Source organism: Chenopodium album, chromosome 8 (assembly GCF_948465745.1).
Source record: "Chenopodium album chromosome 8, dcCheAlbu1.1, whole genome shotgun sequence".
In the NCBI taxonomy this organism is placed as follows: Eukaryota; Viridiplantae; Streptophyta; class Magnoliopsida; order Caryophyllales; family Amaranthaceae; genus Chenopodium; species Chenopodium album.
The window spans coordinates 72074111-72146199 of NC_137841.1; the positions used below are offsets into that span (position 1 = coordinate 72074111).

The window sequence follows — 72089 nt, forward strand, 5'->3', positions numbered from 1 at the left end:
TTTTCCTAGTATATAATAGATTAATAGTCGATTGTAGCTATTTATTTGCTTGTCAAAAAAAAAAAAAAAAAAAAAAAAAAAAAAAACTATTTATTTGGGGGGCTGAGGATTCAATAATAGTTAATACTTAATACCATAAGGGTTGAGATATGATAGGGTCTTTTTCCTTTCCTATAAATTTTTTTATATAAAAATTAGATATTCTACTTGATTTTTTTTTATTTTTTTTTTTTTTTGAAGGAAGATATTCTACTTGGTTAGTGATGAATTATTGTACGTACTTAAAACTTTGTTATTATACATGTACCTTTTAAGTACTGTAATATAGTATTTTCCAATTGTGGAAAGTGTACATTTTTTACCACATATGGAAAGTGACTAAGGTAACTTAATATAGTAAGGTCTCATTATCACATGATTAGCGGACAAATTACATCATGGTCTGCCATTTCCATGTGAAAACTTGTACTCTATTAAAAAGTCTTCTATCAATTTAAAACAATATAACTAATTAAGTACAAAATCGTATAATTAAAACTTTATATAAAGTACAAAGTAACTATTTGCTGGCATAATTTAATAATTAAAACACATAATTACATATCTTAAACTGACAATCACCGCCCTTAATTATATAAACTACCTTAAAAATCTAAAAATTTCTCTAATTTTCTGTTAGCAAAGTGTTGACTAAATAATTAAAAATACAGTAATAAAGAAGTAGCTCGTGCTTCAATTAAATGTTGTTCGTCTTATTGATCATCTCCCGGTGCTCGAGATTTATAGACAATTTGGTTCCTGATTTACAAACACAATAAAGAATGGATCATGGATAATATATTTTATACCAATTAAAAAATAATTTAATCAATGTTTAATGCAAGATAGTACATAGGATGAGTACAAATACTAAATGCAATTAGTGAACTTACTAAAGATGAGCTAGCTTAGTTCGTAAATCAAAGGACAAAGTGTTCATAAATACTGAATACATATGGGGAGATCTGTCGCCCAATTATATAACATTAAACCGAACTACCTTAGCAATATGACGGGTTAAAACATTGTCATCAAATTTATTTTTTCTAAGCTTCAACCAATTAATAGAAGCAAGTCATAATAAATCAGAAATTGGCAGACAGATTCCAAGATTACATACATCATGCATGCATAGTATATGGACTAAATTAGGTTTTTAAAACGTTATTACTGAATCAGACTATCATTATTATTTCATCAGGAACCAATTACGTCACACTAATTAGTTTAATTAATTAAGTAATAGAAATAACTAAAAACATGGAAGAGAAAATTTGGTAGTGGATAAGCATAAATTAAGTATATATGGAACTCGATCAAGACATATCATTGATTAAGTTGGAACAACTCCTTTACAAATCGCGGAGAAATGTGATTTCTTATTTCATGAAACTTACCCTCTTAATCTGAGGTCTTCAACAATCAACATCCATTCCAACTTCTTGCGCTTTCCTCCAATTCTCTATTAAATATAGAATAATCAAATATACACTGAATTTATGAATTGAAGAAAATGATTAAATTAGTCAAATTGAGATTTCAATTTAAGCCTTTTAATCCAAAAGTAATAGACTTACCATTTCATTACCTTAGAATTCCAAACTTTTCCTATCTGAAATTTAATTTGTAAATAAACATGTAAATATAAATTAACAAGGACATGAATTATTAAGCATAACATATGAAAATAAAAAAAAAATCCCTAATTAATTACTAAACATATTAATTAAAAAACATTAGTAATTGTAGAAGGGAGGAAGATGATGACAGAAGATAGAGAGCACAAAGGTAATGAAATGCAAATTTCAAACATTTCATCCATCTGTGCTCTCTATCTTCTGTCAGCGCCTCGCATTCGCCAATACTAGCTACATGCTCATATATACAATTGCAACAACAGTATCGAAACCTAATTAATCCCAAGGATAGAGTCAGCTACATGAACCAAAAAATGAAAAACAACGAGTTTTAATTCACCAAAACAAAAGGAAAATATAATTAATAAGAAGAATAATAAAATAAATTCAAGGATAGAGGGGCTAAAGGGTGGTGACAGAAGATAGAGAGCACAAAGGAGTTGAGATGCAGCAAATTTAATCTGCATATCATCCTTAGTGCTCTCTATCTTCTGTCAGCTTCCATTCACCACTGCCTCCTCTTAAACATGTTCCGAAACACCGCGATAAATTAGGTAAAAGCCTTGAAGGTTGGTGTAGATGACCTTAGCTTCAATTTCTCCCTTTGAGATTTGGTTGTTTGTGGATTGTTGGAAGAGAGTTCAAGTACAGAAAACCTATTTATAGGGGTGAAGGGTTATTGTACTTTAAATGATCATATAATATATATATAAAAAAAATAAAGTATAATAATGTGAATGCACTAATTAAAAAAAGAAAGGTGAGATATATACCTTATAATATTCCCTTTAAAGGAAATTATTTATTTGTTGTCATATTTGGAGAATATGCAAGTGATTCATATTTCCCAAAATGAAAGGCTCTATCTGTCAATTAATTTATTTAATTTGGTATATAATATATATTTGCAAATGGTTAATATAATAACATCAATGTTATTTTTGTAAAATGTAATTTGTGATATTTTCTTTTCAAATTTTTTGCTAACGTGAGTTGGAATAGTGAACCTATGCTATGCTCAATATCAGGAAAGATAACAAAGAGAATCCTACAATATCTTACAAAATTATAGAATTTCAAGTTTTTCCACATGAATATAGGTAAAGTTTAATATGTTTGTGTCTTCGTACAATGCACAATTTATAATTGAAATCAACAAGTTGTCGAGTTTAATTTACATAGGGTAATCAGGTCGGCAAGGTAGTGAAGATCTAGATTATGAAGACAGAAGCATTCAGGCATTGTAACGACACGTATATGATAAAATCATGACAATCCAAATGTAAATTACATAGATACGCACTCGCTTACATAAACGGGCATTGCTATGACATAATACAATGGAAATAGATTATTCTACACGAATTTGAGAAAAAGACAATCCAAATAAAACATATGGATAAGCTTTGAATATATGCTTAGATGTATATATATAGTGTGTCAACATTCAATTAGAGTCAAATTAATTACCGCATGTGCTATCTCTAGCTAATAATAAATGTTCACTTCCTTCAACTTAATTAAATATGTATTCAAATTTCTCTTATACGAGGTTTAAATATATACAGTAGTCTATAAATTAAATATGATATAATTTTGTGTACAATTTTATATAATAAGTGTAAAATGAAAGAAGTACAGACAAACATAATGTAATGTGTCTCCCTTTTATAATGTATAATTAAGCAACCAAGGTAGTCTAAGGTCTAATAATTTATGCTTTTGAAATAGGGGGTATATATTGGTGTTTTATGCAAGCTTTTTATGAATTGGCAATATTAGTAGGAAATGAAAAGGAAAAAAGCCAAATAGGCTAGGATACGTCTTAATCTTTGATAGCGGCTTGTAAATAATTGTCCCCATTAAATAAACCTGAATGCATAGATAGCCACTATTTTAAACCCAAAATTTAGCTTGCTTCACTACTTGTAGTATAGCTTAGCTATAGGATCCAAATACTTCATCTCTATGGTCACCATTTTCTTTTGAAGATTTTTAATGATATATTATTCTCTTTCTTTTTATTTTCTTGGACCCAATGCAAACTTAAATCAAATCAATAGATTAATTTCAATTTCAATTTGATATGAAGCATATTTGGATAATTTTGGAGTTTTAGCTCTATATCTTTGAAAAATGACATTATTATTGTACGACATTTTGTTCTAGCAGTCTAGCTAGCTCTTGTTGATACGTCGCCAGAATAGCATTTTGTGAAACTAAAGGCCTGTTCTCTTTAGCTTCAGTTCAGTTCAGTTCATATCTAGTCAGTTCAGTTCAGCTCAGTTAAGTAAATCAGATTAGGCCCTAATTAAGGCGAATTATTGTTGCAAAGAGCAATCTTTTATACCTTTTAGGTAAATTTGACATGTTTAGGTGAGTTTGTGTGAGATTGTCATCATATGACTTCTTGCTCAATCAAATTAAACGAAGTTATGTATGAATTGTGTGATTGGAGTTCAAATTGTTTAACAAGTTATCTAACAATCTACAATGGTATATCTAGATCTAAACCATACATGTACTAAGCCCCACATTTAGTTAATTAAATAAAATCATTAGTACGTTTAGTGGTACGAATATATGATCCCTAATTCATATGCGTGTCCCCTTCTCGCAAACTACCTATCATTCAAGTTGGGTATCCTCTGCGATAAGGAGTCTAATATGAGGGTCCCCCGCACTTTGTCTTGAAAAATTGCATTTGAATCTAGACTAAAGAAGCTACCAAGAGTCATCGGTTAAATTAATTGGCATCTGTTTGTCTTGTCTAATCTGATAAAAAAAAAACTTTTTTTTTTTTACGAAAAATAAAAGCTGAAAAATGTGGAAAAGCAGGACGAAAAATAAAGAAAAATTAGACATCACAAGAATTCGTTGCAAGTTGCACATAGAAAGATAAAGCATGGGATGAAGATGGAGAAAGTTGGAGAAACCCTATTCACAAGAGCCTTATCTTAACCTCTTTTCCATTCTATCGTCTGCCCCATTTGTCTTCCTATGTCTTTGCTTTTAATTTTGTTGGTGCAAACCAAGATTTTATGGGCGGTCATTGTGATTGAAACTATAATGCAAACTTCCACCTGTCATCACCCCATACCATCATCAAATTTATATTCAAATAATACACTATACTATAGTTTGAAATGTAATATAATGTCAAAAAGTATATAATTATTTCCTAATTATTTTTTAAGAGCATTTGATCCCAAATTTTGATGTGATGATTCAACGTTAATCAGTCAAGGTGAGTATGCATGTTTCATGCATGTCTTTTCCAACCTTATGAGCAGTTATTCCTTATCATTTTACTATTTGTTTTGCCTTCTTGCCTAATTTTATTTTATCATTGAAAGTTTAAGCGTTCGACCTTTCGTAGTGCATGCAATATTAGAATTAAGAGTGGGACTTGATAGTCCGATCTTATTTCAATGACTATGAGGGCTTGTTTGTCATTGGAGTTTATAATTTTTATTGTTTAAAAATAGGATTTTTTGTGAAAAACTATTTTTTATATACAACTTTTTGTGAAAAACTACCTTTTAAAAAAAATGTTGTAAATGACTACCTCTTTTTTAAAAAATGTTGTAAATGACTACCACTTGCCGAAATCTGGCCGTTGACTCACTTTTCCGGCGTTGACCACCCACGTGCCGGTCACATGACCTTTATTTTTTTCTTTTTCTTTTCTATGCATGCACCACCAGCAATGCTGCCATCTTGACCACCGCCCCACCACCACACCACCTCAACCCACCTCAAAACACCCTTACAACCGCCCCCACGCATCCTAAAAACAACCCAACCCCACTTGAAACCGCCTCCACCCCGGAAAATCCAACACAAACCCTCAATCGCTCCCCAATTCCGCGACTCTCAAACAACAACATCATAACTCCTCAATTGAGGAAAGGAAAGGAAAGGAAGGCGATCTGGTTTTTGAGGGGGTCGAATTGAAGGATGGTGGGCAAGATTTTGAGGGTTTTTGATGCGTGGGTGGGATGAAATTTGACTAAAAATTAATAATTTATTTGAGGGGTTGGTCGGAAATCAAGAATTGAGGGAAAGGGGAAGGGTTTCGAGGTGTTTGGGGGAATGATGAGTAGTAAATTGAAGGGGGTTGGCAAGGAAAGGGCTGCCGGATTCAATGGAAGTGGGGGTAAGGAGGGGAGTGCCCGGAAATCGATAATTTATTTGAGGCTAGGGCTGCAATAAGGGTTAAGGAGGGCTAGGGGAAAGGAGCGCTGCAAGGGGTGGGGGATGGCCGAAAATTGGAAAAGGGAGGCGGAGGGGCAACAAGCGCGGCAGTCGAAACTCGGAAGTGTGTAGGGGTGGTCGGAAACTGGACAAGGGAGGGAAAGGTGACGGCGAAGGGGTACGGGTGCTCGAAAACTAGAAAATGGAGGAGGAGGAGGGGGTGAGGGTGGTCGAAAACGAGAAAAGGCCGCCACATGGGGTGGTCAACGCCGGAAAAGTGAGTCAAAGGCCAGATTCCGGCAAGCGGTAGTCATTTACAACATTTTTAAAAAAGAGGTAGTCATTTACAACATTTTTTTTAAAAGGTAGTTTTTCACAAAAAGTTGTATATAAAAGGTAGTTTTTCACAAAAAATCCTTAAAAATATGGAATACTTAAATAAAGCTAATTTTATGATACCACTTAATTTTACTATTGTTGATTTTAACATTTTATTTAAGGTAAGAAAAATTATAAAAATTTATTTATCTATTTATTTTTGAAAAAGTCTCAAAGGACACTAAGGGCCTTTTCACATTTACTTAATTTCATTTCAGTCCAGTTCAGTTCAGTTCAGTTCAGTTTAGCTCCTAATTTATTTCTCTCTCATAAAATATTCATTTCAGCTCAGTTCAGTTCAATTCAGCTCCAATCAGTTCAGTTCTATAAATGTGAACAGGCCCTAAATTTCATTAATTAAAGTCATACGACATCTACAATTGACAATAACAATAATGAAAACGAATTTAACAAAATCAAACAGGAATTTATCGGGGAAAGGATAAGAATCCAAATACATGAATATAACAATTCGGCACAGTCTTAATTTGTTGTCTCATACAACTTTTTGAGTGGATCTGTCGTCGCTTTGCAATTTTGGGAGAAAGTAAATTCTTGTGTTGATTCTGTAACCCAAATCCGAGCCATAATCAATCGTAGTCCCGCAAAACCGGAGACCAAATTAAACACACAAATAAAACCTTGTCTTTCGAATGAGTCCGAAAGACCTTGTCTTTCGAATGAGTCCGAAAAACCTTGTCTTTCGAAGGAGATAAACCTTTTTTTTTTAGGGAGACATTATTGTAACCTAAAAAACAAAAAAAAACTAAAAAGAGATCGGGGCTTTCCACTGGTGAAATCCGATGGAAGCCCCTTCAAAATTGACAATGGAGGCTATAGTTTAAATTGTTTAATCAGACCTCAATCTTCACGTTTTTTTTTTTTTTTTGTTATTATTTTTTTTTTTTCCGATTTATGGATTAGACACTTGAGAGTGAGGGGAGAATAAGGGATCTCACCCTCAATGCGCCTTTAGTAGGGAAATGGACCATTAACCTTAAGGTTGGAAGGTGAACCTACTATCTAGACCAAGCTTAACTTGGTTTAACGTAACTAATACATGTCAATCTTACCATTTTAAGTAGTTAATTAAGGTTTTGTTCACATTTACTGAATTGAACTGAACTAAACTGATTGGAGCTGAGCTGAACTGAACTAAACTGAAATGAACTGATTGGAGCTGAATTGAACTGAACTCATTGGAGCTGAAATGAATATTTCATGAGAGAGGAAAATTAGGAGCTGAACTGAACTGAACTAATTGAAGTTGAATTGGACTGAACTGAAATTAAGTAAACGTGAACAGACCCTAAGTAAATAGATGGTTATATAGTATAAAAAATTAAAGTCAAGATTGTTAGATCCTTCTTCCATATTTCCATGGTACAAATATTGTGTTACATTGGACTACCAAAAAAAAAAAAATTGTTTTTATAAATATACCTCTGTATTATATATACAATATAATTTTTATAATATTACAAAGTACTCCGTACCATTTACCCACACTAAATTGTATCAAAATTATTTCTCTCGGGACAATCAATATAGAATCCATGACAACACTAATCTTTATGTACTTGTAGAATTTGAGATATTCTTTGATTTTATACGAATACAAAGTGGTTGTCATTATGAGAAAACTTTTACTAATTCTTTTTTAGAAAAATTGAAACTCAAAATATGTTTTAGTAAAGAAATTCGTAATCCTTCTATTAGGTCACCGGTGACCAAGGAAGGAGATAAAGGGGGAAGGAGAAGAATGAGAATCATCTAAATATGAACACATGTTGATGGAAAATGGCAAAATTCAAATTTTTACAACAATTATACTATCTCTTTAAATGTCATCCGTTCACTACTTACGTTACGTGGTAAGATTGAAAATCTTTTTTAATATTATATTGAACTTGTCTTTTAAGAAAGTCAGATACATGTGCTAAGGTCCCAAAACCAATTACATTCACAAAAATCAAATTATAAAATTTGGTGGTAAATCCTAATTTTATAATACTAAAATTAAAAAAAAAAAAAAAATATTAATTTAAAAAAAATTAAGGAAAAGGAGCAAACCCTGTTCACTGGGTGTGTAGGGTAAAGAAATAGGGGACCCAAAAAATTTGGACTATCCCAAAATTGGTGGAGCGCGTATTATTCCTTTCTGGGGAATACCAAAGTGCTTACAAGTCCGTCAAGAAGAGACCAACCGTAGGCCATAGTTAGTTGATAAGAATCTCTAGTTAAAAATCCTTATTTATTTTTCTACAACTTTCATAATACAAGTATTATTATTGGAGGGATACATACTTTAATTTTTATTCAATTCATGCCAAAGCATATAATAATTTAAAGTAAATAAGATATCTTAATGAAAAGAAAACACACTTTTAATTTCTTTATCATAAGCATATTTTGCTTCATTGTATGGCACTTGATGAAGAATGAATCTTGAATTTAAGGGCAAATAAACATGCATGGTTTACATTTCAAGAGTTGGCAATTCCTAAGTGATGTATAGATGTAACATGAAAATTCCTTTTTGTTGGGTGTAGAATAATGTGGAACATAAACTTTTTTCCAAGCTGAGTCAATTCATGATATGTTTTGATATGTCATATATCTAGGAGTGAAATTATTCTTAATGACGTGCAATAGTCAATTATTTGTGATGGTATGACAATTTAGAGCATAATAATTATTGTTATAGTTAAGGAATTAATCTATTTACAACGTTGCTGTACTTCTAAGTTGAAGATACTCTATTCATTTCACTTTCTTTTCTTTTTTTTTTTAATTTTTTTTATTATTTTTTTTGTAGTAATATTTAACAGCAATGAGAAAACAACTAGCAAATTGCGTTCCCCTACGTTTTTATAAGGTGTTCCTATTTTTGAATTCGAATATACTAAAGCTGTGATATTAATCATTTACTCATAAGAATTTGTCGATTATGTAAGAAAAACATAATCACGTTGAATCTTATTAATTAAATTTGTTTATATGTATAAAGACAAATTTTTAAATGTTTGCACCACTTACTTAATACCGTTATAAAATTTCAAATATATTTATTAAAAATTATGCAAACAACAAACAAAGACAACCTGTAAACCAATGGAACAACTAATTATCTTGACATACCTGCCTTTCCAGTCAAATTAGCTTAGCATCTAGAACTACAAGTATAAATTCTATTCCATGAGTTATCACATATCTATTCTATGGCGAACATAGAATTCTGCCAAAATGAGAAAGTTATCTACAAAATATCTTTTAGGAAAAGAATATCAATGAACAAACTTTGCCAACCTCCTTTCAATGAAATCTGATAATGGTGTCTATCCAAATTCAAACTTTTATCTCCCCTTTAAGTAAGCCAAAAGAAGAAAATTTCCTATTCCTTTATTCCAACTCACCATAATGTTAATTACCCAAATGTATTCAAACAAGTTGAATATCAAACAATTATTCAAATCATCGTCTAACAAATATTGATGGCCTACTTGACTGTGCAGTGTGTACGATAGGTTACAGATTCAAATTTCCATTCTTGAATTTTTAGACTGACAGTAGTAAGTTAGAAACTGGACTTAGAATTTGTAGAAACTCTTCTTAAACATTTACCTTTAGTGTCCAAACAAGCAAAAGAGTGAAAAGACCACCTTTGCCAAACCTTGTTCCAACTGTTTTTGGGCTTACTTGAAATTATTGGGCTTAGTTGAAATTATAACAAGTGCTTGGACGCCTTTTTTCAGTCTCTGGATCGGAAGAATGAACAAAAGCCCAACATTTGGCCTACATATCGTCCGGCCCACCCACCCTTTTTTTTTTTTTTTTTTTTTTTTTTTTAAATAATTTACCCAGCACTTTAATACGGAGTATTGCCCATTTGCCCAATACACTTGCTTAAGTTAGCAATCTTAGCAAAACACTTCGTATTCAATAAGTTATCAATGTTCATAAAATATTTACGTGATGATTTTTTAACGATAATATAACAAGTTAAAAGTGATCTACAATAAAGATGCAGTTATTATTCAGAGATATAAAGAGTAGTACCAGGAATATATCATGTTTAGTGTAATTAGACGTATACGATACACTCATATCAATTATCTATAAAAAAAATTAAAGAATAAGTGTAACATCAACTAATTTTTTTTAAAAATCAACATCAATCATCATGTAAATATTATTTGACCATATATATACGAGTATAAGATTATTGACATACATAGATACACTTCATTGCTATGGCAATTGACAAGCAATAAGTATAACATTAACCATGACTACATTTTAACACTTTTCCTCTAATAACTCAATTTAAAAAATAAAGACAAGATTATTTGATGATTTCAGAACTTATTATGGAGTATAAACATATAACACAAATATACATAATAATAAGTGATGAGTTTAGGAAAGTGAATGACGGAAATGGCAGCGGTGACCGTAGGGGCAGGAGACGCCGGAGAGGACCATACGGCAGACCTGAGTCTTGTATCGCGGGTGCCGAATCACAGGGCGGAGCTCTGCCACCCCATGGGCAAATTGGCATTGAGGTCCATAAGGGCAAGTACCTGTTTCTTGCCATTTGTTGCATAACTCGGTTTTGTACATGCCTTGGTTGAACACATCCATCTCTACTGCTTTCTCTTCTTTTTTCACCCTCAATATCTGTCACAATAAATAATCATTACGTACTTATTTACATATTTTAAGTACTAGTTTGATTTTTTCCTAGGGTTATATTTTTGTCTTCGTCTAATTACACACAAAAATATACATATCTGCACGTATTAAAAAACCACATAAATATATATTATAATACACGTTAATTATAATCTCATTATAACTAGGTCAGCATTCATTTCGCAAACAAATTTTAAAATACGTGTCAACTAAAATAGTAATTTAATTAATTTGATGTATATATCTTTTTTAAAAAAGGAAGTAATTTTTAGGGACGAGTTTAATTAAGTTTGATTAAGTATGAAACTCACTGTTCCATTGGCATGTTGAGATGGGTATTGAGACTGATGATTCACCGGAGAAGGCGAATTCGAATTCGCAAGCTTGAAATAACCCGGTGATCTAACTGATATACTCTTTGGCAATGTAAACCTCTCATCCTCTTCATCCAAATCATCAATCACAGTACTAGTAGGACTATTAGTACTACCACCAAACACATTGTTATTTTGATGATTATCATCACCACTACTAGTATTGTTATTATTACTCCAACCACCTGAAGCAGGATCCACACACGGTTGTCCCGAGATCGACAAGGCACGGTTGAGGCGGCGGGTCAGATCATCATTAGTCAACTTGAGCCACTCATTCTCCTCTTGTAGGGTAGTGGCTTCCCTACTGAGCTCCTTGAGACGGGTGATCGCTAGCCGGTACCTGCTTAGGAGCTCATCATAGAGGTGGTTTTCGAGGATGAGGCGTGCTCGGTATAGGCTGGCCCCGGCTGCTGTCGATCCATCAGCAGCCGTGGCCGAGGGGGTGGAAGGAGGGGAGGTGGAGGTACTACTAAACAAACAGTAGTTTTTGATATTGTTTGATATAATGTCATCAGAACCATAATAATCATCATTGTTAACATTACTATTCTTGTAATCCATGGTATTAAAATTTTATGTTAGTAAAAGTAACATACCATAAAAATTATATATAGTGTGAAATAAAAATGCATAAAATTAAAGTTGCTTAACATAGAAGGAGAAAAAGGGGGGTGGAGGTGGCTTCAAGGCTTCAATCGTTGGGTCAATCATGAGGTTTATTGGTTAGATTTGGAACACTTTTATAATTTATTTTATATTTACTATTATTTGGTTGTTTGATTTATTAGGTTGAGTTATAACTAATTTTGACAAATAATATTTGAAAAGAAAAGGTGGAAAGGCTAACAGAAAATAATCATGGCATAGTAGTATTGTTTGCTTGTTGTTCACAATTGTAACTAACTAACGTAACATAAGCTGTCTTATTCTTGGTGCTCGTGTACTGTGTATCTGAAATAGACAATACAAGTTTTACGTCCAATGTTTTTTGTTTCATCCCTATGCAAGTGATCTATTTCGCAATATGTCTCTCAAGTTTGGTAGCTAATCTTCTATGCATCCCAACCACCGTCACTTTTCGATCTCCATGAAAATGTTACTACCTCGATACCTTTTTAATCTTATCTCCCTATTAGCGATAAAACCGAAATTTTGTGAAAAATTTCATATAATAAAAAAAAATGTACGAAACTATATAACAAAAGGTAAAATGTTGTAAGATATTACCTTTGACTAAATTTTCACCGTTGACTTAATTTTACGACGTTGATCCACGTACCTTAAAAACCACGGTGATAAGGGTTGTTTATTTTCAAGGTGGTAAGGTTATTTTATTTCGAGGTGAATGGAGGATATTACGAGTTGGTAAGGGTAGATGAGTGCTTAGGGATGGTGGTTTTTGGGGTTAGAGGTGGTGGTTTTGGGGTTGAAAGGTGGTTTAGGTGTGGTAGAGGCGATTTCAAGCAAGTTGTATTAGTTTTGGGAATGAAAGTGGTGGTTTAGAGAGTGTTTTGATGAGGTCGGTCAATGGTGGAAATCCGGCATAGGTAATATTTTACAATATTTTACCTTTTCTTAGGTAGTTGTTTTTACAACATTTTACCTTTATTAGGTGGTTTGTTACAACTTTTTTTTTTATTAGGCGTAGTTTCTAACAAATTTGGGTTTTATTTATTAGATAAATTTTCAATAAATTAAAAAAGAAACATCATAACTTTAAATTTGTACGTACATACTCTTTTTTTTTTTTTTTTTTTTTGACTACTTGATACTTCATTCATAGACAACTTAAATAATAATAATTCTAACTAGGGGTGTTCAAAAATCGGTCCGGACCGAGAAAATGACTCGATCTGGGTCTGAAATTTTTTCCGGTCTAGTCCAAAACCCCATAAAAACTGGTCTTGGATCGGACCATTTTTTCCTTAAATTTATGCATAAAATCTTAGATAATGGTTAAGATTATTCTTTATAACCTTTGAAAACTTTAATTATATGAGCTTTTTTGTACTTATCATACAAAAAAAAGACGCTAAAGTAGAGTTTTTCCTATACTTTTTTCGAGTTTTCCATAATATTATTAAAAATTTAGCATTTTTAAAATCAAATTCTAAAATCGGTCCAAAGCGGTCCGGTCTAGATTTTGAATTGATTTTTTCGGTCCGATCTGGGTTCGGTCTGGTCTGGGTTCGGTCCTAGCTTAATTGGTCCGGTCTTCGGTTTTTGAAATTTAAACTTTCGAACCGATAAACAACCCTACTTCTAACTTCTATGACAAAGAATAAGCATTATAGAAAAGTATGTACGAGTTCTTATCATTCTTTGAATCACTTCCATTTCAATATAAGAAGTCTAATATATGATTTTAGGTTACTATTATTGAATTTAACTGAATCTCCTTCCATTCTTTAAATTTTTCACACTTATATTTATGCATTTTGGATCGTTCCTTATTATTTTCACACTTCTTTCATTTGATAATCTGATGTCCTAGTACACAATCCTCGCTCTATTTTATTTAATTAAGACGGAGTATTCCATTATACAATAATTATGACACCTCACGATTCACAAAATTAATTTGATTTATACTCCATAAAATTGACTAGAGCAATAACATGGTTAGATTGTTAAAGTGACAAATGAAGACACCACGAGGAAAGATTTTCCCTATTAAAAAGGCATGCAAGGATAACGTGGACTGTTATTATTCACAAACAAATTGTTGTATATATTATTGTTTCAAAGATTCATCAATTAATTAAACAATAAAACAAATATACAATAGTTTGATAGAATGATAGTTTCATTTTTGTAGTACTTCATTAAGTTTGCCCATGTTTTTTCTACTGTGGTCCTAACTAATTTGTGCAGTTCGATCGTGATATGTATTTATTTGTTGTTTTAGTCGTTACTCCGTTTACCAATTTGTTCAATGCTTATCTAGATGTTAATTGACCTCTCAACGCAATGGTTTGTCTTATATTTTAGCGATTTTACTCTAATTTAAAGCAAACCAAATTATGCATTCAACCATTACGTAAATAAATAATTAATACGAGAAATAAACAATTATTTAGAAAATGTTCAATTTCAACTAAAAACGTACTTAATAGGTTATACTTCGTATATATGTTTTAAATCGGATATTTTGGTCGAGAATTTTCTTTTGAGACTTGAAAGAGAATTTAATTAGAACTTTGACAACAGTAAATGTTTATGGTGTGTCACACAAGAACCTCGAGGTAAAAATTATCATCTAGTAAGTACTTCAATTTAATTCAGTCAACCCAACAAGTAAACAACAAAATTTTTACACACAATACCATAATAATCTAATCAGTGTAATTGACATAATACGTAAGTTGGAGGTATCATGGAGAAAAGACATACGAGATTCCCTAATAGAGAGTTAACCGAGACTTATCTTATGACTTTACTATCGCACAAAGACTCATCAATAGGCATCAATGAAAAAAAATTGATACATGAAATTCAACCAAATTTTGGTGTATTCCTTAGTTTGGTTTAAAATTGATTGATTGAGCTAGACTTCTAATTTTATTAATTTTTTTTTGTAAATGCTCACAAATTAAATCATTGCTACAATAATAGTTATACATCATGTTAAGAGAAGTGTCATTTAAAAGCTAACAATAGTCATATGAAGATTCAAGCCTAAGCTATATATGGTTACTATTCAAAATCTATTAGTATTATAGATAATAGCGTCACCAAAGTCTGATTAATCTTCTTTACTTTTTCCAATTTTATTATTACCTCTAATTGTTTAATAATTTTGGTGGAGAGATAAAAATCTTTTCTTTACTATATAAGTAAAAAGGATATAATAGAACTTATTACAAACCTGAAATTTTTATTTCCACACCAACAACCTTTCTTTCTGAGGTGTTGAAGTTGAATTTTCCAAGCAAATTTAATGTAATAATATCTGTTGTTATCCGCAGTCTAATTTTGAAAGTTGATGAGCATCTTCTCCAGTCTCCACACAACATAAAAATGCTTCTAGACTTGAGGCTACTCGATTTAATTTACAAATATGATACGACTTATATAAATTGTTTTATTATGATAAGTTGATTGACACACTAGTATAAGAACAGAAATAGAATTGAAAAGCTTAGCATCTAGAATAAATATGACCCAAACTGACGTAGTCGGAATTAATGGAGGAAAAGCAAGCGAAATTCCTAATACTAACCAACACATTTATTATTAAAGTGATAAATCTGTAAAAACTCCGAAATCCACTAGAAAAAAGTAAAGACATATGAATATTATTAAAATGCATGTCAAAACTGAATATTAATGACGACTAAAATGTTTAAATAGTCTAAACAAAGCCCGAATATGAAAATAAAGCAAAATTAAAATCCGAAAAATTGTTTAAACACTATTTTCATTCGAGTCTTAAACGAATTCGAATGGCTTTAAAAACCTATCACTCACAAAGCTGTAAGTTGGACTCGTTGACCCATTTCCATTTCTGAAAATATATTTTATCAAGCAATTTGACTTTAAGAGGGACTAATAATAGAGATCATGACCATTAAAAATTAAAATCAAACTTTGCGACGGTGAGCTTCTTCGTTGAATTGAGCCCCTAATCTTCCTACGTCACAAACCAAACTGAGCAACATGATCGAGTCCAATTCTACTAGCTACTCATTTGAAGTTTTCGTCTTGAACTTGTCTTGCAAAAGTATTAACATTCACATGAGACAATTCACAATTTATGCACAATTAACACAAGTTCTTCACGTAATATTATTTCTAATAAAGATATGAAGAAAATTTACAATTTTTCTTGAATTGACATGATTATTAGTTTCTAATTTAACCATGTGCAAAATTTTAAAACGCATCTCAAAGGCTCTCAAGTGCAATTACACGAGTGACAAACCTAAATGCAAAAATTAAAAAATAAAATAAATAAATAAATAAAAACTACAACAACAATAATAATTATACACGTATCTTATCTTACTAAGCAATTTCGGACAACCCTTTAGAAGTACTCAACGACTTGTAAATCTCAAAAACAAGCCTAGCTTCAAAATCATCTTGATTCTTATACTTAATCTTAACATGTTTAGCTTGTGAAATCCTCTTATTCTCAAACTCAACATTTCCATCAATCTGCCCTACTCCGCCGGCTATTTTTAACATCATATTTACGTACCCATTTTTGAACGTATGCCATAGTTTCTTCGGCGTATGAGTAATTGTCTTCCTTAGACTCTTAAACTTTAGCGTCTTTTTAATCCTCCAAAACCTCCTAAAATTTCTCGTATTAGAGTCGTTTGATCCGCCTTTGATCTTCACTACTTGTATGTTCCTCTTTGTTTCACTAGCTCCATCTAAGAGATTGTACCCATTTTTCTTCCAATAGTTACTCCCATTAAAAGGCCTAGATATTTTCTCCATTTTTTTTTTGTTTTTGTATTTGGAGAATGTGTAAGAATATAAGTTGTATAAATAAGAAAGATAAGGTAAGGTGTTATATAAGCGGCTAATTTATGTGGGTATAAAACTAAATAATAAATATAAATGGGTTGTCTGTTGTTTTATATAGTGACGCAAACTCCGCTGAATAGATGTGAATGTAAGGAGCTTGGCTTTAACTGGGTCAATATTATTATTCAAAAAGTCCACAAAGGCCGGTTTGAAAACTCGTGTTTCAATTAGGATTTTGCGTGCCTAACAAATATTTATGCTGCTGAAATTATTATGATTTTGTCAACTTTTTCTGTATACGTGGTTATATACATTTTAGTTTTATGAATTAAGAAGCTCGTTTAGTAGGACTAATTAGGTCAATAATTACATTTATCTTGTAGCAATAGCATGTGTTAGTTGTGTTTGAGCTATTAAACGCTATAGTATCTGTTATTTATATTTTTCAAGTGGTTGTTTGATTAGACATAGGGTATTGTACCATTCTTTATAAATGCTCGGTAGAATATAATTTACGAGAAATATCATAGTTTCTTAGTTGATAAAGGACATAAAAGTAGGAGATGTAAAGGATAATTACTTAAGGAGTATTAGAATATAAATGTCTTTCTCTGACACATTTATTTGCGAAAATTTGCTAGGGACCATCTTAGTGTTTTTTTTTTTTTTTTTTTTTTAATTTTTATTTTTAAAGAAATATATTAAGTGACACCTTTAGATATATATTTGGCGAAACAGAAGATAATAAGCTGTCAAATCATTTTACTACTTCAATTCTGGTAGATGTATTCGTATATAAATTGTGTAAAAGTCAACTATAACAATTACTCTGTATATGAGAAAGAAACTTACATTAAGTGGTAGGAGTGGACAATTGAACATGACCATACCATTCAGCTGGAAACTAAATTGAGTAAATGCTAGTTATAATTATCAACAATCAACTTAGAAAATGTGCAAATTAAGAGTGAATGATTTAAATTAAATAAAGAAGCGGTATAGAATTCATATTGCTACACTTCCTAGTAAGTTCTCTAGCTTTGATTCCAACCTTAAAGTAAACATGTTAAAATTGGTTAAAGCATCTTTTTGCTGAAAATTTCATCAGACCAAATAACGTCAGCACAATCATCAAAAGAAGATTAATTAAATTAAATCATAATATTTCGCATTATCAAATTGACTTAGTGAAACTTCTTTGAGACCAGCAATACGCCAATACGTCATCATGTTCTTAAGAAGCTTTAATTAGCATGAGCTATGTTGTATATACTGCTTAAACATTGCTGGTAATCTGGTGTTACAACAATTGAAGCGATTAACTAGTTAGAGAAGTCACTGAATTGGGTATAAAAATTCAATATCAGAGAAGGGTCGGCAAAAAATATACTAATATTTTAACTTAAAAATGATAAAAATCATTCTCGTAATCTGTAACATGATAACATGGATGATGTTGTGGTGGTATTGTTATAACACGTAATACCAAAAAAATCTTTACAACAATTAGTGCATACGTAATACAACATAATCTTATATATGATTAATGCATAGTTTATAACGTGATAACATGGATGGTTATTGCACACGAAGTAATTCACATAATTTAAGATGGAAGGGAAAATGTATATGGAATGGACAACACTTTGATGGTGATGATTGACGAATTGGTGATTAGTTGATTACACATTACACTGACTAGTGACTAGGCTAGGCCAATACTCCTAAAGTGAAAGTTGGGCCAATACAAGAAGGTTGGGGCTTGGGCTTTGAATATTAGTCTGGACTTGAAACTTTGTAGTGTATGTTGGCCCAAATAAGCTATTAAACATTTAAACTATTACGGAGTAATCATGTTATGAATAACGGCTAAGTGATGGAGCAATGAATGACCACCTTTGGACTTTGGAGCACTAATCAAAAGTCCTTTAAATATTTCCAAACATAACATTTTCAACTCCAATTTTTTTTTAATACAATAACTTACAATAAAATAAGTTGATCAATCATACAATTAAATAAATTATGGTTTTCACCAAAAAAAAAAAAAAAGGTCAAACAACAACTATAATTTATAAAATACCACATAGAATTAAGCTCAAAACTTATACGAAGTGCAAATAACATATTTTTAGGGTGTATTTCATCTATTTAATTTCCCTGTCTAATCTTGATTTGCAATATAATCCCTGCCTAATCTTCTTCTTCAAAAAAAAAACTTTTAGAGTGCATATCATCCAACTAATTTCACTTATCTAAACATGAAAGAATTGTAAACTTATTTAGTTGTAAATTAAATTTAGGGCTTGTTCTGATTTACTGAATTGAGCTGAAATGAACTGAACTGATTGGAGTTGAACTAAACTGAACTGAATTATTTATGAGAAAAAAAATTGAGAACTGAAATGAACTTATTGGAGCTAAACTGAATTGAACTGAAATTAAAGTGAAGAGAAAAGACCCCTTTTTTTTTTTTTTTTGAAAGAAAGAAGAGAAAAGGCCCTTAATTAACCCTTTATGCTTTACTTAAATCAAAACATATTAATTTTAATTTCCTTAAATTTTATTTATTTCAATTATGCGAAAATAAGGTGAATAGACGGAAGGTTAAGAATTACACATTTGTACTAAATATCCGACGAGTCCTTTAAAGTTTAAAGTGAACCAACGCTAGTAATCTAAACAAGGCCCAAAACCCAGTTTTGTGAACACCTAGATTACTGGAGTAATAAAAAGTGGATGTTTCCTATTATTTCGCAGATCTAAAAATAGCAAAAAATCAAACTCTCAATTTCGAAGGCCTTATCCATTCAAATCACAAAGTTACGCTCAACAATCACTGTTCTACACCAATGGCTTTCTCCGACAGAGATAGAAGCAGCATCGATTTTCTTCATAAGGTTGACCCCGTTGACTCTTTCTGGAATTGGAAACAACATCAACCCAACAAAAACAACAAACTCAGTAAATGGAAGTTTGACGAGAAACGTTTCTCTGCTCCCGACCTTTTCGGTACGAATCGCCGGAAAAACGCTGCAACTGATACCTACGTTTTGGGCCCGGGAGCTGGGGCTGGTGTTGGGTGTGGTGTTGGGCTGGGTTTTGGGTTGGTAGGTGGAGTTGGGTTTAATACTGGACTTTGGAATCATCTTCGTCTTGCGTTCGGGTTCGGGTTTGGGTGTGGTGTAGGGGTTGGGTTTGGGTATGGGCAAGGGTTCGGTTATGGTTCGAGTTGGAAGTCGATTAAGTCGGATGTACTTGGGTTTGAGGATTAAATGGATCCTAACAACCGGTTGTGCCGTGTGGCATGTACACTTTTAATAATAATACAAGTAACAATTTGTTTGGTTTTCTATTCATTTCCAATTCCTTTTGATTTTGGTAGTGCAAATGTTTGAAAAATTTACTGTCTAACTCATGAATATAAACACTTGAACAAAATCTCTAATAACTTTATTCAACAAAAGGTATTTTTCTTTTCTAATACTTTTTCAATGAGCTCACCAACGCTACACATCATTAACATGCCCAACCTACCACTAAGTATATACGGAGTACCATTTATGCAAATAATTAAGGACTTGTCAACAAATCAACTTCTAGCAACACGAAGAATCCATCTAAAAAAAAGAGAGCACGAAGAATAGGAATCGTTTGAAATAAAATCATACAAAGTATAGCACGTGGAGTAAAATTAAAGTAAAATTTCTTAAAATTTTGTTTTTATTTCTCTTTTGGGACTAATACCATAACACAATGAAGCAATATTAACTTTACAAATAAGAGGGAGAAACATTAAAAACTCGACCCAACGTGTGAATGAGCATCATATAAAAAGATCTACCATAACCGACCCCTTGCCCATACCCAAACCCGGCCCCAACACCGCAACCAAACCCAACTCCAAAAGCCGGGCGAAGGTGGTTCCACTGCCCATTAGAATAACCAAATCCATCTATCAACCCAAACCCAAGCCCAACACCACACCCGGCACCGGCCCCAAATCCCGGGCCCAATTTGGACAGATCCATTGTGTCAAATCTCTGACAGTTGGTGCTTAACCATAATTTAGGATTCTTGTTCTTCTTGGGTTGTTTCCAGTTCCAAGGAGATTCATCTTTGTCAAGGAAGTTAATTCTTCCTTTCTTGGAATTCATGGTGATTTGGAATTTGAATATAAAAGGGGGATTAGAGGTTAATTGTAATTAGAGTTTTTTGCTTAAGGGTTGCCTTAGTAATGCTATAGTGCTATGTATAGATCTGAGTAGTGAGTAAAGTCCATGTTGACCATAAAGTAATACAGTACATTGTTTAATGATTAATAAATTATGATTCCACCCTCCCTTTTATTAAATAAATCTTGTATTAGCTTAACATGGACATGCCTTTTGGACCTTAAGTTATTCATTAAACTAGAGTATACCTGCATTAATCTTTTAACAAATGAAGATTGAGGAGACGGTAGAGTTAGGTTTGGACCGTTCACAAGATTCTAAACCTCTAGTTGGCTTTCAAGTCAGAAGTTGGACCAAAAAAAAATCAAGCCACCAGTACTTGTAAAACTTAGTACTGGCAGTCCTACAACTTCATCAGTGTATTCATACCAATCATACAAACTTATATGAATTGACGTATAGAACTTCCAATACAAACACGTTGCAAATAATTAAGAAGTTGTCAGCAAATCAACAATTAGTAGCAAGAAGTATCCGTCAAAAGAAAAAGAAGAGACAATTGTTTGACATTAAAATCATACGTAGTATAACATATAGAGTATACTGCAACAAAGCATTAAATGATTTATTTGACAAAGGCATAAGTACAATTTCCCGAAATTTGATTTCATTTTTCTTTTGGACTAGTACCACGAGTTCTAATACGGTAATACCATTGCACAATGGTGCAACGTTAGCCTTACAAAAAGAGGCGGAAATTGGAAACATTGAGAAGTGTGAATCAAACATTCAACCCAAATACCACCCGAAGCACTGTCGCATAAAAACATCTACCATAACCGACCCCTTGCCCACACCCAAACCCGGCCCCAACACCGCAACCAAACCCAAATCCAAAAAACGGGCGAAGGTGATTCCACTGCCCATTAGAATACTCAAACCCACCTAACAACCCAAACCCAACCCCAACACCACACCCGACACCAGCCCCGAAACCCGGGCGCAATTTGGACATATCTATTGTGGCTAATCTCTGGCAGTTGGTGCTTAACCAATTATTAGGATTCTTGTTCTTCTTGGGTTGTTTCCAGTTCCAAGGACTCAAGGAGATTCATCTTTGTCAAGGAACATGATTCTTCCTTTCTTAAAATCCATTTAATTTTGAGATTTGAATAGACAAAGGGGATTAGAGTTTAATTGTAATTATAGTTTTTTTGTTTAAGCGTTGCCTCATTACTGCCTGCTACAATGCTATATATATAGATCTAAGTCCATGTTGACCGTATAATAATACATTTTTTTTTGTTTTTTTTTTTTTTTTTTTTGGCAGCAGTCTAAACAAGTGGATTATCTTTCTGTGCTTGTAAAAAAGTTAATAATTATGATTCCAACATCCCTTTTCTTAAATAAATCTTGTATTAGCTTATCACGAACGTGCCTTAAAATTACTTATTTAAATTAGAGTGTACCCGTATTAATCATTAACAAATAAAGGTTGAGGATATGGTTGTAAGTTGTAACTTGTAAAGCGTAGTACTTACAAGTTACAACCATCTAGTTGGCCTTCTAGTCCGAAGTTGGACAACTAAAAAACAAGCCAGTACTTGTAAGTTGTAAAGCATAATATTGGCGATTAGGCGGTACTGGTACTGCAACTTCAACAAGGTAGTCATACAAAATTATATGACTTGACCTATAGAACTTCCAATATGAACAATAATCAAAGGAAGATTACTTAAACAAGCCTTAGTTCTTAGAATACACTAAGGAAGATCTCAGACGTGCAACACTAATCGATTCCAGCACAAATAAAGGAGCACTATAGTCAGTCTTAAATCTGACTGGCAAACAAATCTATACAAGTTACTCGTAGTGATATAAATGTCTAGCACTACTCATCCAGCTTTCGCCGGTATCCTAGTGACTGAATGCATTTACACGAAGCGAATAGAATTATAGAAGCTGCTTACTGCTAAGGACAACTAGGCAGCATATATGAACGAAATCGTTGATCGAGATTAGAATATATAGCAAACTAAAGCCAGTATGTTCCCTGTATTAAGTGTATTTATCCAAGAAGAAATGCAGACAGTATGACTTTGACCAAATTCAGGACTGATCAAAGTTGAGTTGAAACCAACAAGGCAACAACCTACACTGGCTAAGAGAAAAACCCTCTTTACTTTTCGAGCTCAGGCCTTCAAGTTCTTTACTACTCAATACACCTAACTTCACAAACATCACTTATCCTCAATTGCACTCACATTATGTATTGTGTAATAAATACATCAATAATTCCAACACCATCAATTGATTTACCCGACTTCTTCACATATATCTGAATCCCCTTCAATTGCATTACCATCATCCTTAACTATAACAAAATCCAACATTAACCAACTCTTCCATGCTCTATTCTCACAGCTACAACAACCCATGTACTACGAAATTACACTAATTAAAATGTAGTTCAATCAACATCTACAAGACTCCAACAATACCCAAATGGCATGGGAGAATTTACACACTTAACTGTATCACCAAATGTCATTTTCCAATATTAATGCAATTTCAAATGAATTGATTTATCAATTTAAGAACATTACAATAAAACAGGATAAATTACCAAATTTCATCACAAATCAGACAAATCAAAAAACATACCAATTCCAAAAGAAATCTAATCAACCTGAGAATATGACCCTTTCCCCTTCTCGTAATCATCACTGCACAACCTGAACCTCGTCATCTTTGCGGACAGGGTTAAATCGGACATTGTGCTTACTTCTTAAGTCGGTGGAAAGTGGGGCCGACATAATTGTACAGCGGGTACTTGACAGCGCTGTGAAGCGGGATTTCCGGCATTTTCATCGAGAGCTTGTGTTTTCTGGGTTTATTCTCTCTGAAATTAGCAGGGTTTTAGAATTTTTGAAGAGAGAGTATATATATACGGCGATTTGGGCGGGGTTTTTGAAATTAGGGTTTTATTGTCGGGTTTTGTTGGACTATTTGTGTTGAGTTTCTTTTGTTACTGTACAATCCAAATTTTAAATCAACGGTTTTAGTCTTTTAGGCCCAATTTAAGTTTTTAAATTTAACCTGTTTTTTTTTTTTTTTTCTTTGGTTTATGTCACTGTGTGAGTATAAAAATACAAAAGACAATAATGCAGGCGGAATTTAATTTCAAATTGGCACGGCTTTTTATATTTTAATCAACTAAATTAGTTAGCAATCAAACATTCACAAATTTAACCATTTTTTAATTACACTAATACATTATTACTTGATCTTTATGAGTGTTTTAGGTTTTTTTTTTTTTTTTTTTTTTTTTTTTTTTTTTATATATAATTTTTTTTTATTTTAAATTTATAAGTATACATCAACCATTTTTAAAGAGGATGTAAGCATAAAAAGTATTCATACTACCACTTTTTCCAGGTTTTTTTTATTTTATTTAATGTTTTTTTTTGTTAGAAATTTGATCTTGTTAATTTAAGATGATTATTTGTTCATAGATTTAACACAAGCTTTGTTTATAATTGTATCATGTGTAAAGTATAAATTTCACTATATTACTTTTATAATATTAATTAATACAAACCATAACGTTGCGTTGGAGGGTAGCTTAAGGTATGTATCACGTGTCTCCTAAAAATCAAAAAATCAAAAAACAAAAGAAGGTATATATCATGTGTTTGTCAAAGTATATCCTATGATAGTATGTGTGAACTCGTTATTTACCATCAAGAGTTGACTCAAGTGGTAAGTAACTTGATGTCGTTTAAGGGAGATCTCATGTTCGCTTTTATTAAAGGAGTAATTGTTTTGTTTCTTTACAAGCAACATTATAATACTCTTTGCAAACAATAATATCTCTTCAATTCTCATAAATAAGCATATGATATGATATAATGATTTCATTAAATTCTCTACATAATGTTAACGATTTAATTAGGTTGTACATTTTCAAACTAATATACGAAGTTATTCTGCCACTTTAATGTTAATTTTGACTCGATCTTCCTCATGGAAGACTGAAGTAGGGTATAGAAGACTAAAAGTACACATATAGCTATGGGCTCATTTGTAGGAGTGCAAAAATCAACTTTCACACTTATTTCTTGCAATACTGATCTTCATCATCCATATGCTTTAGGAATTTTATTTTTAGCTTGTCAAAATAGTATATATATTATGAGCATTAATATAATAATTAATAATTTAAAGAATAATTTAGCTAGAAGGCTTAAATAATAAAGAGTGGAAATAAGAAGACTTGAGAGACGTGTGAACACTTTAATAGTTTAATCCATTAAAATGATTTAAATTGATCAGTAATTACATATAATTAAGAAAAAAAGGAATATTATTTCCATACAAAATACTTGTATAAAAACCTCGATATATTAGCAAAACAATTAATTATTAGTAAAAAAAATATTACTAGCTAAGAGATTTTTTAAATATTTTATTAAGTCTAAGAAGACGGAATATTATTTGATTTAATTATCATCTAACTTTTATTTAGGAATCAATTTCATTTCGAAAAAAAAAAGGGTATAGTATAATTCCCATCAAACCAATATTTTCTCATTTCTTGTGACGTTAATCCCTACTTTAACATATTTATATTTGCGACATTTTATTGTTAGATAGGTTAATGTCTTTTATTGAATGCCAAATTTCTTGACTTTGTAGAGTTATTGTAGATTTGTAGTAGTTTGTAATCCTTTGTCACTTTGTGTGCCACAAAGCTTAGCTTGTTATTGAGAAGCATTACTATACATATATCTTTTCAAACAATTATTTCAATTGTGGTTAGCTGCATTAATTCTTGGTAGTTACCATATTATAGTATGTATAGTACCCTTTGAACCATAATCAAGCAATGTATAAAGGTATTGGATAATTAAATTAATTATGTGGAGTTGCACACCAACTCGTTGACGTAATAATAATGGTCCTTACAAATGAAAAAAAAAAAACTATTCACACATTACTTATATTTAAATGTTACTAATACCTAACTAAGGGTCTGTTCACATTTACTTAATTTCAATTCAGTTCCAATCTGTTCAGTTCAGTTCAGCTCCAATCAATTCAGTCCAGCTCCTAATTACCTTCTCTCATAAAATATTCATTTTAGCTCAATTCAGTTCAGTTCAGCTCCAAATCAGTTCAGTTCAGTTCAGTCCAGTACAGTTCAACTTCAATCAGTTCAGTTTAGTTCAATAATTCAGCTCAGTTCAGTAAATGTGAACATGTCCTAATACTTGTAATTAACTACATATACATGGTCATGAAACACGATTTTATGATACTACCGAGTCTATATCTATTCGACTATTCACTTGCTCGATCTATGCTATATCCTTATAAAGTTACAATTCTGTAAGATAAAACGTCTATGGCATTTATCACGCACGCATTTACATATAATACGTACTGTTACTCGTTCCGTTAATCCGTTATGCTTATGTTGACCACATTACTATGCTAGCTACCGAGTATTGCGTTCCCCCTCTACCATAATTAAATTTTATCTATGACTCGTGATTGCGATTATCGTACCATGATTGGTTCATATCTTTGACATATCCTTAGAGGCAACTTTTAAAGAAAAAGGGTTTACTGATCAAATGTTACGAGTACAAATGTACAATGAAATTGACAGGAGCGTCATTGAGTTGCTTTGATTGTGACCAACGTAAGACCAAGAACAACTAGATAAGCTACAATTGGTTGAGACTAAACTTTGTCAACAATTTACGCATCTTATTAATCAATTTAAGATTGCAGTTGGATTTATTATTGTACAAGATGATCGAATTGACAAAATATAATTTCTGCCATTTTATTTTAATTTTGACATAGGAAAATACAATTAATTTTATAAAAGAGAGTAATGCAACTAGCTCATGTCGTTCTCATGCATTAATCCAATGCTATACAATTAGCTTTTTGATCTTGAAAGACATGATTCGTGCTGATGCATCACCTTATCAATTTTATATTTATTTATTTTAATTATTGCAATTAATTATTGAAATTTTTGACTTGTATAATGTTAACTCTAATGTTACAAGACAACCATGTATAAAATACAAGTAAATATCAACTATGCAAATAGCCACACTAGTTGCACTTATATTAGTAGTGATATTAATTGGTGATATATACTCCATATCATACAACTAAAGAACATAAATTATAAAATGTACTAAATATATTGGATTATACGCATATAGAGTTATAGTTACCAAGCTATACACTTATTGAGAATTCAAAGTTCGAGCCCTACTAACTACAAAATGTTTGAGAGTAGGAGGATTTCCTTTTCTCTCCTCTCTACTCTCAAGTGTTGATCTACGGTGTTAATCTGACTAAACTTATGGGAAAAAGAAAAAAAAAGTGAGAAAGAATGTAATAATATACGGAGTATAATTTATATAGTTGTAGTTGAAGTGGTAGAGGTGGCTATGATATTTGGATGCAGAACAATGGACCATTCCCCATGCGGCCATATACCATGCATGAGTGGAAGTGTGTGCTGTATTCCATGTGGATATATAATTAGCTCACCCTTCTAAAGCTGTTATTACACCTTCCTAAATCCAAACACTTGCTTTTTAATTCCCTATCCTAATTTCGATCCATTTTTCATTATTGGTTGTCACCCAAAACTTATACGTGAGGGGATTAGACCAAAACAATTGTCGCTTTCTTTATCAATTTAAAGACGACTTTTCACTTTATGAATATATAATCGTTATATTTTACATATTAGTAGATTTATTTTCTGTACCATGAATAAGGTTTGACTTATAAAATTAGTATCAACAACAACAACATGAACTATCTCCTCAATCATATAGATTAACAACAATAATTTATAATTAAGTGTTCATGGACACTTAATTATAAGTGTAAAACTATTAATATAAATAAAACCTTCTTAAAAAATCAATAAAATAATTTTTTATCTTTAGTGACTTTAAAAATTTAAATAGCCCTTATCTCCGATAAAACTTGACACAACATGACACAAAATCAATAAATTGTATATAAGTTTAACCCACTCTCACCTTTTAGGTCCTACCATATCTATCCCACCTCAAGCCAAGCTTTTTTGGAATTGGTTAGGAGGGGTGAGTGGTTACTAACGTCCAATTTCCTTACACAAATCCAGTTGAATTCTACAAATATTCAATCTAATTTACAACTAAGTTACAATGGTCCAAATTATTTTTATCTTTAATGATTCAATACGATAACAAAGTAATTAATAATTTTGACATTTTAGTATAAAAATAAACTTATTAACATCGACAATATAATTATATTCTCCTCGTCCTATATTTACATGACTATTTCTTAGAAAACACGGAAATTAAGAAAAATGAAGGGAGTGAAGACATATTGTATGAGAAAAATACGAAGTAAAATACAGAGAATATTTTACGAGAATAATAAAAAGTAAAGAATGTTGGACGGAAAAAATAAAAAGTAAGTAATGATTTTTTTTAAATATATAAGTACTCGTATTTTGTATGAAAAAGGTAAAAGATTGCTTGAATTATGAATTTATGATAGAAATCATAGAATTATGTGATATATTAATAAAAACAAGCACAAAATTTTGAAATGTCTTAAATAAAATATATTTATATAAATATGGGACGAAATGAGTATTTTATTATGGTATAATATCCACCATATTTTTCCTAAAAAAAAAAAAAAAAAAAAATATAATATCCACCATATTTAATTCAAAACAATAATAGATTAATAGTTCATTTAGTCCACCTAATTACCCCTGCTCTAAAAATGAAAAACCCCACTAAAAGGGGAACAAAGCCGCAAAACGAGAGAAATTACACATAATTTTGTCTATTAAACATACCCGCGCTATAAACAACAAACCCACAAAAACCACCCTCCAACTTTTCTCTCTCCTCCTCCTTCTCTCTCTCTTCCCTCCTCCTCAGATCCACTCCCATGGATCTCTCACCGTCGACACCGCCGGCGACGACATCTCCCACCGTCGTCGTCGGCGGCGCTAAGAAAGATTCCAAAACCTCCGCCCAAAAACTCCGGCTTATGCTCAGCTTCAACGGCCACATCCTCCCTCGTCCTCACGACAAAACCCTTTTTTACGCCGGCGGTGAAACCCGCATTATCGCTTTCCCTCGAAATTCATCACTTTCTCTCTCCTCCCTTTTCTCTCACATCGCTAAATCCTTCTTCAATGGCTCCCTCAATTTCCTCCTCAAATACCAGCTCCCTAACCATGACCTTGACTCCCTCATTTCTATCTCCTCTGATGAAGATCTCTTCAATATGGTTGATGAGTATGATCGACTTTTGTGCTCTGGTTCTGGTTCGCGTATCAGATTCTTTCTCTTTAAGAAAGAGGAACCTGTTCGTGATTTTAAATGTGATGATGATTGGTTTTCTGATGAGCTAAAGGTCGCGAGTTCGAATCCTTCCAATAATAACAACAATAATAATAATAGCAACACCAATTGTAATAATATTAATAATAATAATGATTCTTCGTCGTCGGCGCCGGAATCGATTGTTCTAGAGAGTAGTTCGTCGTTTGGGTCAAATAGTTCGTCTTCTAATTCTCCCGGGAAGAATAATAAAGTGGGTGTTGCGGATGATTTTAAGGTTGTTTTGCCCTCTGTTGATTCTCTGGGAAGGTAATTTAGTTTACTATTTTTTGAATTTTGAATTTATATTTTTTATTTACTCTTGTGTTTTTTTTTTAATTATTATTTTCATTTTTTTGTGGGATGAACTTTGAGTAATTGATTTGTAGGATAAATTTTGTAGAATTACTTGTTTGAAAGGACGGAAATTGCTTACAAAGGATTAAAGTATGATATTTTAGTTTTGATGTTTTCCTGTAATTTATTTGATTTAATTGAGAAATGAAAGAAACCAAACATAGCTATCATATTATGTGCCTGAAATTATCATATTCAAGTTTAATGAGGTTTAGGCCTTTTGCCATGTTTGGTATGGATTGGATGGTGAATTTATTCTTTCAAGAGGAAAGACAAAATGTCAACGATTTTTTTAAAAAAAAAGCATATATTGGGTTGTCAATGAGAAGTAGTTAATTGTCTTTGTAAATATCTAGTTAGGTTGCAGCGGAATATTGTTTGAATCGGATCCATTGGTGGAACTCGGTTTTTCGAGTGGTTGATAAGTTGTACGGAATTGGTATTGTGTTTTTGTATGGGTTAATTTGCGATAGTTGGGGTTATTAAGGTGGTTTTCCTGAAACAACGAAACCAGTATCTGTTCAGATGTGGATTGGTTAGAGCTAAGACTTTCATGGGACTTGTGGAATGACCGAGGTATGACAATGGTGGTGGTGGCGGCTGTGATGATTGTAGGATGTAAAGAATTGGGTGATGAATATTGTGCAAATATATATGGGGTAGTTACTAATTTACTATTCAGGTTTCATATAAGGGTCACATGTGTTGATTGTCCAGCAGTTAGGCTATATGACCTAGGCAAAACCTCTCCATGTATGGTGATAATTTGCATTGGCGGTTGGCAAGTATGAAAGGAGGTGTAGCTAAGGCAATACGAGTTTGATATTTTTAAGTTGTGATTACTTTAGTAATTGGAGATCCTGTGCTGTTCCATGTTTGATGCTTAGAATTGCTAAGGAAAGGTAGCGGAGATGTGATAATTAATACGAAGTACAAAGTACAATATCATTACTGGGATCTATGGTCTTCATTTGCCATGCCAAATGCTCTAGACTTTATGCAATATTCTGAAAAGCTCTAACAATTTTCAATGGGTGTCTTTATGTTTAGGATGTACAGTCATACATGCTTGGTGGTTGGTCTTGAAATTTACTTACAAGATGCTAGTCCAAATTAATTTGCACATGTTTATAAATAAGTTGTCAGTAATAATGCCATAATTCTCTCCCTATGCAGTGATCCTTTGATGACCAGATCTCAGAGTAAATTATGTAGATTCCTTTGCTTTCCTGTGTTATCTTTAGCTAAGCCTGTTGACCACCAGCAAGTGTGCCTTGGGTTCATTGTCTTCCAGTAAAGTTAACGTTAGGCTTTATTATCTACTGTACTATATTTCTACGTTAAAATTTGCTGACTATCTAGGGAGTGGATCATTTTCTTATGTATATTGGGTGGGGGTGTTTGCATGTACATTTAGTTTCTAGTAGTCCTATTAGACAAGAAGTTAGATGAAAGTAAAATCTTGGATCTTAAGACTACTCTGTAAACGATCCTTGGTCCTACACTTACTTCTTTGGTAGCTGTATGATTTCTCCTCTTTACAGCCTGAACTCCGCATTTATAATGTCTTTTCTGAAACAAATGTCAGTTTATTGTGGCTTAATGCATTGATGGATCATGTCTTGGAGCGCTTTGTTTTAGTATTCACCTATTGTTCATCCAGATTCCAGAGTAGTTAACCTTGGTAGTTTCATGGATTGTTGTATTTTACAGTGATTGCAGCATTCCCAGCCCAAACTTCAGCCAGCAAGGAATTGTGTATCAAGACGCATCAGGATTTTTTGACTCTAATCTTGCTTCTGTGAACCCTGTTGAGACTGAAAGCAATGCTTCTGATCGTTCACCTCGGAGTGATATTCTGACTTCCGTTCAGGTTTCTGGTTACATGGTATCTAAACCAATGGATAAACCTCAGCACCAGTCCCCACCTCAGCCACCATCACTTGCAACAGCAACGCCACATTACATTCACTACGCCACTCCTCAGTCCAATTATGCTCCCCAATATTACCCAAATTCTATACATGTTGCATCTTATCCTCCAATGTATCCAACTTATGTCCAACCACATCAACCCGTCCAATATCAGCTAAATAAGCCATACCCAGTCTACATGATGCCTATGGGACAAACACAAAATATGTATGATGCGTCTATGCCTCGTACTATGACAACTGCACCAAATGTTGCTAGGAGTCAACCCCATGTGCCTTCAAATCCTGTTGTGGTTTCACCCCCGATAATTTATGAAAGTTACAATAAACCTGCTACTCCAGTGTCTGAATTTGCTGCTGAAGTATACATGCCAGCTGCTATGGCAACCCAGCCTGTGACTTTGCCTGCAGTGCATCAACCAGCTCAGCCTGTTACTGTTCCTCCCATTGAAAAAGCCAACTATATCAGTGAATTTGAAGATCCTATGCATGCCCAGATATATAAAACTCAACCTTCTGGTCTTATATTACCTTCTCAGCTTCAAATGGCACAAAGTGCTGCAACAGCGATGCTTCCAGAAAGTTTCACTCAGTTACAGTTGGAGAGTACTAAACATTGAGGATTCTGAGCAACGGAAAACTGCTGCTTCGAAAAACAGTTTTGAGTAAGATACATAGAGTTCAACACTGTAATTTCATTTTCCCTGCTTTGCCTGCACCAGTTTTCTTTTTGTATTGCAGTATATCGTCTTGTTACTCTAATACATGTTTGTTTAGTATACATTTTTTTGACCTTTTTTTTTTTTTTTTTTAAAAGCTTAATTAAAGAAAAGATGCTTTTGCTGTAAGCATTATGATTCTGATTATGTAACATTTTGGTAAAGTAATGTATAAGTAATTGCTGTTATCTTGGATGTGTTATTGAAGTATAAAAAATGATTAATTGATTCTTTTAATCTTTTGTATCTATCGTCAATATTTTATCTAGGAATCTGGTCGTGTCCTTGGTCCGTACTTGAAGACACAGGAAGCTGCATAATCATATTAATGAAATTTCATGTGGAATCAAAATTTGGGAATTAGTCGGCGAATCTTTACATGCATACTTATCATATCCTACTAATCTAATCTAATAAACTCTATGTACTGATTATAAAATCTCCCAAAATAAATACTCCAAAGAACCTGGTTTGTATGTACAACAATGCTTGAATGTAATTTTATTAAATGAATACCCAATGGTGATTAATTGTCTGTGTCTGCCTTCAAGGGGGCTGAGTTTTCATCTTCAATCTGCTCATTAGCAAAATATTTTGCAATTTTGAGCATTACTTTTCTCCTTCTTTTCATAGATAAAGAGGTTGAAGTGCTTATACGTCTTGTGGCCGGAGAGCCAGATCTTCGCAATTTGGCTTGTCTTACTGGGGTTGAGCTATAATCATGATCTTTTATTGATCTCCTCCCCTGGAGGCTCTTGCTGCTATGATTTATCTCTTTTTGCTGCTGCTCTGTTTCTGAATCCTCCGTGCTTTCTAATTCTTCCATCCTCTTGACCTCCTGCTCTTCCTCTAGCTTCAGCTCTTCAATCTCCCTCTCTACCAAAGCAGTTTCTATCTTAATCTCTCTCTCACTGGCCTTTAATGCTTCTGCCCATGCAAGAGCAGCTGCCACTTTCTTGTCAGCAGTCTCTCGAGCTCCAGCTGCACATCCTGTTAAATATTCGTACTCAAATTTCGATATTGTGATGGTGGAATTTGTCTGGGAAGCCCTTGCTTTCACTGTATTTTCTACTAGGGTTTGCAATTTCTCAAGAGCATTTGCTTCTGAAGTTTTGACTTCTTCTAGCTCTTTAACTAAAGTCTGTAGTTTCTCTTCCTTCAAATCATTTTCAGACTCAATTTTCTGAATCTCAGCCCTGATGCAGCCTGTCTCCTCTTTCCATTTCTCCTCCTCTTTCTTTGCGGCCTCCTTATCTCTTTTTAAATTCTCTAAAGCAAGGGATAGAGATGGTAACATTGACTTCGCCTTTTCCTCAGATGCTCTGGCAACTTCTAATGTATCTTTGGCCCTTAGAAGTTTTGAGTTCATCTTCTTTATTAATTTTTCGGTTTCTGCTTCCTTTTTTTCAAGTTCACCCTTCTCCTTTGTCATGTTTATCAGCTCGATTCTTATTATATCCATACTACCCATAAGCTGAAACCCTTCTGCTTGGATAGTCTCCAATTCTTTCCTCGCTGCCTGCAGATCTTCTGTGACTGTCTTCAAAGCAAAGTCGTTTAAACTTACTCTTCTCTGATATTTACTGTCCATTTCCTTAATCAAATTCAGCTCATTCTGCAATACATCAACCTCTGAATTTGTAAGTTCTAGTATATCTTCAAGATATTTCATTGTCTCAATTTCATCCCTCAATACACCGATCTTTTTTCTAGTTTCAGCAATCAGATTTGAATATCTTTCCTCTTCTTCTTTCTTCTGAGCTTCAATCTCTGCAAGTTCTTTCTGTGCCTGGATTTGAGCTAGCTCAACCAATACCTCCTCTTCTTTAGCCTCTTCAATCTCTTCCCTTAATTTATCAGCAGCACTCGTATAAAACTCGAGTCTTAAACCAGCAGCATCTGCTTCTTTTTCTGCCTTGAATTTCTCTTCAACTGCGCGTTCTATCTCAAGTTTAATTTTACTGATCTCTCTTTTAACTGCTTCAACCTCTCTCACGACTTCTTCATACTGATCATTTTCCTCTTGGCCAGGTAATTCCTCAACTCTCTTTCCCTTCTGAAACTCCTTAGCCCTCAACTCCGACTCTTTTATCTGTGATGTGAGCTCCCTAACTAACTTTTTCGCCTTCAGAATTTCAAACTCAGCCTGGTTTATCTCTGACTCTGCTATTATCCTGTTTTCATTGATTTGATTGATCCTATTCTTTGCAACATGAAGTTCTTGAGCCTTTGAAGAACTTATCTGCAAAGTTCAAACCAACCATTAGCACGAATAATCAAATATATATACTCGTAGTAATAATCTAGTAACAGATAAGAAAGTGATAATGGAGAATATACTCTATTTACCTCAGATTTTGAAGCATTATTCAGAGACTTATTATATGTATTAGTAACTTGATTAATCTTCCCTCCTCCACCATATTTGTTAATGGCTGCTTTTACTGACCCAATTGTTCTCCCATTTCCCAATTTGCTCCCATCCATCTCAACCAAACACTCGAAAAATCTCCTCTTTCTTGTTGAGATTCGCGGTATATATAAAAGTTCCTGTATTCTCTACAAAATCTCATATTTTTGATTCATTTTTTCAGTAATTTGTGCTCTAGAGGAAGGCCACAACCCAAGTTTAAGAAACTAAGATTAGAAGAAAATAATGTTTGGTTGTTATTGTTACAAGTCCTCAATAGTGTTGCTGCCATCTATCTATCCAGTGGGACATGCATTTTGCTTGTGCTTTCTTTTTCAAGCTTTTAAAGATTTTGGATGAAAAAATTAAAAAGCCAAACAGCTTTTAATCTCTACTTTGTGCTCAACTCTCGTGAGTCTTGAGTCTCTTGACTGCGGTAAAGGCGTACAGCTTTTTCATTTTATATGCTTCAAAAGTGAGAGATTGTCCACCATTTCTATTTATTTTTTCAAACTGCGGAGTATAATCTCAAATAAGGTAATTTAAAGGAGAAAAAAAGTTCAAATATGTCAAATATAATTTTAAAGTTGGATAAAGCACTCATTTAAACAAAATATATTTTTCCTTAATGCAACCTATTTCCACCACTCATATTTACATAATTACATGTCAACCAGTCAACCTATTCATTTCAGGAATCCAGTCACTTCTGGTCAGGTCAATTCGGGTTGGATCACTTTGGATCGGGTCGATTCGGGCCAATTAATTCGGGTTTAAATTGGGTCAGGTCACTTTCGGTTTCGGGTCAAGTCAAGTTTGGGTTTTAGGTCAAGTTCGGGTTAGCTCCATTTCAGGTCGGATTTGAATCGAGTTAGTTTAAGTTCGAGTAATTTTCGAGTCAATGATTTTGGGTCACGGATCGAGTCAGAATTGCCAAGTTTTTCTAAGCTTAACTATGAGTATCATTTTATAACACTCCGTGTAAAAAAAAAAAAAAAATTAAAAATGAGACAACCGTATAGGTAAATCCGTAAAAGAGTAATACCGACAGCGTCACGTTTCATTTTTCTAACCAGATCATCAAATCCATCTACACCAATTTGGCAATTTTATCCCAACCAAAAAAATTACAATTCTCAGATCGATTTCTATCGAATGAAGCTTCGATCGAAAGCATCAATGGCGGATTCTGATTGATAAAACAGTAGAAATCGAGGAGAGAGAAAGAAGACAATGGATGTGGAGAGATCATCGCTGTGTAATTGTGTGGTGAACTTTCTATTGGAAGAGAACTACTTATTGACTGCTTTCGAGCTACTTCATGAGCTTCTTGATGATGGTAGAGATGCTCAAGCTATTCGTCTCAAGGAGTATTTCGCTGATCCTTCTCTTTTTCCTCCCGATCAAATCTCTCGCTTCAATTCTCTTCGAGGTTTGTCTTTTTGTTTCCTTGATTCTGATTTTATTTTGATTTGTAATTGAAATTGATTGATTAGAAAGATCTGATTCCGGCCTGTTTGGTAGGCGATAATAAATGGTGGTAGTGTGAATGAATTCGAATGTAGTTTTGTAGGTCAATATTTGTATTTCAGGCGAATTGTGTTGGAACTTTCTGGAACAAATCGAAAGGTTTATACTGTAATTGAATTTGGCAAGGATTTGTCTTCTGCCTTTGCATGATTTTGTTGAAGATTTCTTTTTTTGATTGATAGAATTGAAATGTTACATTAGAGTGAAAATATTCAAGTAGTTTCACATGCAAGCTTGATTTTATGGCTATATAGTTCATACCATAAGTGAGTATTTATAATGTTTAACTTGAATTAGTTTAGGTTGGAGTGGAAAGCTCTCGACATAAAATGTAGTTCATTGATTCGCTCTATTTTCAAATTATAGACTTGTGTACTATTTTGGGATGTTCGGGAAAAACATTGCATTACCTGTTAATGAAATGGTTGGTTGTTCGAACATACTCTGACTCCCTCTTGAAATGATTAGTAGGGTGAGGATGGAAGGGCATAACTATTGCGGAATATAAAGGATGTTTTGGTGAATGTATGGCGAATTCTTAATCGTTAGTGTTTAGAGAAATTTGGCATGAAATCAAATGACTAAAAGTGTAGTATTTTGGAATTGGTGATATGAGGCTACTTGCCAAAAAAATATTTCTTTGTGAATGGGAGGGGTGATATGATGAAATCTTAGATTCAAGGAAGATAGAGATAGGCTCAAATTCAAGTTTAAGCTAGCTTAAACTTAGGGCTATATACTTCCAAAAACAAATGGCTAAACCACATGCCATGCATGAACATTGAAAGATGGGGAGTAGGCATCTAGAAAAGTTGGCTCTAATGCTAAAGGGTCAAGTATTAAATCTATTAATACCGAACCTAAGATTCAGGGACAATGATAGAGACTTATAGCCTAGTTTGTGGGTCTTTGATTCAGGGATGAATTGTATGATATGAAATGAGCTTCGTGGTACATGTAAATTCAGGAAAACCATTGATTTGTTAGGTGTAAAATTATTGTAGATGAAAGTAAGGAAATGAAAGGGTAAAACGAAATCTTTACCACTATGGATGATCTGGTCACAGTTTTAAAATGTGGTAATTATACTTTCTTACTGTTTCCTAGCCAGCTATTGTCGCAACCCTGTAGCTTTAATCAAAGAGCATAAATCACTCACTCGAGTTATCTAGTGGATGATTTTGCAGTTGCTTTACAAGACTACTGTTAGACCCTGTATGATCAAATGGGGAGTGCAAAAGGCTGTAAAAAAAGAGATTATCATGGCACATACACAGAATTGTAGGCATGCAGCCCACACTCAAGTGCTCAACACTAGGAGGCCAGAGGAATTTTTTAGTTGCAACCCTATAGGTTTAACTAAAGAGTATAACATAGATACATTACATGAGTTATCCTGTGAATGATTTTGCAGTTGCTTTATGAGATTGTTAGACCCCATATGATCAAAAGGGAAGTGTAGAAAACTAAAAAACAAGAGGTTATCATGACGCGCACACACAAGTGTAGGCATGCAGCCCACACTCAACACAAGGAGGCTTTTCAACTACTAGCAATTTTTAGCGATTTTTTTGTCTACAAAGGGAAGAAGGGTGTGGGCTGTGTGGCACAGCCTGACTGAAATGCTGACGCTAAAGCAGGGAAATGAAGCAAGCCTATCTCCTGAAATTTGCATCCTGAACCTTAGATTGCCATAATTTCTTGTAATACCACAGTGGTGGAGCATTCGATGGATCAAATTTTATTCGGTTATTATTTTTTGTACGATTTGCTTCTCTTCTTCAAATATTCTTTTAAGTTGTACTTTCCATACTTCTTCAAGAGAATGGTTGAATGCCCATGATCTTTTTATTATTGTAACTCGGTGAAAAGTTTGAAAGTTGATAGGGCATTCTGGTGGTTGCTGTCTAATAGTAATAGATGTATGGCTTATAAGAGTTTATCCAACTTAAGTACGTCTTTAGGTGGTGGGCGTCAATTATGATTATTATATACTATGATAATCTTTGAACTTGAAAAAGTTTCGTGTCCAACTTTAGTGCCATGTCTCATATGATGATTTCTACATATGTTGCGGACATTAAAGACTGTTATATTATTGCATGATTTTATTTTGTGTATCTGGATTGCTGATTATGCGTGAAATTTGCATTACTGACTTCTACATGTGATTTGTCTGTTGTGGGTTTTGTGGCTTGTCTTTGAGTTTGGAGGGGGGGGGGGGGTGGCAGGAGGTAATTTCTCAACTTTTATTGGGACTACTATATGCCTTATCCTTAGTACTGTTCTATTTGTTTGTCTGAAAGCAGTTGCAGATCCTCAAAGTTTGTTGGAAGAGAAACAAGCACTACATGAAAAATTGGCATTATGTGAGTATGAACTTCGATTAGCTCAGGAAGACACTTCAAAACTAAAGGAAGAATTGCAGAAGAAAGCAGAACTTCCATCGCTTGAAAACAACAGTAAGTCTCACAGTAGGTTGGATTCTATATACTTTATAAGTGTATGTTTCTAGTAGAGTATTGAAAAAGTGACAGGAGAACTTACAGATTTGGACTTTTGGAGTGTCAACTTATCACTTCTCGAGCCAGTGTGATTATCTATTAAAAGTTCAATACTGTTTCAGATTTTCTCCTGCAACTCAGAGTCCTTATCTGGAGCTTTTATATGTGTCCCATTCACTCCCTTTACATTTGACTCAGCTATTAATTACTATTTGATCAAGTGCAGTTGCTCATGTAATCTGTATGGATGTATTAAATTATAGCTTGATGTTTTCCAATATGTTTTAACCCGGATACTGGTAATAATTAGTAATTGATTAGTGCAATTGGTCAAATAAACCTAGCAGATATACTATGATCAGTTTGTTGTTTATTACATTTATGCATGCTGACAGTGCTGTACTGCTGTGGGCAAAGGGCCAGCAATACTAGAGCTTAAATCTGCAGGATCTATAATGTTTTTGCCTTTTCTGGTCTTCTATGTTACTTTGACACCTTGCTTTACGTCAGGTGTCACGTGTTGGATCCTCTGACCCTTCGACACGACACCTAAATGCATAGTGGCCTTATATTAAACTTTATAAAATTTGGAGTGTCATGGATCCATCACCGTGTGACACACGACACCCAATCCGAGTCTGTGCAACATGGCTGGTCTTGGTCATTTGATGTTATGCTGTAATCTGTGCTTTATTTTTCAGTGTTTATTAATATTCTTCTGCTTTTGTTATGGTAAATTTTCTGATACTACAGCAGTGCAGCGATGTGATGGCCCATAACACCCCCCTCCCCCCCCCCCCCCAAAAAAAAAAAAAAAAAAAAAGAAGCCATAAACCAGTGTATAAATAATTTCTGAGCTTTGTACTCTTTTGTCTGCAGGTACAAATGGAAATGTTTCTTTGGACCCACCTCTTGATATAATAAGGCAGAAGAAGGGCACCACAATGTCAAACTTGGGTTCTGTGAAGGATAATGAAAGATACGATCTTAATTGTGCTGTGAAGGAATACTTGCTCATGGCAGGTTATCGTCTGACTGCAATGACATTCTATGAAGAGGTAATGCAAACTTTAAGGTTCCGTGTATGTTTCTTCTTGGTTTTTCAGTTCCTTGCCTTTCTTCTTGTTTGGGCTCTATGTCTATTTTTATCATTTTATTTGAATTCTTTTTGTATGGGGATATATTTTGGGTGATTCTCTGGATAAAAGAGGCTGTTCTCATATATGTCTCTCTTCTAAAGCCTTAAGAAATTCAGTTGAGGAATTATTTCCTGATTTGATTTGATATTGACCTTTCAAGTTTTAACTAAACCAAGTTTGCAAGTGTAAGATAAAGTTTTAAAGGACTTAACTATAGCACTCTACAGGACCAGTGTCAAAGCTGGTATCCAGTCCCTGATCTTCCTTTTGTTTATTGTTTGAGGTGTGGCATAGAGCCAGATATCCTTGTTGGTGTTGGTTACTTATGTATTGTTTCACGTATAAAATTAGGTTGTGATATGTTTGGCATAATTTAGTGATCAATTATGATTTGGTTCACTTGAGTCATGCTTAATTTGGCACTCACTGCTTAGTGGAATAACAGAAAACTGGTAAAATTGTAAGTCAATTCTCTATGTTAGATACACTCACTCGAATCACTCCAATGAAACATAAATAAGATTAAAAAATTGTTCTTGTTTCTAGCTTGACTTGATTGTAGGGTAATTGTATTAGTTGTATGAAAGTTAGTACTTGCCTATTATAATACAGATATTGACCTGTAGGTGACCGACCAAAATCTGGATGCTTGGCCTAATTCACCTGCATGTGTGCCGGATGCTTTGCGTCATTATTATTATCAGTACCTTTCATCCACTGAAGAGGCTGCAGAGGTATGTCTAAGATACTATTCTAAATTTGTTCAGATTATTTATTTATTTATTTTTTGGTAGAACTAATCATCCATATTTCTTGTGACTGAACTCAGTACATTTTAGTGTAAGCTGGACATAGGCAAAGGTTATTGTTGTTAATATTGGCTCTACAAGTGATAACATATGCCTGTATGAAGCTCTCTCACTGGGCTATATTAGTAAAGGTGTTAGCTGATATGAATGCCTTGCAGGAGAAAATTGCAATTTTAAGGGAAAAGGAGTCACTGTTAAAGGAGAATGAGAGACTAAGCCATGAGAAGGATTGCTTGCAGAGGAACAAAGAAGTAGCTGATGGTCAAATAACAGCTTTGACAAGATCAATAGATAGCTTGCAGAAGGAACTGAAAGAGAAGGATATTTTGGTATTACCAATATCTTTATTATTTGTGCTTAAAATTGCTATCTTCTTCTATCCGGAAAGTTTATACCTCTTATATATTACAAATAGGTGCAAAAGATGAAGCAGTTGTCTGAGAATCAAAGAAAGGAACTTAATGACTGCAGAGTGGAAATAACTTATCTTAAAATGCAAATTGAAGGTTGGCGATCTGGTAAAACTCAGTCAACGAGTAATGCTGATCATTCTCAGCCACATTCCCTTGAAAACCCCACAGAAGAAACCAATTCCATGCTGATGGACACAGGAGAGGCAGAAACCTCTTTAGCTAGTGCCGTTTTTGATTCGACAATCCCTGAGGAGATTGTGCAGAAAGAGGTAATAGCTGTTGAAGTCCCTGAAGGTGAATCAGTTTCATCTGTTCCAGTCCATGGATCATCTGAATTTGAGGCTTTAAGAAGTGAAGATGCAGAGTCTAATACTGCCGAAATGTTAAATGGCCAAGCGAATGATGTCCAGAAAAATTCACCTGAGGCAATGAGCCCTGAAAGTGGAAGCCAAACAGATGCTGACATTTGTGGAGATAAACTTCCAGACAATACAAGTGTATCACCTGCTTTAGAAAAGATGGCAAGTTTTCTGCTCCTTTATCTATTATGCATGCAAGGCTAAAAACCTGCCATCTGTAATTCCTTAATTCCGTTAGATTTTGTATGATTTTGTGATGTAGCATATATCCTAACGATATATGCCTTTGTTTGCCTCGCAGAATTTGGAGACAGTCCAGATTCTTGCTGATGCACTCCCAAAGATTGCTCCATATGTTCTTATACAACATCGAGAGGTTTGCTTCTGAATTCTTATCACACAGCTTGCATATACATTCCAAGTAGATTGCTAATCATGTAATATTATTTTACCACAGGAGCTTCTCCCCTTGATGATGTGTGCAATCGAGCGCCATCCAGAAAGCACCACACGGGACTCTTTGACACATACACTATTTAATTTAATCAAACGTCCAGATGAACAACAAAGAAAAATTATAATGGATGTATGTAGCATTAAATATGAGGCAAGAAGAATTAAATATGAGGCAGTTTTTTTTTTCTCATTTTACTGAAATCTTCTTTCTTTTCTGCAGGCTTGTGTTAATCTTGCCAAGAATGTTGGTGAGATGAGAACAGAGACAGAATTGCTTCCTCAATGCTGGGAACAGGTAATCTACTTTATATATATGTATTTACTATTAAGTTCCCAGAAAATGCACAGTGTGTTAACATTTCCAAATTAAATTTTGAAGATCAATCACAAGAATGAGGAGCGTAGGCTGCTTGTTGCTCAATCATGCGGAGAGCTTGCAGGATTTGTTCGACCTGAGATCCGTGATTCTCTGATCCTGTCTATTGTGCAACAATTGGTAGAGGATTCTGCAACAGTTGTACGCGAAGCTGCTGCACACAATCTGGCATTGCTGCTCCCACACTTTCCCAATACAGAGAAATATTTCAAGGTCAGCCTCACTACATATGTTCCGAGGCCATCATGGAGAAGAATTGTGACTTGACAGAATTGGCCACAATGTAAGATTTAGAGCCAGGTTGAGGAAACATGGTCTAGGGAGAGAGGCCTCATCCCTTAGTTGTAACATGATGAGTAAAAAAGTATATTCAAAACATGTCTCTCCAATGGTTCCTTTTGTGTTTTGATAGGTTGAGGAATTGATGTTCCAGTTAGTCTGTGATCCTGCTGGAGTTGTTGTTGATGCTACACTTAAGGAGTTAGTACCTACTTTGGTCAGATGGGGAAACAAGCTGGACCACATGCTGATTGTTTTGCTGTCACATATCTTAAACTCTGCCCAGGTGTGCTGGTCTTACAGCATGACTTTTTATGCTTCTGTTCAGTGCTGATTTTCTTGCTTGGTTAATGACTCTTTTTATAAAAACTCAGCGTTGCCCGCCCCTTTCAGGGGTTGAAGGTTCTCTTGAGTCGCATCTACATGTCTTAGGTGAACGTGAGCGTTGGAACATAGATGTTCTATTAAGGATGTTGTCAGAATTGCTTCCATATGTGAAACAGAAAGCAATTGAGACATGCCCATTTTCTGCTGCTTCTGAATCAGCAGGGATGTTATTTTCTGAATCCTTGCTGCAACTATACGCCAGGTGATCTTCCTTTACATTATTCTCTCTTTTTTCCTTGTGCATCAATTTGAACCTTATTTTTATTACATCTTTTGTGCTGAAAGAATCCTTGGCCAGGGGTCAAGTGGTATGGTCTGCATTTGAGTGGATGCACATAGAATGCTTCCCCCATTTAATTCAGCTTGTATGTTTGCTACCCCAGAAGGAAGATAATTTAAGAGCTCGGATTGCAAAGGTTTGTCTCTAGCACATACGTTTGATGCTTCTAGGTTCAAGAAAACTTCTCTTGCATTGTTCATGACGTAATACTTGATTTTGCAGTTTTTGTTGGCTGTATCTGAACAATACGGAGATTGTTATCTGACACACATAATGCTGCCTGTTTTCTTGATATCAATTGGTGACAATGCTGACTTGACATTTTTCCCGTCTTCCATTCTACCAAAGATTGAAGGTCTTTTTGCTAGCTTGGTCTACTTTCTACTGTCAATGTGCAGCTGCATTGCCATCACATCATAATAGGAGCTTATATTGTCATTTTATTGCAGGTTTGAAACCAAACAGCTCGGTGATGGAGAGACTTGCCACCATGTGTGTGATGCCACTGCTATTGGCAGGCGTTTTAGGTGCTCCTAGCAAGCGTGAACAGTTGGAAAGTTATCTGAGAAAGCTTTTAGTTCAAGATACTTCAGAAGAGCCACACAGACTCCATGCTGAAATAGTTGATGCTGTCCGCTTTCTCTGGTTTGTAGTTAGCATTGAAGTTGGTTAAGAGTTGGCTTTTGTAATGCTTGTATTTTTCTGACCTGTATTTTTCATCTGGCACAGCACATTTGTAGAGCACCATAGCATGATATTTAATATCTTATGGGAGATGGTTGTTAGCTCCAACATTGATATGAAAATAAGTGCTGCGAACCTACTGAGAGTCTTGGTAGGCCACACTCTTCTTGGCTTGTCTGATAATGACATGTTCTGAAACTGTTACTGACTCTTGTTTGCTATAGGTTCCGTATATTGATTCAAAATTAATCTCAACTCATCTTCTTCCAGCCATTGTCACACTTGGTTCTGATCAAAACCTGAGTGTAAAGTATTCCAGCATAGATGCATTTGGGTCTGTAGCTCAGCATTTTAAGAGTGATATGGTATATCTGATTTTTGTTATTTCTGCTTTCCTTCTGTAATCAAATTGCCTTCTGTAAATCCAGCTAATTGCAAATTGAACTGTTCAGATTGTTGAGAAAATATGCATTCAAATGGATGCTTTCTTGGAGGATGGATCTCAAGAAGCACTGATTGCTGTGGTCCGTGCATTAGTGGTTGCTGTACCACATACCACAGATAAACTTAGAGATTATATCCTTCAATACCATTTTACAACTTGCATGTCCTTTTATTAGAGCTGAATTTGACTTCATGCCTTTAGTGTTTGGGTACTTGTTTCCGTAATTTGTGTCCTTGACATGATATACATCTTCTGTCTAAGATTTTCCAGTTTACAGCATCTCCTGTTCCTATAAGTGATGTCATGCGTCGCCGTGAAAGAGCAAATGCATTTTGTGAGGCAATTCGTGCTCTGGATGCTACAGGTTTGTTTTATTTTTGAGTTTTATTGTGCTTTCTTTCCATTGATTCCTGACATTGTGTCATCTTTACCGATGTTTATTTCGTAAACACTTGAGAATTCTAAGCATTAACTCTGAGAAGAGTGAGAACCTTCTAATGATCATACTTGCTAGAGGCCTATGATAGAGTTCATTGACCATAAGTTAGGTTGGCTTTGGAAACAGATGTCTGATTTTCCTTAAACTGTTCCTTGTATTGTACGAAGTATTTAAGAAGTCTATGCTACTAATAGTTGATTCCATCTATTTTTACTTTTAATTAGATATAGTTTAAACAATCATCAAAGGATGACAAAACTCCTTTTCTTTTATTCAGATCTTTCTGCTGCTAGTGTCCGAGACTACCTTTTACCTGCCATTCAAAACCTGCTCAAGGATCATGATTCACTTGATCCAGCACACAAGGAGGCATTAGAGATCATAATGAAAGAAAGATCTGGTGGGACCTTTGATGCTATCAGTAAGGCAATGGGTGCTCATCTTGGAATTGCGTCATCAGTTACCAACCTATTTGGTGAAGGTGGGTTGCTAGGCAAGAAAGAAGCTCTGGATTCTGTGGTGGAACCAAGTGAACCCCCTCAGCCATCCCCACCCCCAGCAGCGGCAGAAGACACGAGATTTAAGCGGATCATGAGGGGCAATTTTGCTGACATGCTTCGAGGTAAAGCAAAAAATCAGGACGACAATGTGCCTCACCAATGAAATTTTGTATAAATTGTGCAGCATCTCCCTTTTTCGTGTTCAAGTGATGAGCAATTCGACACAATGTCAAGTTTTTCTTGCCTCATTTAATTTGTATCGTTCCTTCTACCAATTTATATGTACAAAACACTTGTGATTTTATTTGTACTTTCAATTGAGCAGATAATTAATTCTTAATACACACATGCAATGATGCAATTGATTAAATAGGAGTATACAAAATGTCCAAAGTTGCTTGTTAGGCCAAAAGAAGTAACTTTGCAGAAATCTGAATTAACAGTTTTGCAGTATTTATCTGGCTTCTCAGTTTGCTTACTCTTAATCTCAGAAGCTTTACCTATACTGGCTATTAAGATTTCTATTTGATAAGTTGATTACTTGATCCCTTATTTATATTGATCATACATCTTACATTCCAGGGACATAAAGTTGGAATTTTTTAGAAAAAGTGGAAAATAATACTTCCTTTGTTCAATCAAACGAGTAAACGACAACTATATTTTTGACATCCTATAACTACACTGTAGAGAAATTTATTAGGTCAGCCAGGAAACCCTTGTCCTTTCAATGAACCCGAGAGCCAGTTATGTTGTTTTGACACCATAGAAGCCATAATTAAGTCCTGGCTAATCACGGTTGACTTAAAACATTTGGATGCAAGTTATGAATCGCAAGTCCAGAGTAATAATGAAATAAATAAAAGAAAAATAATGTAAAGGTAAATACTGATTGACATTATATAATCGATAACGGCATAATTACGCGTGTTTGTGGTGACAGCTGAAAGGAAAAGAGATATACTTAATTTAGTGTTAATTCATCTGTCGGTCCATCTATTATTATCTTAGGTAATCGACATCGGCCTCAGGCCTCTACTCAAATGTCCTATCAGTACTAAAGGTCGTGTGTAATAATCCCCTATTAGTTGTTACACTTGATTTTTTTACGGTTTTCAATAACCGTGTTATGCATAATTGCATAGTGTACGTATCTAAAATTAATAACAAGTTTTGTGTGACTGTATCCAATCTATATTGATGAAATCGGACAAAAAAAAACCCGTGAGAGTTGAGGTTTGATTCGGATCCTTCTCCTTACCGTTAAAAATAAATAAATTAATAAATGATGAAACCATCTTAGGCGGCGCACTTAGCCTCTCATCTATGTAGTACATAAATGGGAGGTGCACGTAGAATCCCTTCTTTAAGGGCATATAGCAAGAAACAAGAAAAATACCTTCTGATCTTGTGTTGTTGGTAACTTTCATTATTGAGGCCTGTGTTATTCCACCATAAATGATAAATGTTATTGAATTTTCAATTAACTGTCCCATCAATTTGAAGAGGAGGATGTACGTACATATTTGTCTCGTCTATACTAGCAACTTATCTTGTCAAATGGTAACTATTAACTAATGCGGACTATAAAACAAGAACAAGCAATTGCAACAATTTCGATGAAACGAGTATTGATACTTCATGATTTGAGAAGGAATATCTTGTAGAAATTGACTTGTTTGTGTCTTGGAGCAGGTACATATGTACGTATTTTGTCTACAACATCTTAGCTTGTCGATTTACAAATTGATTCGCATTTTCTATGGACAAATGATGTAAATGAGATTTGATTCTAAGTAATGGGCGGATACAAATTTCTAAGACTTTAACTACGTTAGCTATCATCCATTACTTTACTTGAGATTTTAAACATAGGTTTGAGGACTTCGGAAATTTCTTACATGATTGTCAAGTACAAAACTAGCCACCTACTACATAAATTGTTGTCTTATTTAAGTTGACAATTCTTACGAAAGACTAGTACTAGTCTCGGTTGCCATGAGAAAATATGTAGATGTTGACTTGACAAATCTACTATAATTTCTCGTAATAAAGATTTTGCTTGTACTTTGTACATGCTCTATGGCCTAACTTAATGGAGTTCAAGTCATGGGGGATTTTAGTCTAGTAAAACCCATCTTATCTTAGAAAAAGTTCTAAAATGCGCACAAATCAACTCTTTAAAAGACCCGACAACCATATAGAGATGGATAGATTGAACTGGATTCGAATTTGTGACTTCAAAACTCAAAAGCATTATAAATTACAGAGTATCATTACCCCGTATTAGGAAGTATTGTGTACCCTTGACTAAAATTAAAAATGATTGGTACGTTTAATTTGTTGAACACTATCAGTTAGAAACATATAACATATGTACTAGTGTAAATATAATATACTTCCTCCTTTTCTTTATAATCCCAACATTTTCCTAAAATCAAAATTTCAAAATAAATGCAACAATTATATAAGGAAGGTTTAATTTTATGATAATAATTGTACTATTCTTTAGTTAAAGCTCATGATACACTTAATTATACTCATAATAGCCTTTTAACCTCATTTTAAATGTATTATATCATGTAAGGTACACTTTTCTTAAATACCGTGATTTTGTGTGTGTTACAACAATAAAGAAATGGAGAAAGTATGCTATTATAAAATCCATTAAAACGGTTAAATCAGTCCATTTATAGTACTTGCATATGAGTATGATTATTGTTGTTGTAACAAATATGGCCATCAATATCTGATAGTGATACCATATTTTTAGTTAAGAGTTCTTGTCAACATGACCTACGGGTAAGGTTAATAGATGGTGAGAAGAAACGCAAATTAAACCCAAATTTTCGCTAATACGTACGGTACATATATACTCCATATAATCTTTAATCTCTTAATTAGCTTATTGTTGTTAATAATTAACTTAAAATGGCATCGAAGTTTCTCTAACATGACAATATTTTTGTATTTAACAATTAATCACCAAGTTTTTGATGGATTAGTGTAGATCGTGTACGCGTAGGACACGAGCATATCGAATTATAATGCACGAGCAAAAGGTAAATGATATATGTATGTTAAAGAAGAGACCGGGAGAATGAATTCGGCCATTCGAGATTATGAAGTATCACTTGAGATCCGGTGAATATAATGAATATGATTATGTACATTATGAATTATGATCCCCATTATTGTTCAAGCATGGACTAAGTAATGATAATTGGCATGATGAGATCTTAAGCACAAGTGCTCAATTAGGAATGATTACAAACACTAATTTAAGGCCTTAATCTAAGGCTTTTGTGTTTTTCCACTTGAGTTATTATTTTCTCCTTATAAAATACATTTTGCTCTTAATTTGGGGGACTTTATTGCCCTCTTAGAAACTTTATCTTTTTTTAAAGGCTAAGAAACATGTCTTAATAAACCGAAACCTCGTTTGGATTAAACCAATTTGAATTATATTAGCAAGTTAGACGATTTAAGAATGAGCGCGGAGAATTCTATTAATACCCCTTAGATGATGTGAAAGCGTTTGATAAAAAAAAAGTAGCCGAAAAACAGATATCATGTTTTTAATGGTTATACTTTATAAGATTTGCTATTATAATAGATCGAGTAGATGATGATATGATGCTTCTTTTGGCAGCCTTCGGCTATGCATGCATGTATTCTTTAACCATCTAATAGTAGAATGAAAAGACCTCAACTTTTTTTTTTGTAAAAAGCTAGCCCATACATGCATGCTTATATAATTAGAAGATGGTTTGCTTAAAATTATATGAATATAACTTTTGATATGTAACAATGTGATCACATGGTACCTATTAATGTATGTAGGATAATTTAAGTCACAATTTAAAAGAAATACTGTTAACTTTCTTTTCTTGCAGTTGGAGTTGCGTTTGGAAGTAAACGAGAGGAATTGAATCTGTTTAGAAACGAACCAGAACTAGTTTTTTCCTAATTTTGTTACTACTTTGTTTGCAATTTTTATCCTATAGGTCGTACATGGCATGTATGGTGTAATTTTACACTTTTTCATTGCTCGTTCTACAATGTGTAATTTTACACCCAAGCGTTCAATAGAGACCTAATATGCCTTAACTAGTATTATATTACATTATAGACTCTTTGTTCTAGCTATAAACCTCTTTCTAGCTTACTTTAATTTCCTTATTCACTTGCTCGCTCCTTCATTGATTTTTTTTTGAAAGAAGCTCCTTCATTGAATTGGTAATTAGTTTAATTGAACCTTCCTTTAAAACATTTTCGCTACTTCTAATTGGTTTTATTGGTACAATAATTATGAGCAATTTTGTAAAACAGATGAATTTTAAGTAGTGTTACTTTCAATTCATCGGGTAATATTTTAACATATACTTCAATTCCTCTGTTCTTTTTTACTTGACCCGCTTTGACTTTTACACTATTCACCATCCCTCTTTTGACCGTGTTTTGTGAATAATATGTAAGGAAAAACATATTCATGTTGGATCATTTTGAATTCGTCTCAATAAGTACTATCATAATATATAACTTTTATATTTTTTAATTATGTAGAATTAAAGTTATTGACCGTTAAAGTTTTGCATTGACAAGCGTGATAAAAGAACAGGTCAAGTAAAAAAGAATAGAGGAAGTAATTACAACAAAAACAAACAATTAAATTTCAAGATAACATGAGTATCCAAGATCTAGAATTATTATATTATAATTTTTCCACTAATTTATACATCCAATAATTCAAGACTTCAATTCCCCAAATGTTCAACAAAATAGACCCCGCTTGGATCAAGATGGTCCCTATGTCAAATGTCATTATTTGCGCACATTTCAAAACACTACTACTTACGTTCACATACTACTCAAACTAACTATAACATTATTACCACCAAAACTGCCCAACCTTAGTCATAATATTATTATGTTGGTCCATAAATTTTCATTATTTGGTACCCCACACTTTTCCCTCTTAAATTCCTTCTATAAATTCACACTTTTTCTTACCCAAATTCTCACCACTCTAGCTCATTCTTACTCTCTCTTACACACTAAACTCACACAAATATCCCCTCTTCATTTTAAGCAACATGGCCAAGTGCATGGCTACCCTAACCCTACTCGCGGTAGTTGTCGTGGCAACACTACTAGCCGTGACACCATCGACTGAGGCGGTGACCTGCAGTCCGGTGCAGCTAAGCCCTTGCGCGCCAGCAATCATGTCCAACCAAACACCATCAAAGGCATGTTGTGATAAACTAAAGGAGCAAAAGCCTTGCCTTTGTGGATACAAAAAGAACCCAACTCTTAAGCCTTACGTTGACTCTCCTGGTGCTAAGCGCGTGGCTTCCACTTGCAAAGTCAGTGTTAGTTGCTAAGCTAAACATTTCGTTTACAAAAACAATATTATTACATTGATCTTATAATATACTTAAACCTAAGAAGTATGCACTTTATTAGCTTGATCACTGTATTAGTGTGATTAAAAAAAAAAAAAAAAAAAAAAAAAAAAAAAGGGTGTGTGGGTGTTTCTAAGGTAATTATAAATTAAGTAATTATGTGATCGATCTTGTGGTATCAAAGTGTTACATTTAAACGGTTACATGTTACACATTTTGTGTGTGCGATTGCAATTGTATGTGTTCCGGGGTTTATAAATGCTCCTTTCAATAAAATGTTATGTTATAAAATAAGGAGCGATTTAGTATGTTGTAATGATCTTGTTGGATTGTTGACTCATCTAATTGAATAGCATTTTATCCCCAATATTTGCAACATACCGTATTTGTAAATTTTGTATACTGGGTTGAATGACGTAGTGTTAACAAACGTACACGTAACAATTATTTTGTTTATTACAAATTTGCAATGGTCTTTTTCCTTAAATCAGGAGTGGAATAATATTCAACTAATTCAAGTTAAATCTGGACCACAAATATAACTTGACTTGTTGACTATCAGTAGTATCGATGGAGACTAACACCGACTTTGGGCTTAAATATTGGACCCCCTACTATGATAATGATTAATAAAAGGCCCGATCTGTAATGGACCCTATCCCATCCTGTCAGGTCCAATTTATGAATTGATCCGCTAAAATATGGTATCATCAGCTATGAGATCCAAAATTGTCTCCCCCCTTTTCAAAAAAAATAAAAAATAATAAAAAAAAATAAAAAAAAAAAACTTTCAAAATGCATGTAATAATACGTTATATGTGTAATATATGAATTTTATTCTCTAGATACTTTTTGTGAATACTCCATTCTTCTCGACTTATTCAAATTCTCTATAATTCTAACAAAAAATAAATTAAATTAAATTCAATTCACTTAAAAATTAAATGAATAAAAATGATTTAGGATCTGTTTTCTTCAAATTATTTTCATTTCAGTTCAGCTCTAAAAATTCAGTTCAGCTCTAATAAATCAATTCAGTTCAGTTCTTAATTTCCTTCTCTCATAAAATATTCACTTCAGTTCAATCAATCAGAACAGGCTCTTAGTTTTATAAAAATGAGTTAAACATATACTTTTTAAGAAATTATTTTCAAATAAGAAAAACCAAATTCTTTTCAATAACAATAAATTAAATTGTGCATCTATATATTTAGTAAAATAGGTAAATAACATACAAAACATACCAAATTTAATTAGCTAACGAAAACACAATTTAATGTACCTTTTTAAAAATTTAGCTTTTTCAACAATGGAGAGAGACTGAGTGCAATTTGAGAAAGTGGCTGAGTCACCCTCTTAAAACACAAATTATTTTTACTTCCAAGTGTCTCACCTTCCTACTTCCTCACCAAACTCAAGTCACAAACCTAATTTAATTTTAAGGTTTTTTTTTTTTTTTTTTTTTTTTTTTTTAATAACTCTCAAGACTTCAAGTATGGATCTTCTATTTCAGAGATTTTTCGTCCATCACAATTCACAACAGTCTTTGACATTCTTAACCAACTTCAATTATTATTATTAAAAAAAAAAAAAAAAAAAAAAAAAAAAAAAAAAAAAAAAACTATTTATAGTAGATACTACAATATTGTAAATTAGAAGTAGCAGTGTAGCACTAATGTTGTTAGCAAATAGTATAACAAAGCCAATAATCCAACCACCCCACTAGAACCAAATTGGTATACATTAATTTGATGAGCAACAACATATATTCTATTCTATATATATGTCAAATACTAATTTATGCGCACTTCTTGACACTCAAACTACCACTCATAAATGTCCACCTCAGAAATCCCACATCCAAAAGCTTACCCAATTTTATAATTTTGTTTCCTCTTTCTCTTTTTGGACCCTTACTCTTAAATCCCCCTATAAATTCACACTTTGCATAAACTAATCCCTCACCAATTACATTACACTACACTCTCTCATACACGTACTAACAAACCTTTTATTAGAGCAACTAAATTCTCTCTTCTAAGCATCATGGCCAAGAACGTTGCCCTACTCGTGGTGGTTGCCGTGGCAGTGTTGCTAGCTGTAACACCAGCAACCGAGGCAGTCACTTGTAGTCCCTTAGAGCTTACCCCTTGTGCACCGGTTATTATGTACAACCAAGCACCATCAAGCGCGTGTTGTGCTAAATTGCAAGAGCAGAAACCTTGCCTTTGTGGATACGCTAAGAACCCTAGCCTTAAGTCCTACATTGACTCCCATGGAGCCAAGCGTATGGCTTCCACTTGCAAAGTCAATGTTAGTTGCTAAACTAACACGTCATTCCTAAAAAAAAGTACCTCTATTCGTAATTGATTGTCACGTTGCTCATTAAAATTAAACAATATTTATAAATATGATAATTAATTCCGAATATAGAGTAGTACAAATTACACTACCCTTGATCACGTATTATATATTATGAATCAGATTGTTATGTTTATGTTTTTCTCGTGCACTTGTATTATATTTAGTGGATATATGTATAAGTGCGTGTTATTGTATGTACACTCTGTCGTGGTACTTTGGACAACTATTTTAGCCTGGATTATATATCCCGCTATTTAATAAAATGGTTATTTGTGAAGTTAAATATGGATTAGTATACATGCATGCTATTATAATGAAGCTATTTGCTTGATTTATTGCTTGATTTTTTTTAGCACAATTGTGATCTTAATCACATTTTTTCTTGGGTAGTAAAATTATATATGATGTTAATCCATATTGTTTTTAACTTAATTTCTCATTCAAATTGTTGATTAAATATATATATATATATATATATATATATATATATATATATATATATATTTATATGATGTGGCGTCATGCCGTCATGTCATAGTTGAACAGCTTGAACTACAACGGTTTGGTCTTTGGATTCCTCAAGTCTTATAACCCGGCTCCATTTAAGAGGATGTTTAAGGTGATTAATCACCACCATTATTCTCTTGAAAAGTAACTCTCATAATCCTCCATTTAAGAGGATGTTTAAGGTGATTATTCACCTCCCCTTTGTTCTTTCATGTTTCTCTATAAATAGAAGCAAACACCTTTATTTTGATTTTTATACTTGAAAAATAAATCAAGCATAATAGTCTAGACACATTCTCTATTGGGCATAAGTTACTTGACTCAAATCATCCATGCACTCAAAAGTGTCTTTGTGGGAAAGTGATATGTTAACCTTAAGGAATGTACAATTAAGCACATTGGTTGCGCCGAAAATTCATTTTCAAGTTAGTGATTTTCATCACGTCACACCAATATTATTCCATTGTTTGTGAGATTATTATCTATTTGATCTTACTTAAATATTTTTATATTATTTGTCTAGACTACTCCTTTATATACAACAAATGTAACTAATTTTTATTTTTTATTTTTTTTTTGTATTTTATCACATAATTTTTATTATAAAACCTCATTTATAATATACATATAATGACCCGGGGCATAGCTCGGACCAAAAACTAGTTCGTAATTAATTACTAAATTAGCTACTTGATTCAACAACTTATCTAAATGCTTCCATTAACTACAATGGATTAACAAGTATGATAGATGAATTATATAAAGCTGTCAATTCGAGTAAACGGGTCAGGTTTGGGTCGGGTAAGAGTGGCTCGGGTCAACTCGAGTCGAGTCAATTCAGATTAATTCCATAACCTATGTCGGTCGGGTTTATGTTGGGTCATGCTTGAGTCGGGCCACGTCAGGTCATACTTCTTAACGGGTTTAGGTCGGGTTAATTACAGGTCGGATTACATTCGGGTCGGGTGAACAATAGGTCGGGTATAATTCGGGCTTTCACGGGTTAAAACGGGTTAGGGTAATTCTCGGGTTCAAGTCGGGTTCGATTCAAGTCAATAATTTGCGGGTTAAAATTAGGTCGGGTCCTTCTCGGGTTTGAGTCGGGTTCAATTCAAGTCAATAATTTGCATATTATAATCAGGTTGGATCATTTTCAAGTCGGGTCATTCTCGGGTTCAAGTTGGGTTCGGTTCAAGTCAATAATTTGCGGGTTATAATCAGGTTGGGTCATTTCCAAGTCGAGTCATTTTTGGATTCAAGTCGGGTTATGTTCAAGTCAATAATTTGCAGGTTACAAACTTACAATCAGGTTGGGTCATTTCAAAGTCAGGTCATATTCGGGTTCAACTAACTATAAATAGATAATTATCATTTTTATCAAGCTATTTATTTCCTTTGACTATAATATATGTGGAATATACTAGGGAACTATAGTCTATAATTTAGGAAGATAATTATCTCCTTTGACCATACAGCAAATATATACTACATTTAACTCTTAAATTTGAGGATGATGCTCCTTTATTTTGTTGGCCTGGACCGACTTGGTCTCCCAAGACAAAATGCTTTTATCAACAATAATAATGTGGTCTAAATTGCATTTAAGCTGATTGAAATCGATCGGATCAAGAACAATTTGGGTTGAATTTAGGTCGAGTCAATAACAAGTTGTGTTAATTTCGAGTCGGATTAGTAACATATCGGGTTGAATTTTTTGGTTGAGTAAGTAATAGGTATGGTAAAATTCGGGTCGGGTCAATAATAGATCAGGTTGAATTTAGGTCAGGTCAATAACAAGTCGGGTTGATTTCGGATCGGGTTTGTAACAGGTTGGGTTAAATTCGGGTTGGGTTAGGAACGGGTAGGGTTAAATTCAGGTCAGGTTCGTAACAAGTCGGGTTAATTTGGGTTTTTTACGGGTTGAAATGGGTTTGGGTCAATTTTGGTTCAAGTCGGGTTTGGTGCAAGTTAATTAAATTGGCTGTTGTAAACCGGTAAATCGATGCAAATTGTAAACCACTAAATTGCCCGTTTAAAAGCAGATTGAATGGTTCCACACACCCAATTAGACTTCCGAAGGGTATTAGGGACCATGGTAAACATTTCGACAATTTTTATTTCCGGGCGAAAAAAAGTCAAAAATTCCAAAATTAAAGGCTAATATCATCGCTTTATGAGAATTTTTGGAGGTTTCGGGGCCCGGTGTCGAAAAGTCTTGAAATTCTATGGGATAAATCTCGGGGTCATATAATGTCATTTGGAACCATATATGATCATTATTTGTTGTCATAATGTTCGTGGTAGGCTTGAATTAATGAAATCGGTGCAAGTTGTAAATCGGTAATTTGGTCGTTTAAAGGCAAATTGGATGGTTCCACCCACCCTATTGGAATCCTGGAGGGTATTAGGGATTATGATTAACATTTCGGCAATTTTTATTTCGAGCAAAAAAAAAGTCAAAAAATTCCAAAATTGAAGACTAATTATCCACGTTTTTTGAGAAATTTTGGAGGTTTCGTGGCCCGGTGTCGAAAAGTGTTGAAATTTTAGGGGATACATCTCAGGGTCATATAATTCTGTTTGGAACCATATATGATCATTATTTGTTGCCATAAATGTTCGTGGTAGGCTTGAGTTAATGAAATCGGTGCAAGTTGTAAACCGGTAAATTGGTCGTTTACAGGCAAATTGGATAGTTCCACCTACACAATTGGACTCCCGGAGGGTATTAGGGACCATGGTAAACATTTCGGCCATTTTTATTTTCGTGCGAAAAAGTCAAAAAATTCCAAAATTGAAGGCTAATATCCATGCTTTTTGAGAAATTTTGGAGGTTTCGAGTCCCGGTGTCGAAAAGACTTGAAATTTTAGGGGATACATCTTGGGGTCATATAATTCCGTTTAGAACCATTTATGATCATTATATGTTGTCACAAATGTTCGTGGTAAGCTTGATTTAATAAAATCGGTGCAAGTTGTAAGCCGGTAAATTGGCCGTTTAAAGGCAAATTGGATGAATACACCCACCCAATTGGACTCCCGGAGGATATTAGGGACTATGGTAAAAATTTCTGCAATTTTTTTCCGAGCGAAAAAAGTCAAAAAATTCCAAAATTGAAGACTTATATTCACGTTTTTTTAGAAATTTTTGAGGTTGGGTACAGAGTCGAATAACCTTGAGATTTTAGGGAATACATCTCGGGTTCATATAATGCCGTTTGGAACCATGTATGATCATTATATGTTGTCATAAATGTTCATTGTAGGTTTGAGTTAATGAAATCGGTGCAAGTTGTAAATCGGTAAATTGGTCATTTAAAGGCAAATTGAATGGTTCCACCCACCCAATTGGACTCCCGGAGCGTATTAGTGACCATGGTAAACATTTCGGCAATTTTTATTTTCGGACGAAAAAAAGTCAAAAAAATCCAAAATTGAAGTCTAATATCCACGTTTTTTGAGAAATTTTAGAAATTTCAGGGTCTGGTGTCGAAAAGTCTTGAACTTTAGGGTATACATTTCGGGGTCATATAATGTCGTTTTGAACCATATATGATCATTATTTATTGTCATAAATGTAAGTGGTAGGCTTGAGTTAATGAAATCGGAGCAAGTTGTAAACCGATAATTCGGCTGTTTAAAGACAAATTGGATGGTTCCACCCACCCAATTGGATTACCAGAGGGTATTAGGGACCATGGTAAAAATTTCGGCAATTTTTATTTTCTGCGAAAAAAAGTCCAAATTTTCCAAAATTGAAGGCTAATGTTCACGTTTTTTGAGAAATTTTGGAGGTTTAGTGGCTCGATTTTTCGCAAAGTCTTGAGAATTTAGGGAATGCACTAGGCCCATTTAACGCCGTTTCGGAACCATTATGATCATTATTTATTGTCATAAATGTAAGTGGTAGGCTTGAGTTAATGAAATCGGTGCAAGTTGTAAATCGGTAAATTGGTCGTTTAAAGGCATATTGGATGGTTCCACCCACCCAATTGGACTCCCGGAGCGTATTAGTGACCATGGTAAACATTTCGGCAATTTTTATTTACGAGCGAAAAAAATTTAAAAAGTACCAAAATTGAAGTCCAATAATATCCACGCTTTTTTAATATTTTTGAGGTTTCATGATCCGGTGTCGAAAAGTCTTGAAATTTTAGGGAATACATTTCGGGGTCATGTAATGTCGTTTGGAACCATATATGATCATTATTTGTTGTCATAAATGTACGTAGTAGGCTTGAGTTAATGAAATCAGTTCAAGTAGTTGTAAACTGGTAAATCGGTTGTTTAAAGGCAAATTGGATTGTTCCACCAAGCCAGGTGTACTCCCGAAGGGTATTAGGGACCATTGTAAACATTACGATAATTTTTATTTCCGGACGAATAAAAGTCAAAAAGTTCCAAAATTAAAGTCTAATATCCACGCATTTTGCGAAATATTGGAGGTTTCGGGTCCCGGTGTCGAAAAGTATTGAAATTCTAGGGAATGCATCTCGGGGTCATGTAATGTCATTTGGAACCATATATGATCATTATATGTTGTCATAAATGTTCGTGGTAGCCTTGAGTTGATGAAATCTATGCAAGTTGTAAATCGGTAAATTGGTCGTTTAAAGGCAAATTGGGTAGTTTCACTCACCCAATTGGACGCCCGTAGGGTATTAGTGACCATGGTAAATATTTCGCAAATTTTTTATTTCCGAGCGAAAATAAGTCAAAAAATTCCAAAATTGAGTAATTTTGGAGGTTTCGAAGCCCGTTGTCGAAAAGCCTTAAGAATTAGGGGATACATCTCGGGGTCATATATTGCCGTTTGGAACTGTATATGATCATTATATATTGTCATAAATGTTCGTGGTAGGTTTAAATTAATGAAATCGGTGCAAGTTGTAAACCGGTAAATTGGCCATTTAAAGGCAAATTGGATGGTTCCACCCATCCAATTTGCCCCTGAAGGATATTAGGGACCATAGTAAACATTTCGGCAATTTTTATTTTCAGGCGAAAAAAAAAGTCAAAAATATTCCAAAATTAAAGTCTAAGATCCATGCTTGTTGAGAAATTTTGGAGATTTCGAGCCCCAGTGTCGAAAAACCTTGAAATTTTAGGATTACATCTCGGGGTCATATAATGCCGTTTGGAACCATATATGATCATTATTTGTTGTCATAAATGTTCGTGATAGGCTTGAGTTTTAATGTGAATGAAATTAGATAACATTATGCATTATTACACCTGTTTTGCGTTAGATCACATGGCACTGGGAAAATTTGTAGCATGAAGGCAAAGCTAGGCTATGAAAAATTGAAAACATGTACACAAGAAGGTCACTGTTAATCTATAAAAGAAAATAATCATTTAAGAATTGTTAACTGTAGCCTTTGCTTAATAAAATATTAAAAAGTGGTTTAAAAATAGAAGTATCTTCTTTAAAAAAAAAAAATTTTAAAAAAAATTTACTTTTAATATTGTAAGCAAAGTGATATATGATTACCTTTAACCCCAAAAAAAAAAAAGAAAAAAAAAAGAAAAAAAAAAAAAAGAAAAGTGATATAAGATGTGAATTAGAGGGAAATATATTAAGCTACTATGATATTTAATTTGTATTAATATGTAATTATACATATGTATAATCTTTTGCCCCTCCGATCCTCTCCTCTTTCTTTTAGGGTTTCTCCAAAATTTTGGCTGTTTAGGCCGGAAATAGACTATTTATGTTCCTTTTCAATAAATATATACGAGTAGTACATGTAGATATTCGTCCATCTTCCTATGGTGGAGTTGTTAGTTTTTGTTAATTAGTTTAGTTGTTTGTTCGTGTTTAAGCTTTGTTTGTGTGTTAGGGTTTATCAAAAAGGTAATCCCCTTTTACCTTATTATCGGCTCATCGGTAAAGTTTTGTTCGTGATCACACTGGTTGTCAAGTTTTCAAATGTGTACAAGAAAATCAGATGAAAATCATACGGCTACAACAAATCGTTAGATCGTCTCTCCGAAAAGGTTGTATATTCTAGTGATGTATGCAAGATATGTACCACGATACAAGATCTATTCAACGATTGTAGCTTTGATGAAGAAAACCCTAATTTGATTCAATTTTATGTATTTGTTAATTTAAATTTCATTTGTAAATACAGTATGACTTTTTATTAATGAATTGATTTGTTTTAAAAAAATACTTATGTAGTACGGAGCTGAGTATGAACTATGAAGTGGTAACAATACTCGATCTATTACTACAAATTTGTGTAGGATATAAAAATTTTAACATAAAATAATAAACATATAAATAAACTGAATTGGCAAGTGGTGCATTCTTTTAATCTAACTTCAGCTTTTTAGCTTCATTTTTAACAAATTTGGTGGTTTATGTTTATCAAATACGAAGTACAATTACTCCATACTAAACATATAAATAAATGGAGGGCACAAATGGTGAATTCCTGTTAATCAAATTTATTGATTTTATTGATCTTATGTTATTTTCATAAATTCTTCTTAACATATCTCATATTTTAACTATCAATTCATACATGTACAATTATTAAAATAAAATTTTTTAAAAAACGTAGGGATAATTATTATAAAAATTGGAGAAGGGTTACCTATATTTTCAACAAAAAGCATAATACCTCCAATAATCCAACCACCCACTTAACCAAAAGGGTCCCTATATGAAAGTGTCATTATTTGTGGCAGTGCACACTTCTTTACGTTCATACTTACGCACGCTCAAATTACCACTCACATTTGTCCACCTACAATTTCCCACATTCTATATCTTGGTGTCCCTAATTATCAACTTTTTTTTTTTTTTTTTGTTTCATCTTTTTCCTTTTTACACTCCAAAATTCCACTATAAATTCACACCTAAATTCTACACAAACTCCTCACAACATTCTACCCCTACACACACGCATTACACTCATTACTAAGCTACTACATTATTTATTATCTCCCTCATTAGACCATCTTAATTATTTGATATTCTAGTGATCATCATGGCCAAGAATGTGGCTGCCCTTGCCTTAGTGGCGGTGATTGTCGTGGCGGTGCTACTAGCTGAGGCACCAACGACTGAGGCGGCTTGTAGTCCAGTGCAGCTAAGCCCTTGTGCTCCCGCAATTATGTCCAACAAACCACCATCTGGCGCATGTTGTGCAAGACTAAGGCAACAAAAGCCTTGTCTTTGTGGATACCTAAGGAACCCCAACCTTAAACGTTATGTTAACTCCCCTGGTGCTAAGCGCGTGGCCTCCACCTGTAGAGTCAGTGTTAGATGCTAAATGCACAAGAAAAAAATTATTAGATGGCTCGGGATAGAGTCTTACGTTACTATTATACTATATAAGTCCTAATAGTACTCTACTTGTGCCCTTGATTACTATATGAGTGTGATCAAGGATGATCGCGTGAGTGTTAAAATAAAACCATAATATATATATGTGTTTGGTTTATTAGGTCACTATTATGGTAGGTCTTATGGTACGGAAAATGTGGTATGCATACGTGCATGTTGCACACTTGTATGTTGTATTCTTTGTGTTCAAAGATTATATACTCTGTATTATACTTGTATGTGTTGTTTTATTATAATGCTAGTTTAATTATATGTGTTAAAATATATATATATAAAGTGATTACTTATTAATTAAAGAGCTCTCACTATTATATTAGTTCCACTTGTCGATCTACTTATGTCCTTAATTATTATTATTATTATTATTATTATTATTATATATATATATATATATATATATATATATATATATATATATATATATATATATATATATATATATGAATGTATCAACGATGAAATAAAGGTAGTACAACTTAATTTACATAGATAAGATTAGAATTGAACTCTAGAAATACAACTTGCAATAAGAGAATTCTATGATATTGACAACTTAGAATCCTAATCCTACCCAAATAAGTTATGTGATCAAAACAAAGGTAAAAGTTTCAATAGATATATAGAATTAGAGCTTTATTAAAAATACTATTGCAATAGAATTCTAACATATCGACAACTTAGAATCCTAATCATACCCAAATAAGTTAATTATGTCTTACACTCTTACCATCTTAAATAATCTATAAATAATGGCTCATTCAACCCAATTATTCCCAACACAAAAGATCAATAAAGAAAAACACTACGACGTACGCATACACATACAACACAATGGCTCGATCTTCTCAATTCTTCGGCCTCTTAGCTTTTGTTTTCTTCGTTTCAATATCTTTAGCCAATGCAACAACAACCGACTCCCCTAACACAGCCTTCATCAAAAAGACATGTAACGACACAACAAACATCAACCTATGCCTAAACACCCTCCTCCCTAACGCCGGGCGCATCAACAGCCATCCCATAAAAGCCACCCGCCTCGCCATCATATCAACCCTAACCGAGGCTCAAACCGTGTCTAGCAAACTCACCAACCAAGCAAAACAACCTAAACTCCGATCCCACGAAATTAACTCCCTCAATGAATGTAGTAGCATGATCGATTTCTCGATCTTGGGATTGAAACAAGCATTGGATGCAACCAATCAGTTGAGTGGTGGCACCAAGGAAGTCAAGGAGTCGAAGAGGCTAAACATGGTGCGAGACGTTAGGACCGTGCTTAATGTTAATAATCAATGCATGAATTATTTGCAAAGTTCACATGTTAGAGACGTCTTAATTAAACGTGTTACGGACATTGTTACACCACTTAATCAGCTTGCTACTAATGCTGTTGATCTCATTCATCACTTGATGTTTTAGGGTTTTTCGTTAGTTTTAATAATTAGAATTGCAATTAGTTGTGGATTGATCTATTAAATTTTACGAGTAGTACTAATCGTTAGAGATAGTAGTAATAAATTATGTTTTGGTGCTGTTTTATTTATTTTTAAAGTTGTTACGAAATTTTAGGGTTTTTTTTTTCAAAAAAATAAAGTTGAATTTATAAATAGAGATTCTTTGTTTGTTTTCTTAGTTTTATTTTATTGTTTAACTCTTAAAATCTTGAACTCTTTAGGTATAAAACTCATCTACCTGAATGTTTACAAAATCAAGAAATATTATCTCAATATTACGGAGTAAACATGTGTAGTCTACACTTTGGCCCAATTACGACCCAACAGTAACATAAAAATATTGGGCTCTTAGTTTGGGCCACATTTTTTCAAGTAATTACTGTTCCGAAGGCCTGCGTTTAAAATCAAATTCATATTGGAATAAAATTTAGATCTTACTTCAATCATAAGATAGATGGCAATTTTAAATCTAGAAGTTAGTACAAGTTTATAAAATCTTTATTGGCCAGCGTTTCAATTTTGAAACATTGTATTTTCGATGTTGATATAGATCTAAATTGAAACAATTTTATCAATTGCATTTAACAACCATGTGATTATAATTTCTCCTTATGCACAAGAGCATCATAATCTTGTAATCATATTTAAATACGACTTTTAATTTATCAGATTATCAATTGATTCATTCGTCAATTAACTTAGATCTTTTATCCATTTAAATTTGAGTGGAGGAGAAAAATAGTTAAAAGGCTACTAGTGTTTCTTCTATCGGAAACAATTGCACGTTGCCTTAAAGTTAGGAAATCCTCAACATTTACCATGTATGTGTCAATTTTATTGTCATCAACTCGTAAATGCAATATTTCTTTTTTTTTTTGGCAAAATCCCAAGATGATTTGCCAACAATCAATCAATTACATGCTACTAAAAGCAAATCTAATATCACACTTCTCAATGTATTACTGTTGAGCCTATGAAAAAACCCATATGTGAGTGGTGTGTTGTCACACATTGAAAAAACAAGAAAATTGTGTCCACTTTATAAGGCCAAGGGGCTACTCCCCTCATAGTCATATTGTTTTGAGGTGGAAGCTCCTTGGTCGTGTAAAGTGGACAGTCGTGACGAATGTGGCTTAGCCCCGTTAATCATGGTATCATAGCCAGGTTTGGGTTCTCAATGTGTTGGAAGAATTTATTAAATATCCAAACTCTTGTTGGGATTGTTCGTTCTTTTTGGATCTATTAAAACTCAAAATCATTTTATTTTTTTTATGTAAAAAGATCTATTAATCAAATATTCATTTCATCAAATTCTTTAAGTTCAATAAAAAATATAAATAAAATGCTTATATAAGGGCTTGAACCTAAGACTTTTAGTCCAAAATCAATGCATTACCACTATGACAAAGCTAATTTGATGTTATTTATTGCATAAAAATTGTATTTAACCTATAAATTTATATATTTACTTAAATAAAAAAATAAAAAATTACAAATTTGGGGGGGGGGGGGGTGCCACCCAGGCCCCTTCATAGATCCGCCAATGCATATGGGACACTATGATTTATTACGCACCCTTAGATCACAACCCAATACATATGATGATATTTATAAGAATTTACGTGATTATTTTGTTTGCGTGTTACGATGACGTTTGGGATGATAAACTTGTTCAACATTTAAATTTTCAATCTTACGATATCACTCAATATTTCTATAGAGAGTCTCTCTACTTTTATCATCATTAGTAATATCATCCAACTCATAGTTTGAATATTGATTTTATTATTTTTAACGAATTTAATTATTTTTTACGGATTTCATATTGTTGCTTTTTTTTCATGGTTTAATAAATAAAAATGTTTTTAAAAGTTTTATTTATTAATGTATTGATTAATGTTAGTGAAGTAATAATTTAAAATAGAATTTGATTCTTAGAATCTTATGATTTGTGGCATTTATATTGTTTTTTTTTTTTTTGGTGCTCGCGAGGGGCAAAGCCCCAGAAAAAAACAATAAATAAAACTACGGGGGAATAAACCATGGCATAGCCACACCTACGACATCATCATGTAATATTCTCCCTAAAGCTAAAGAGGGGACTTGAATCAACTCCGTGGGGTTGTTCTGATTGACTCCTTGATTAGCAAGCCAATCTGCAGCTCTGTTAGCTTCTCTATAAATATGATGTACTTAAACCTGCCAATTATCATCATCGAGCATCTGCTTGCACTTCGAAATAATATGAGTAGCTTCCCCAACATACGTCTGATTGCCTTGTAATGCTAGCACCAATGCCTGACTATCCAGCTGAACTTGTAACTTTTCTGGTTTGAGTCTTGCTGCCAGCCCCAAGCCATATTCCAAGGCCCTTGCTTCAGCTTTGAAAGCATTACACACACCCAAATTTAGTGAAAAAGTGTAGGCTAACTTTCCCGTGGCATCTCGAATTAGCCCACCTCCACCAGCTTGACTAGGGGCTCCTTTAGCAGCCCCATCAGTGTTAAGCACCAGCCAACCAACAGGGGGGTCTAGCCAACGCACATAGGCTTCAACACGCTGCCTCGACCCTGCAGTTGGAGTGCCTTCAAAATCCCCAACAGCTCGCCAAGTCTCTTCGAATTTAGCTAGCAAAAACGCCTTTATGTCAATGGGATTCTCATTTCCTCGATTATAAACAACATTGTTCCTCCACCTCCAAATCCACCATATGACCAAAGCAAAATAAGTCGGCCATATTTCAGGTGATAAATCACCCCTTTCTTGAATTTTGATGTTGCGCACTATCCATTGCTGCAACGAGCCATTTCGAAACTGAGGTGAATTAGCAGGGCCTCCCACTTGTTTCCAAATCTCTCTTGCCATTTTGCAATCCTTTAACATATGAATCATAGTCTCGTCATGATCAGGGCAAGACTTGCATTTACGATCATCCGTTAAATTCCTCTTGAAGCGATTCACATTTGTCATAAGTCTGTCATGTAAAACGATCCATAACAAGACTTTAGCTCTTTGCTGAATCCGCACATTCCAAACAAGCTCCCAACTTCCATCAATCGGAACATTATCTTCCCCTTTAATAATTTGCAAAGCAGATTTTATTGTGAATCTACCTTTAGCACTTCCTCCCCAGTAGAGCAAATCACCCATCGAGGGATCCTCACGAACCTGATGGGTAGCAATCTCTTGAAGCGTTCGACCTGGCAGTAAATCCCCAAATAATTCCCACTTCCAGCCTGTTTCTTTATCCCAGAGCTCCTCAACTGTCGCCCCTTCTATCTCTTGAGGGATAGGAGCTATAGCGAGGCTTCGAAGATCACTAGAGCATGCCCACTTATGATCCCAAAACAAGGTCTGATTACCATGACCAATTGCAACCCGAGCTCCTATTCCTAGAAACTTCACATTATCCGTTATACCTCGCCACACATTTGACATATTACTCTTTGCTTCAAACATGTCTATGTCACACCTACTCTTACAATATTTTGCTCTTAAAACACTTGACCACAAGGAGTGAGGCTCCGTTAAAACCCTCCATCCAAGCTTTGTTAGGAAGGCAGCGTTCATATCTCTCGAAGACTTCATACCCAAGCCTCCTTGATTTTTATTAAGCTGCAACGTTTCCCAAGAAAGAAGATGAATTTTACGTTGATCTTCATTGCCACCCCATATAAAACGGCGCACTTTCTTATCAATATCGTCACATATAGTCCTTGGTATCTTAGCCGATTGCATTGCATAAGAACTTATTGTGGAAATAGATGATTTTGCCAAGGTAATTCTTCCCGCAAGAGAAAGATACTTGGACTTCCAACCCGAAAGTCTTCTATCCACTTTCTCACACAAATAAGCAAAGGTGTCTCTCGTCACTCTACTCGTGATTGTACGCATACCTAAATAATTACCAAGATCGTCTGTAATCTTCATTTGCAAGACATTTGCAATGGCATTTTTGGGAGCTGCTGCCATATTAGGTGAGAAGTAAATGCGAGACTTTGCATTACTCACTTTCTGACCAAATGTCGCACAAAATCTAGTCAAACACCCTTGAATAATTTTAGCTTGTTCGAGAGAAGCTTCTGCAAAGAATATTAAGTCGTCCGCAAAGCAAAGATTCGAGAGCTTAGGCCCATTCCTACTTGCTCTAATAGGTTGCATTTATATTGGTAATTAGGGTATTGATAATTATAAGATATGAAAAATTAAGTTGATAAATAATGTTAAAAAAAACTATGAATTAACAAATTACGTAAAATTATTTATAAATTAACAACTTACATATAATTACATAAAAATTATATTGCACAAAGTTAATACATATAATTATATGTATTGATTGATGGATTATTCATTTACGTATTATTAGATATATAATGATTTTGTTCTATTATAAATATTTGAAAGAATAGTGTTTATTTAAAATAAGTGGAATAATTGACTCCATTATTTTAAAGTTAGATATGTTGTACATATTATGTAATTTCATTCGCAAACATATGGTTATAACGATTGTCTCACAATCGTTTGCTGATATTAATGTTTATAATATGTCAGATATACTTGATTTATTTAATTTTAAATAGAAAACTAATATAATTTCCATATTTGAAGAAACACTCTTTTTCTTTTAGTAACGTTGATGAATAATTGTTGGCGATATTTCTCATCAGTGATTTACAGAGAACTAGCATTAAAATTCAATTTTTTTCCTTTTGTGGAATCTAAATTAAATTTACTTAAACACTTTTAGTGTGACAGATTAATTTACGATTGAAGTAAATTTATTAATTATCTTTATATTTTTCTTTCTTTATATATATTATGGAGAGTTATTGTCTTTATTTTTATGGAGTTTTATTAGTATGAACTATTGATATTACAATAGTTAGTGTGTGTTAATATATTCATTCAAATTGACGAAATTTGTTAGTTAATTTATTGGATTTTTCGTATGTAAACAAAATTTAGGGTTTGTTTGAAAATTATGGTTTACAATTGAAAATTAATTATGGCGGAAGTAAGAATTGATTATGATATGATATTATGTAAAAAAATAACACTACTATGCATACATGAATTCGAGCGGCCGAACACATACCTATAGGCAAAAATTTAATATAATAATAATAATGCTAGGGAGAGATTAAAGATATTTGCGATCAAAAATTTGTATCCATATATGTAAAAAAAAAAATTATTATTACTTAGTTTTTTTTTTTTTTTTTTTTTTAGAGAAGATAATTATTGGTTTTTTAAAATAGTTTAACTTTAATTATATACTGGATGAAGCCCGTGTGATGCACGGTTTGTTTGATTTTTTTTTTTTATAATTTTTTTTTTTTTGTATTTATGAGCCTAAAATTTGTTATATATTTAGATAAAATTCTTAATATTAAAAGATAATATATAATATTTAATTAATATAAACTGGGAAACCTCATTCGCCAATTTTGCTTACGTGTCATTTAAATTATTTAATTCTAAAAGAAATTAATAATCTCGTATTTAATTGGCTACCACTAAAATTGTTTATCTTACGTGGCGCGCTAAAAAAAATTAAATCCTACATTGCTCTCTAAAAACTCGGGAAAAAACTCCCCTTTATATATATATACTTATGAAGCCCGTGCGATGCACGGTTTGTTAGTAATTTTTTTTTTTAAAAAAAAAACATATTTATGTGATTAAAATTGTTATTATATTAGTTTTAAAATATTAGATAAAATTCCTAACATAATATTTTGTACTTAATTAATTTAAACTTCTTTAAAATATACTTAATTAATTTAAAAAGAGTTAAAAAAAAATCCCTTTCACCGTAAATTCATCAATCCAATAATATATAAAATATTCAAAATTTGATAAGTTGGGCTAATAATTTACTACCTCCGATTTTTTTTTTTTAGTTGCAACTTTGGGGTATGATATTCAAAAATTGATATAAAACTCCCAATAACTATCACTTTCATTATACACTAGAAGAAGCCCGTGCGATGCATGGTTTGTTAGTATTTTTTTTAAAAAAAAATATTTTCATATTTATGTGATTAAATTGTTATTATATAAGTTTTAAAATATTAGATAAAATTCCTAATCTCTAAAGATAATATTTTGTATTTAATTAATTTAAACTTTAAAATCTCATTCGTCAATTTTGCTTACGTGGCATTTGAATTATTTAATTGTAAAAGAAATTAATAATTTCTTATTTAATTGGCTACAACTTAAATTTATAATCCTACATGAAGCGCTAAGAAAATTAAATCCTACGTGGCTCTCTAAAAACTGTGGAAAAACTCCCCTTTATATATATATATATATTATATTAGATTCTCTATTCGTTGTTTTTACCCATGCGTCAAAATTTTTAAATCTTATTCGTCACTTTTGCTTAGGTAGCGAGTAAATTTTTTAATTGTAAAATAAATTATTAATCTAATTTTTTATTGGACTTCTTATGTGACGTGCCAAATGCTCCCAATTATATTTAATCTAATTATATTTAGTTTTTTAATATCTAATTATATTTCTATTATAGTTAGCCAACATCCGTGCATTGCACGGGATTTAACCTAGTTTAATTACCATAAGCAGGCATATATATTTTAGTCAATATAAGAATACTATATTTTTTTTGGTGTTCTACCCGGTTCACCCTTTAAACTAATTCGGATTAGGGGATCCGTTCTGGGTGGTTAAATTAGGTTCCAGACCCCTCCCAATAGTTATTGCAAGGGATCGAACATGGTTACACGGGTCCTTCGTACGTACCAAGTGTAGTCCCAATCACCACTACACCAACAACCAATTGGTTAAGAATACTATGCCTCTATTGGCTTTGCCTTTTATACTTTATGAATTAATTTTTTGAGATAAATTTTATTTCTTACTTTGTATAAAAAAAAAAAAAAAATTCCATCTATTATCATACGGAGTATTTGTAAAAAAAAAAAAAGAAAAAAAAAAAAAGGAAGAATAAAGGACAGCCAGGGTTTCCCTGATATACTTCCTCTCCGACCTTTTTTTTGTTCTTCCTATTTAATTAGAACCAAAAGTTTAAATATTCTAAATTACTCTAAGTGTATAAAGCATAATATTGTCATGTTAGGTCTTTAAATTATTTGAGTCATATTAATGAAAAACTTATTACAGAGTAATATTATTTAATTTATACTTGTATTTATAACAAGCTAGTTTGTAATTATAGACATTCATGATCAAGGTAATACATTGGCATTCACAATCAAAATGGAAATACTACGTTCATTGAATTAAAAAGACTACGTTCAATGATTCAGATTCAACAATTGTTTTTTCAAATAATCTAGGTCCTTGGAAATCATCAAGAAATCGATTCATTAATATAATTAATGCAACTTATAAGTTAATCTAATTATCTTATTTGCATGCTCCCAAGAACGATATGCCAACAGATTATGATTCTCTTACATTAATTGCACCCTAACACTAATACACAAACATAACCCTAGTATTCAATTCTCACCCTATAAATAGAGGAAAGCTAAGCCCTAATAATCTCACCACCTCATCCCACTAATCACCTACTTATTACTCTAACCTTCTTCTTCAATTCCCATCTCCAATCAATAATCCTCCCATCCCTCACTAATCAAGATGTCGAAGAAGGCTAGTCAAGTCATGGCAACTCTTATGGTGGTTGTGCTCCTCTTAGGGGTGGTCGAAATAGCGAAAGCGTGTAACCCTTTAGAGCTTACTCCATGTTTGTCAGCAATTCAGCAAATTGGAAGCTTACCATCGCCAACATCACCTTGTTGCGTTGCATTGAAAAAATTGACCAAAGAATGCCTTTGTTCTTTCTTAACTAACCCCGAAACTTCTAAATATTTAAGCTCTCCTACTGCTCCAGGTATTCCTCAGGTTTGCGGTATTGCTTTCCCTTCCGATTGCTAATTAGTAAGCCCTAATTATATAGTTTTCTCTCAGAAAAATTTGCATTTTTAATGCATTAATTAATTTTCATAATTGGGAGAAAATGAAGGAGATAAGTTGTACTATCGTACGATGAGGTAGCTATATATGCTACAATATCTTAAATTATTTGCATGTCTTTTATTTTGTACGTTAAAAATTTGTAACCAAGTAGTTCTCTTTAATTTGTTGGCATTCTTGCTTGACTAATTATTGTGTACTACCGGAATAAATATACTAATCTTTTATTTGTGTCTTGGATTTGTCTTGATATGACATCGATGTTATATGAATTCGATCTAGCTATAGCTTATTCTATGTTGTTTTTGAATGATCAGAGCTAATTAAAATCATCATACTTTTTCTGTCCAAAATAAATTTATGATGATCACATACGTGATCATGCAAAATTGTTTCATAGGTACTCCGTATATACATCAAGGTATAGTATATTTACCATATGGTACGGTGTGTTGAACATACCAAGTATAATTATACAAAGCAAAGACGACGCTCGATCTATTAGTAGCTAGTGTACATAGACAACATAGTTATTATATTTTGTTCATCTTTGATCCCTAGCCTATCATTATATTACTAATATTATGAAAGTAGCATCTCGTGATCATATTCACATCTCCCAAAATGTTCCTAACATTATAAATTCCATTTTAAAACAAAAAGGGGACAGAAATACTACGTGCAAACTGCAAATTGCACCGAAAGAAAACGATTTAGCAAAATTACAATAGCACGCACTATCATATCACATGTACGAGTACGTTTAATAATAGCCAAAATCTAGCTACAATCCAAGCCACCCTAATCATAACCTTAATCTCTTTTGCTAATTTTTAATCTTTCATTTTCCTCTATAAATAGAACAATGAACCATTAATACATTCACTTCACTCTACTATCCCACTTTCACTACACACATTATTTTACTACTCATCAATGGCCAACAAGGTGTACACTTTTGCTATGATTACGGTGGTCGTAGCGGCGGCAATGCTGGCGGGGGGACCGATCCCGGCATCGGCCGCTACATGTGATATCAGTCAACTGATGTCTTGTGCAGGGGCATTTTTGTCCCAAAATGTGGCACCATCGGGAGACTGTTGCAATAAGCTTAATATGCAACGATCATGCCTTTGCGGGTACAAAAAGAAGTACCAAAGTTATGCTAATTCACCTAGTGCTAAGCGTGTTATTTCTGATTGTCGTGTCAAGATTTCATGCTAAAAATTTGTAAGGATTTGAATAATAATAAGGCAGTCTTTTTTAATGGATCTTTTATGGTAACGTGTTTTTTATCATCAAGGTTGCAAGATTTGTAATTTTTTTTTTTGTGGGGTTTAATTTGGAGAGCCATGAAAGGTAAATGATGCGCATAATAATGTTTAATTACAAACAAGTATTGAGTATCACGTCAAAGCTTGACCAAAAAGCTAATTGACGTGCACAAGGATCATTGTTATGTACGTAATATTAGTGTGTTTTGGTTCATGATTTAATCTATGCCATTTTGCTCTCAACTCATGATCTCATGAATGTTCTCTAATTGATTTATACAACTTTAATTTCTGAAGCTTCACTATTGACCACTCATATA

At 33.4% G+C, this 72089-nt stretch overlaps 6 protein-coding genes, 1 long non-coding RNA gene and 1 pseudogene across 8 annotated transcripts; 4 read left to right on the plus strand and 4 right to left on the minus strand.

The window, feature by feature from the left end:
* Window positions 1-471: 471 nt before the first annotated feature.
* LOC145556552 (uncharacterized) lies at window positions 472-2586 on the minus strand. The gene is made up of 4 exons (XR_014091896.1): window positions 2450-2586; window positions 1617-2332; window positions 1437-1501; window positions 472-798 (listed from the first exon to the last, which is right to left on the minus strand). It is a non-coding gene; the product is annotated as an uncharacterized LOC145556552 (long non-coding RNA).
* Window positions 2587-10441: 7855 nt separating this feature from the next.
* On the minus strand, window positions 10442-11888 carry LOC145556553 (zinc finger CCCH domain-containing protein 14-like). Its single transcript, XM_081618209.1, has 2 exons — window positions 11258-11888; window positions 10442-10931 (listed from the first exon to the last, which is right to left on the minus strand). The coding sequence occupies exons 1-2, from the start codon at window positions 11882-11884 to the stop codon at window positions 10671-10673; spliced, it is 888 nt and encodes a 295-aa protein (XP_081474335.1). The 5' UTR covers window positions 11885-11888; the 3' UTR covers window positions 10442-10670.
* Window positions 11889-16330: 4442 nt separating this feature from the next.
* Window positions 16331-16771, minus strand: LOC145555474 (uncharacterized). Its single transcript, XM_081617211.1, has one exon. It carries the CDS (start codon window positions 16769-16771, stop codon window positions 16331-16333), a length of 441 nt encoding a protein of 146 aa, XP_081473337.1.
* Window positions 16772-28877: 12106 nt separating this feature from the next.
* On the plus strand, window positions 28878-32658 carry LOC145642259 (uncharacterized). The gene is made up of 2 exons (XM_081693378.1): window positions 28878-29681; window positions 31482-32658. Exons 1-2 carry the CDS (start codon window positions 28975-28977, stop codon window positions 32320-32322), a joined length of 1548 nt encoding a protein of 515 aa, XP_081549504.1. The 5' UTR covers window positions 28878-28974; the 3' UTR covers window positions 32323-32658.
* Window positions 32659-32755: 97 nt separating this feature from the next.
* LOC145642258 (protein PLASTID MOVEMENT IMPAIRED 2-like) lies at window positions 32756-35176 on the minus strand. Its single transcript, XM_081693377.1, has 2 exons — window positions 34771-35176; window positions 32756-34663 (listed from the first exon to the last, which is right to left on the minus strand). Exons 1-2 carry the CDS (start codon window positions 34906-34908, stop codon window positions 32948-32950), a joined length of 1854 nt encoding a protein of 617 aa, XP_081549503.1. The 5' UTR covers window positions 34909-35176; the 3' UTR covers window positions 32756-32947.
* Window positions 35177-35819: 643 nt separating this feature from the next.
* On the plus strand, window positions 35820-45895 carry LOC145642257 (uncharacterized). Of its 2 annotated transcripts, XM_081693375.1 has the most exons (20): window positions 35834-36263; window positions 38671-38823; window positions 39745-39923; window positions 40631-40738; window positions 40972-41142; window positions 41229-41747; window positions 41887-41961; window positions 42043-42171; window positions 42262-42336; window positions 42421-42630; window positions 42830-42982; window positions 43071-43285; window positions 43382-43499; window positions 43586-43718; window positions 43813-44008; window positions 44093-44198; window positions 44272-44412; window positions 44500-44623; window positions 44740-44856; window positions 45209-45895. In XM_081693375.1, the coding sequence occupies exons 1-20, from the start codon at window positions 36065-36067 to the stop codon at window positions 45592-45594; spliced, it is 3507 nt and encodes a 1168-aa protein (XP_081549501.1). In that variant the 5' UTR covers window positions 35834-36064; the 3' UTR covers window positions 45595-45895. The 2 variants fall into 2 exon arrangements, 1 of the variants encoding a protein (XP_081549501.1); XR_014115664.1 differs by lacking the exons at window positions 44740-44856; window positions 45209-45895 and having other exon boundaries at window positions 35820-36263; window positions 44318-44412.
* A 16003-nt stretch (window positions 45896-61898) lies between these two features.
* On the plus strand, window positions 61899-62486 carry LOC145555475 (pectinesterase inhibitor 4-like). The gene has a single exon (XM_081617212.1). It carries the CDS (start codon window positions 61899-61901, stop codon window positions 62484-62486), a length of 588 nt encoding a protein of 195 aa, XP_081473338.1.
* Window positions 62487-70159: 7673 nt separating this feature from the next.
* LOC145555476 (non-specific lipid-transfer protein 2 pseudogene) lies at window positions 70160-70456 on the plus strand (annotated as a pseudogene).
* The last annotated feature ends 1633 nt before the right edge of the window (window positions 70457-72089 follow it).

Coding starts and splice junctions, on each gene's coding strand:
- LOC145642257 (XM_081693375.1), top strand. CDS start 36,065: ATGGATGTGGAGAGATCATCGCTGTGTAATTGTGTGGTGAACTTTCTA. Junction 36,264..38,670: donor TCGCTTCAATTCTCTTCGAG/GTTTGTCTTTTT, acceptor GTCTGAAAGCAG/TTGCAGATCCTCAAAGTTTG. Junction 44,199..44,271: donor CGAACCTACTGAGAGTCTTG/GTAGGCCACACT, acceptor TGTTTGCTATAG/GTTCCGTATATTGATTCAAA.
- LOC145555475 (XM_081617212.1), top strand. CDS start 61,899: ATGGCTCGATCTTCTCAATTCTTCGGCCTCTTAGCTTTTGTTTTCTTC.
- LOC145556553 (XM_081618209.1), bottom strand. CDS start 11,884: ATGGATTACAAGAATAGTAATGTTAACAATGATGATTATTATGGTTCT. Junction 10,932..11,257: donor CTCAACATGCCAATGGAACA/GTGAGTTTCATA, acceptor TTATTGTGACAG/ATATTGAGGGTGAAAAAAGA.
- LOC145555474 (XM_081617211.1), bottom strand. CDS start 16,771: ATGGAGAAAATATCTAGGCCTTTTAATGGGAGTAACTATTGGAAGAAA.
- LOC145642258 (XM_081693377.1), bottom strand. CDS start 34,908: ATGGATGGGAGCAAATTGGGAAATGGGAGAACAATTGGGTCAGTAAAA. Junction 34,664..34,770: donor ATAATGCTTCAAAATCTGAG/GTAAATAGAGTA, acceptor TGAACTTTGCAG/ATAAGTTCTTCAAAGGCTCA.
- LOC145642259 (XM_081693378.1), top strand. CDS start 28,975: ATGGATCTCTCACCGTCGACACCGCCGGCGACGACATCTCCCACCGTC. Junction 29,682..31,481: donor TCTGTTGATTCTCTGGGAAG/GTAATTTAGTTT, acceptor TGTATTTTACAG/TGATTGCAGCATTCCCAGCC.